The sequence below is a fragment of the Bos taurus genome, chromosome 1, assembly GCF_002263795.3.
Source record: "Bos taurus isolate L1 Dominette 01449 registration number 42190680 breed Hereford chromosome 1, ARS-UCD2.0, whole genome shotgun sequence".
Classification (NCBI taxonomy): Eukaryota; Metazoa; Chordata; class Mammalia; order Artiodactyla; family Bovidae; genus Bos; species Bos taurus.
In genome coordinates, this window is record NC_037328.1 from 27694066 (window position 1) to 27766154 (window position 72089).

Here is a 72089-nt window from a genome sequence, read left to right on the forward strand (position 1 = left end):
TTAAGTTGTATCTGAATCTGTAACCCTATTTACTGCAGCACACCAGGATTTCCTGTCCTTCACTACCTTCCTAAAAGTGAAGTCGCTCAGTCGTGTCTGACTCTTTGTGACCCCATGGACTGTAGCCTACCAGGCTCCTCTGTCCATGGGATTTTCCAGGCAATAGTCTTGGAGTGGATTGCCATTTCCTTCTCCAGGGGATCTTTCCAACCCAGGGATCAAACCCAGGTCTCCCGCATTGTAGACAGATGCTTTACCATCTGAGCCACCAGGGAAGTCCTAAGCATGCTCAAATACATGTCCATGGAGTCAGTGATGCCATCTAAACATCTCATCCTCTGCCACACCCTTATCCTTTTGCCTTTAATCTTTCCCAGAATCAGGGTCTTTTCCAATGAGTTGTCCCTTTGCATCAGGTGGCCAAAGTATTATAGCTTCACCTTTGGCATCAGTCCTTCCAATGAATATTTAGGGTTGATTTCCTTTAGGATTGACTGGTTTGATCTCCTTGAAGTCCAAAAGACTCTTCTCCAGCACAATTCGAAAGCATCAATTTTCAGCTCACAACTTTCTTTATGGTTAAACAATATATTGGACTATATGGACCTTTATACGCAAAGTGATGTCTCCACTTTTTAAAAATATCTAGGTTTGTCATAGTTTTTCTTTCAAGAGGCAAGCACCTTTGAATTTCACTGCAGTCGCCATATGCAGTGACTTTAAAGCCCAAGAAAATAAAGTCTGTCACTGTTCTCACTTTTCTTCCTATTTGCCATAAAGTGATGAGGCCAAAAGCCATGATCTTAGTTTCTTGAATGTTGAGTTATAAGCCAGCTTTTTCACTCTCCTCTTTCACCCTCATCAAGAGACTCCTTAGTTTCTCTTCACATTCTTCCATAAGAATGGTATCATCTGCATATTTGAGGTTATTGATATTTCTCCTGGAAATCTTGAATCCAACTTGTGATTCATCCAGTCCAGCATTTTGCATGATGTAAACTGCATACAAGTTAAATAAGGTGACCATATACAGGCTTATTGTACTCCTTTCCCAATTTTGAACCAGTCTATTGTTTCATGTAAAGTTCTAATTATGGCTTCTTGACCTGCACACAGTTTTTCAGGAGACAGGTAAGGTGGTTTGGTATTCCCATCTCTTTAAGAATTTTTTACAGTTTGTTGTCAGCCACACAAAGGCATTAGAGTAGTCAATGAGTCAGAAGATAATTCTTTTCTGAAATTCCCTTTCTTTCTCTATGATCCAACAAGTGTTGGCAATTTGATCTCTGATTCCTCTGCTGTTTCTAAACCAAGCTTGTATATATGGAAGTTCTCAGTTTACATACTGCTAAAGCCTAGCTTAAAGAATTTTGAGCATAACTTTCCTAGCAGATGAAATGAGTGCAATTGTAGAGTAGCTTGAATAGTCTTTGGCATTGCGCTTCTTTGGGATTAGAATGAAAACTGACTTTTCCAGTCCTGTGGTCACATCTGTTTTCTATATTTGTTGACATATTGAGTGCAGCAGTATAACAGCATCAAGTTTTAGGATTTTGAACGGCTCAGTGGAAATCCTACCACCTCCACTAGCTTTGTTCACAGTAACATTTTCTAAGGATCACTTGACTTCACACTCCAGGATATCCTGCTGTAGGTGTGTGACCACACCATCATGGTTATCCAGGTCATTAAGGTCTTTTTTCTATAGATCTTCTGTGTATGTGTGCCACTTCTTCTTAATTTCTTCTGCTTCTCTTAAATTCTTTCTGTTTCTGTCCTTTATTATGCCCATCATTTTATGAAATATTCCCTTGATATCTCCAGTTTTCTTGGGGAAATTTCTAGTCTTTCCCATTCTATTGTTCTCCTCTATTTCTTTGTATTGTTCATTTCAGAAGGCTTTCTTATCTCTCCTTGGTGTTTTCCAGAATACTGCATTGAGTTGGGTATATCTTTCCCTTTCTCCCTTGCTTTTCACTTCTCTTCTTTTCTCAGCTGTTTGTAAAGCCTCCTCAGAGAACCACTTTGCCATCTTGCATTTCTTTTTCCTTGGGATGTTTTTGATCATTGTCTCCTATACAGTGTTAGGAACCTCTGTCCATAGTTCTTCAGGAACTCTGCCTACCAGATCTAATCCCTTGAATCTATTCATTACTTCCACTATAATTATGAGGGATTTGATTTAGGTCATACCTGAATGGCCTAGTGATTTTCCCTACTTTCTTCAATTTAAGCCTTAATTTAGAAATAAGAAGTTCATAATCTGAGCCAAAGTCAGCTCCATGTCTTGTTGCTAACTGTTTAGAGCTTCTCCATCTCTGGCTGCAAAGAAGATGGTCAATCTGATTTCATTATTGGCAGCCTGGTGATGTCTATGTGTAGGGTCTCTTGGGCTCTTGGAAAAGGCTGGTTGCTAGAACCAGCCTGTTCTTTTGACAAAACTGTGAGGTTTGATTCTGTTTAAATTTGTACCCCAAGGCCAAACTGGCCTGTCCCTCCACCTATCACTTAACTTCCTATTTTTGCATTCCTATCCCCTATGATGAAAAGGGCATCTTTTTGGTGTTAGTTCTAGAAGGTCTTGTAGGTCTACATAGAACCAGTGAACTTCAGTTTCGTGGTTGGGGCAAAGACTTGGATTACTGTGATGTTGAATGGTTTGCCTTGGAAATGAACTGATATCATTCTGTTGTTTTTGAGATTACACCCAAACACTGCATTTTGGACTCTTGTTGACTATGAGAGCTACTCCATTTTTTCTAAGGGATTCTTACCCACAGTAGTAGATATAACGGTTATCTGTATCGAATTCTCCCATTCCTGTCCATTTTAGTTCACTGATTTCTAAGATGTCAGTGTTCACTCTTGCCATATCCTGCTTGACCATGTCCAATTTACCTTGAACATGGACCTAACATTCAGGTTCCTATGAAATGCTGTTCTTTACACCACTAGACTTTACTTTTACCACAAAACACATCCACTACTGAGCATTGTTTTTCAGTTGCTTCATTCTTACTGGTCTGTGTGTGTGTGTGTGTTAAGTCACTTTAGTCGTGTCAGACTCTTTGCAACCTTATGGACTGTAGCTGACCAGGTTCCTCTGTCAATGGGAATTTCCAGGCAAGAATACTAGAGTAGGTTGCCATGTTCTCCTCCAGGGGATCTTCCAGACCCAAGGACTGAACCTGAGTCTCTTATGTCTCCCACATTGGCAGGTGGGTTCTTTATCACTAATGTCACCAAGATTTTAGTAATTGCCCTCCACTCTTCCCCAATAGCACCTTCTGGATAGTTTTTGACTGAAGAGGTCGCATCTTCCACTGTCATATCATTTTGCCTTTTCATACTGTCTATGGGGTTCTTTGGGGCTACCATGATGGCTCAGCTGTAAAGCATCCGCCTTCAATCAGGAGCCACAGGAGACACAGATTCTATCCATGGGTTGGGAAAATCCCCTAGAGGAGGGCATGGCAACCCACTCCAGTATTCTTGCCTGGAGAACCCCATGAACAGTGGAGCCTGGTGGACTACAGTCCATGTGGTCACAAAGAGTCAGATTCAACTGAAGCAACTTGGCAGGCACACGTGGCATTCTCCAGGCAAGAATACTGGAGTGGGTTGCCATTTCCTCCTCCAGTGGGCCACTGTTTTTTCAGAATTATTCACTCTGACCCATCCATCTTGGGTGGCCCTGCATAGCATTGCCCATAGCTTGGTTGAGTTATGGAAGCCCTTTCACCATGACAAGGCTGTGATCCATGAAGGGGCTTCCCAGATATTGATGCTTTAATTGGTAGTCACATTAGGAAGGAGCTATAAATCGCTTAGTTTGTTTGACAATTTGGCCTTTAGTAATAACTCAATATTCAGGATAGATAGATACACATAAAGGAATTTGAGGACAGACTGCCTTTGTTTAAAAAAAAAAAAAAAAGTATCCATCTTCTCTTGTACCGATAGGAAGAGCACATTTCTTGTTGGATACACAAGATGTCAACAGTGAAGAAACAATCTAAAGACTATGTTTTTTGCACTAAACTATTTTTCACATGCAATATTAATTTTGACTTGCATTCAAATTAATGCAAGGAAATAAACATCGAATTTTTTGACTCAAGTAAATTAGAACTGTCATACTGCTATTATTTACATCAAGATATATGACAGCTCTGTCATTAAATTAAATATTACAAGGTTAGTGAGAAAATTCTAATTTGATTTCCATGTCCAAGCTGACTCAACATATGTAAACATAATTCTCTTAAGATTGAGAATCACAGTAGTATAAACTTATTAAAATAGAAATTCATCAAAAAGCTTCTTTAAAAATAATCAGAATTTAATCATGATTATCATGATAAGGGCAAAGTAAGATTAAGTCAGAATGATGCATCTGACAGACCTTTTGAACAAATCTAAATATTATTTATATTTTGGTATATAAATGTATATATATTTATATACAAATATACTATTTGGTATTTTAAGGTATCTAATGGGGCTTCCCTAGTGGCTCAGGAGTAAAGAATCCACCTGCAAGGCAAGAGTCGTAGGAGATGTAGGTTCAATCCCTGGGTCGGGAAGATCCCCAGGCATGGCAACCCGCTTCCGTATTCTTGCGTGGAGAATCCCATGGACAGAGGAGCCTTGTGGGCTATAGTCCACAGGGTCGCAAAAAGTTGGACACGACTGAAGCAACTTAGCAACAACCAAAAACATATGCATAAGTATTCTCTTGCCTTGTATTATTATTTTTCAAGAAGCTGTCCAATATTAGGAAGTTTAATTCTTTGTAATCTCAAAGGATCTTTTCCTCAAATCTCACATTTTGTTCAATTTCATGATACTGAAATTTATGTCCTCAGGTTTCAATTTATATTCATAAATGTCTGGAGCTAGACATATTTTAAATTTTCACTGTATGAACTTATAGGAAGTTATATTGTTTGGAAGGGGTTTAAAAATGAAATTTTCATATTACACACCTCTGTATTGTTTGCACTATTATTAAAATATATATATTTTTACTATTTTTATAAAAGAAGTTGGAAATGCACCTCATGTCACTAAATTACCATATAAATGAATTCATACAAAATCTTGTTCGATTAAACATCATATCTTCCTCTTTTTTTCTTTTTATTTCTCCCTTTCAAACACTATTACAGGGAAATGTTGTAAGGTAATAAATTTATGAAAATGATTTTGAGGTGAATGAGTTAGTTCACAGAATAAATAAATCTTATTCAGTGTATAGCTACTGAAAATAAGAATCAAAAGTAGAGTTCTATAATGCATCCAACCTGGAACAAAAACATATTAGACATCTTCACATCCTAATCCATGAAAACTTATTAGACCAAAAACATATCAGACATCTTTACATCCTAATCTATGCTCAGTCTGTACCTCTTCAGTGTGAGTAAAACATCCTAATATTTTAAACTTACATCTTTCAATTTAATGTAAGCAAAATACTGTAGACAAATGAAAAAAGAAACAAGAGCAATAGCAGATGACATTATAATTCTTTATACTATAAACTTTTATGAAACTGATCATGAGGATGAAGTAAATAGATTTTGGAATCAGAGGAGAATTAAAAGCTCCAGCTATTGTTATAATCATTTTAAAAATTATCTAATTTATAATAGACTCCTTTTCTGAAATTACAAATTAGTTTCATCATTAAATAAAAAAATACTTTGACACTTTTTCTGTTACATAAGCAATGATATTTCAACTAGAACTGAAAGGCAGAACTTCAGTTCTATTTTTGTTAAACCATCAAATATCAACACAAGTGGTTTAACAAAAACATATCCTGTATTTTCTTCTCAGGTTTGAACTGAGTTATAAACATCAGTTCAGTTCAGTCACTCAGTCGTGTCTGACTCTTTGCAACTCCATGAACTGCAGCATGCCAGGCCTCCCTGTCCATCACCAACTCCCGGAGTTCATCAAACTTACATCCATCGAGTCGGTGATGCCATCCAGCCATCTCATCCTCTGTAGTCCCCTTCTCCTCCTGCCCCCAATCACTCCGAGCAACAGAGTCTTTTCCAATGAGTCAACTCTTCACATGAGGTTGGCCAAAGTATTGGAGTTTCAGCTTTAGCCTCATTCCTTCCAAAGAACACCCAGGATTGATCTCCTTTAGGATGGACTGGTTGGATCTCTTTGCAGTCCAAGGGACTCTCAAGAGTCTTCTCCAACACCATAGTTCAAAAGCAGCAATTCTTCGGTGCTCAGCTTTCTTCACAGTCCAGGTCTCACATCCATACATGACCACTGGAAAAACCATAGCCTTGACTAGACAAACCTTTGTTGGCAAAGTAATGTCTCTGCTTTTCAATATGCTATCTAGGTTGGTCATAAGTTTCCTTGCAAGGAGTAAGCATCTTTTAATTTCATGGCTGCAATCACCATCTGCAGTGATTTTGGAGCCCCCCAAAATAAAGTCTGACACTGTTTCCACTGTTTCCCTATCTATTTCCCATGAAGTGATGGGACCAGATGCCATGATCTTCATTTTCTGAATGTTGAGCTTTAAGCCAACTTTTTCACTCTCCTCTTTCACTTTCATCAAGAGGCTTTTTAGTTCCTCTTCACTTTCTGCCATAAGGGTGGTGTCAGCTGCAATATCTGAGGTTATTGATATTTCTCCCAGCAATCTTGATTCCAGCTTGTGCTTCTTCCAGCCCAGCATTTCTCATGATGTACTCTGCATATCAGTTAAATAAGCAGGGTGAGAATATACAGCCTTGACGTACTCCTTTTCCTATTTGGAACCAGTCTGTTGTTCCATGTCCAGTTCTAACTGTTGCTTCCTGACCTGCATATAGGTTTCTCAAGAGGTAGGTCAGGTGGTCTGGCATTCCCATCTCTTTCAGAATTTTCCACAGTTTATTGTAATCCACACAGTCAAAAGCTTTGGCATAGTCAATAAAGCAGAAATAGATGCTTTTCTGGAACTCTCTTGCTTTTTCGATGATCCAGCGGATGTTGGCAATTTGATCTCTGATCAATATCCAAGGTAAGAGATACCCAAGTAAGATGGTAGGTGTTGAGAGAGGGCATCAGAGGGCAGACACACTGAAACCATAATCACAGAAAACTAGTCAATCTAATCTCATGGACCACAGCTTTGTCTAACTCAGTGAAACTAAGCCATGCCGTGTGGGGCCATCCAAGATGGGCGGGTCATGGAGGAGAGGTCTGACAGAATGTGGTCCACTGGAGAAGGGAATGGCAAACCACTTCAGTATTCTTGCCTTGAGAAACCCATGAACAATATGAAAAGGCCAAATGATAGGATACTGAAAGGAAATTCCCCCAGTCGGTAGGTGCTCAATATGTTACTGGAGATCAGTGGAGAAATAACACCAGAAAGAATGAAGGGATGGAGCCAAAGCAAAAACAATAGCCAGTTGTGGATGTGACTGGTGATAGCAGCAAAGTCCAATACTGTAAAGAGCAATATTGCATAGGAACCTGGAATGTTAGGTCCATGAATCAAGGCAAATTGGAAGTCATCAAACAGGAGATGGCAAGAGTGAACGTCGACATTCTAGGAATCAGTGAACTAAAATGGACTGGAATGGGTGAATTTAACTCAGATGACCATTATATCTACTACTGTGGGCAGGAATCCCTTAGAAGAAATGGAGTAGCCATCATGGTCAACAAAAGAGTCTGAAATGCAGTACTTGGATGGAACCTCAAAAACAACAGAATGATCTCTGTTTGTTTCAAAGGCAAACCATTCAATATCACAGTAATCCAAATCTATGGCCCAACCAGTAATGCTGAAGAAGCTGAAGTTGAACGGTTCTATGAAGACCTACAAGACCTTTTAGAACTAACACCCCAAAAAAGATGTCCTTTTCATTGTAGGGGACTGGAATGCAAAAGTAGGATGTCAAGAAACACCTGGAGTAACAGGCAAATTTGGCCTTGGAGTACAGAATGAAGCAGTTCAACGGCTAACAGAGTTTTGCCAAGAGAACGCACTGGTTGTAGCAAACACCCTCTTCCAACAACATGAGAGAAGACTCTACATATGGACATCACCAGATGGTCAACACTGAAATCAGATTGATTATATTCTTTGCAGCCAAAGATGGAGAAGCTCTATACAGTCATAAGCATAATATGGTTTAAAATAATCAGTGGTAAGAAGTATAACTTTCTATCCTAAATATATTCCATCTCAGGTTTCATACCAATCCCAAAGAAGGACAATGACAAAGAATAACCAATCTACCATAAAATTACACTCATTTCACGTGCTAGCAAGTTAATGATCAAAATCCTGCAAGCTAGGCTTCAGCAGTTTGTGAACTGAGAACTTTCAGATTTACAAACTGGATTTAGAAAAGGCAGAGAAACCAGAGATCAAAATGCCAACATCCATTGGACCATAGAAGAAACAAAGAAATTCCAGAAAACCATCTACTTCTGTTTCATTGGCTATGCTAAAAGCCTTTGACTGTGTGGAAAATTAAAAACAAAAAAAAAAAACACTGTGGAAAATTCTTAAAGAGATGGGAATACCAGATGACGTTACTTGTCTCCTGAGAACCCTGTATGAGTCAAAAGTCATAGGACTGGGCATAGAACAATGGACAGATTCAAAAATGACAAACCTGTATATTGTCACCCTGCTTATTTAACTTGTGTGCAGAGTACACCATGCAAAATGTTGGTCTGGATGAATCACAAGTGGGATTCAATACTGCCAGGGGAAATATAAAAAAATCTCAGATAAGCAAATGATACCTTTCTTATGGCAGAAATTGAAGAGGAACTAAGGAACCTCTTGATGAAGGTGAATGGGAAGAGGAAAAAGCTAGCTTATAACTCAAAATTCAAAAAACTAAGATCATGGCATCTCATCCAGTCACTTCATGGCAAATAGGAGAAAAAGTGGAAACAGCAACAGATTTTATTTTCTTGGGCTCCAAAATCACTGTGCATGGTGACTACAACAATGAAATTAAAAGACATTTTCTCCTTCGAAGAAAAGCTATGACCAACCTTGAACAGCAAGAAGGAAACCAGTCAATCCTAAAGGAAATCAACCCTGAATATTCATTGGAAGGAAGTTACATAGCATCACTGACTCATTGGACATGAATTTCAGCAAACTCTGTGGCATAGTGAAGGATGGGAAGCCTGGCATACTGCAGTTCATGGAGTTACAAACAGTCAGACGTGACTTAATGACTGAACAACAACAACAACTATATAATGAGCATAAATATGTTAAAGTTAATACTATTTATCTCATTAATATTTATTTTATTTATAAGGATTGTTTTAAATTTGATAATTAATTAATTTAGATTATTTTCACTTTAGTATTTTATGAGGTTGATTCTCAACTATAACAGTCTTCTTTTTTCCGGTTAATCTAGATAGTTTTGTTTACAATTATGGTTACATTATTTTTATATTATGACATCATAATACTGTCACACGTGTAAATAGGCCTTATAGGTGTCTCATTTCAATGCAAATTATTGTAATACATATGGACAGCTAAATTGTTAGTAAGTATATGTCAATGTATTTTGTGTTTTAACTCAATAGATGATATATGTTAATCACAAGTAAATTAAGATTTGATTAACAATCCTGAAGTTTTGAAATGCAAAATTGTACAACTAGTAGGTGTATATCCAATTTTTATGTATAAAATATGCTTTATTCATGATTTAGCTGTCTGGGATATAGCAATTTAAAACTCCAGAGATACTTTTTTTTTTTTTTGAGACAGAAATATAAATATAAATCTCAAGAGCAAAAAAAAAATCATAATTTTTAATTAGCTTTTATTGTGTTTAGTGTGCTAATAAAAGTCAAAAGGAACTTTAGTATAAGCTCTTTTTCATTCCTCCAGAAACTTGCTACAACCAACTACTCGATTTATTTGTAAAATTGACCTCTTATGCCATAGCATACACTTTGGCATTGTTTTATGTTAATTTCATACACTATAGCAAACTACTGTGGCATATAAATGTTTTCTGCTATTTTTCTGAGAGAACAGGAAACATTTCTTTGGAGTTAGGATTTTTCATCCATCATTTTTTTCTGAAGATTTCAAATCTCTAATTAAGCCAACTTGACAATTTTTTGTAATTATTGTTTTAGTTTGTTAATTTCAGATGTACAGCAAAATGATTTTGCTTTAGAAATAAATGTGTATATGTGTTGTGTGTGTGTGTATATATATATATATATATATATATATATATATATATATATATTCTTTTTCTGGATTCTTTTCCATTATAGTTTGTTACAAGATACTGAATATAGTTCCCTGTGCTATACAGGGCTTGTTTGCTTGTGCTTAGTCCCTCAGTCATGTCCAACTCTGTGACCCATGAGCCTTCCAGGATCCTCTCTCCAAGGGGATTCTCCAGGCAAGAATATTGGTGTGTGTTGCTATGCCCTCCTCCAGGAGATCTTCCCAACCCAGGGAGTGAACCCAGGTCTCCCACATTGCAGGTGGATTCTTCATCATCTGAGTCATTCAGTTCAGTTCAGTCACTCAGTCGTGTCCGACTCTTTGCGATCCCATGAATCACAACACGCCAGGCCTCCCTGTCCATCACCAACTCCCGGAGTTCACTCAAACTCACGTCCATCAAGTCGGTGATGCCTTCCAGCCGTCTCATCCTCTGGCGTCCCCTTCTCCTCCTGCCCCCAATCCCTCCCAGCATCAGAGTCTTTTCCAATGAGTCAACTCTTCTCATGAGGTGGCCAAAGTATTGAAGTTTCAGCCTCAGCATCAGTCCTTCCAATGAACACCCAGGACTGGTCTCCTTTAGGATGGACTGGCTGGATCTCCTTGCAGTCCAAGGGACTCTCAAGAGTCTTCTCCAACACAACAGTTCAAAAACATCAATTCTTCAGCACCCAGCCTTCTTCACAGTCCAACTCTCACATCCACACATGACCACTGGAAAAACCAGAGCCTTGACTAGACGGACCTTTGTTGGTAAAGTATTATCTCTTCTTTTCAATATACTATCTAGGTTGGTCATAACTTTCCTTCCAAGGAGTAAGCGTCTTTTAATTTCATGGCTGCAGTCACCATCTGCAGTGATTTTGGAGCCCCCCAAAATAAAGTCTGACACTGTTTCCACATCTATTTCCCATGAAATGACAGGACCAGATGCCATGATCTTAGTTTTCTGAATGTTGAGCTTTAAGATATTCAGTTCAGTTGAGTTCAGTTGCTCAGTCGTGTCCAACTCTTTGCGACCCCATGAATTGCAGCATGCCAGGCTTCCCTGTCCATCACCAACTCCTGGAGTTCACTCAGAATCATGTCCATCGAGTAAGTGATGCCATCCAGCCATCTCATCCTCTGTCCTCCCCTTTTCCTCCTGCCCCCAATCCCTCCCAGCATCAGAGTCTTTTTCAATGAGTCAACTCTTCACATGAGGTAGCCAAAGTACTGGAGTTTCAGCTTTAGCATCATTCCTTCCAAAGAAATCCCAGGGCTGATCTCTTTCAGAATGGACTGGTTGGATCTCCTTGCAGTCCAAGGGACTCTCAAGAGTCTTCTCCAACCCCACAGTTCAAAAGCATCAATTCTTCGGCACTCAGCCTTCTTCACAGTCCAACTCTCACATCCATACATGACCACAGGAAAAACCAAAGCCTTGACTAGACGGACCTTTGTTGGCAAAGTAATATCTCTGCTTTGGAAGCCCAATACAGTAAGATTGTTGTTTATCTCTGTTATGTATGGTAGTGTGTATCTGTTAATCCTATAATCTCAATTTATCCTTCTATTTCTTGTCCTTTGATAACTAAAAGTTTGTTTCCTATATCTGTGTGTCTATTTCTATTTTTTAAATAAATTCATATGTACTATTTTTTAGATTACATAACAGATTTCAATTTTATCTTTTGATTTTCTTCCTCTTGTGGTACTTCTATATTTTTCAATCATACTATCTCTTATATTGGCTTCATCTTTTTTTGTGTCTTTTCAGTTTCACATATTCTTACTTTGTCTTCATATGCTTTTGCTAAAATTTTTGCCAGTGTCTATTCCTCATCTGCATTCTTGAGTCTCTCAGTAATACCTATTTACTTGTGTTCTATTAAATAGTAATGGCCATGAACCTGACTCCTTAAAGTTAATTTCCCATGTATATTTATGTATGCATAATCAATACTTGTACGTGATTAAAGGAACTATTGTCAAAACTCCCTAATTTCTTGGCAAGGTTGACTTGATACCATTTTATACTAATGAAAGACAGTCTGTACTAAACTCAAGTGGAAGCAGTGACAGATTTTATTTTCTTGGGCTCCAAAATCACTGCAGACAGCGACTACAGCCATGAAATTGAAAGACAGTTTCTCCTTTTAGCAGAAAAGTCATGACAAACCTATACAGTTCAACTAGCCCACATTGTTTCTACCAAAGATTTCAGTTTTTCATGTGTATAAATGAAACGTCACAAGGTTATTATGCAGACTAAATGAAGTAATATGTGCAATAAATTAAAGAAATAATTTAATTCAGAAAGAAAACAGCCAGCCGCTCAGCCTTATTAAGTATTAATAGATATTTCCTTTACAGGAAACTGCCTCGGACAACTTCTTTCTTAAAGGATTATTTATTTTGAATGTCAAAGGAATGAATATATTTTTGTCCCTTTCTGTGTTTTCATTCTTTTTTCCAAAGAGCCAAATATTTCATGTGCCTTGAGTGTAATTCATACAGGAAAATTGTAGAGATGTAAAACACACAAATTGTGGCAGCCATAGAGATGTGCCCCTCAGATCTCCTGTCAAGACAATACATTGTGGGCGAGCATGAGTTAGCTGATGGCTTCCATTTTCTGCATCTTCTGGTTTCACTGAAAACAAGAAACTACGGTTTTTCCAGTAGTCATGTATGAATGTGAATTGGACCACAAAGATGGCGGTGGTGTTGGAGAAGACTCCTGAGAGTACCATGGACTGCAAAAAGATCAAGCCAGTCAATCCTAAAGGAAATCAACCCTGACTATTTATTGGAAGGACTGATACTGAAGCTGAAGCTCCAATACTTTGACCACCTGAAGAGCAGAGCTGACTCATTGGAAAAGACCCTGATGCTGGGAAAGATAGAGGGTAGGAGGAGAAGGGGACAACAGAAGATGAGACAATTGGATGGTATTGTTGACTCAATGGACATGAGTTTAAGTAAACTCTGAGAGATGGTGAAGGACAGGAAAGCCTGGCATGCTGCAGTCCATGGTGTTGCAGAGAGTCAGAAACATCTGAGTGACTGAACAACAACAACAACAACTGATTTCAATGAAGTATCTAGGCACATGTAGGCCACATTTTCTCCTTGCTGTCCTCAGTGGACTAGCGAGCAAACTGAAGGCAACGGACCTATTTCCTAGTTGATTTCTGCCGCATGTGGGCACCTTGAATGGGAAATCATTGCTGTGGCCTGGCTGACACTTTCTAAGAGCTGATCTGAAGTGTGTATTTCCTCCCACCTATCTTCCTCTTTGACCTTGCTCCTCTCTCAGGTGTCATCTAAACAAGTGTTTGAAGACTTTCCCTTCCTATCCCAACTCCTTCTCTTTATCATTCATTGACATTTCCCTCAATATATTTTGCTCTTCTAATTCTCTCCTGGAATCTGCTTACCAGAGGAAGTGAGTTGAAACACCACTGATTTGAGGGTTTACTTTGATCCCAATTAAAGAATGTACCCTGCCCTAATCATGTCTGCATCACCAGAAATAAAATTATGTGCATATAAAATATTGCATTTGGCATTATTTGAAATGTCAATATCATTAAGTGAGGATATAAGAAATCACCATATTTACCTTGGAATGGGACCTTCATTGTAGTGATTTTTTTCAAATGAGTATTATATATCCATGTATAATAATGTTCAATATGAAAAATAAATCAGTTATTGGAATCATCAGAGAGCTCTAATAATCTCAGAAATAAATTTAATAAATCATGGATTTTCAAATCTGTCTCTTCTTGTCTAGAAGTCTTTTTTTGATAATAGAGTATATGCTGCTGCTACTGCTAAGTTGCTTCAGTCGTGTCCGACTCTGTGCGACCCCATAGACGATTCTCCAGGCAAGAACACTGGAGTGGGTTGCCATTTCCTTCTCCAATGCATGAAAGTGAGAAGTGAAAGTGAAGTCGCTCAGTCATGTCCTACTCTTAGCGAACCCATGGACTGCAGCCCACCAGGCTCCTCTGTCCATGGGATTTTCCAGGCAAGAGTACTGGAGTGGGGTGCCATTGCCTTCTCCGATAGAGTGTATAGCACCATATAATTTTATATAACATTGATTTTTTAAAGAGCTCTAAGGGGCCTACAAAATTGTCCTGTATACTCCTCTCATTTTATGTAAGATCCAATTAAGATTTTGAGAAACTAAGGTCAGAATCACTATCAGAACCAGAATTAAAATCCCTATCTCTTGATAGCATCTTTTCATCAACATAGTATTTTTAATATTGCCTTTCTTTAAAAAAAAAAAAAACATTTATTTATTCATTTGTTTTTGGCTGTGCTGAGTCTGTGTTGCTTCTAGGGCTTTTCTCTAGTCGTGGTGCATGAGTTTCTCTTTGTGGTGGGTTCTCTTTTGCAGAGCACAGGCTCTAGGGTGTAGACTCAGTAGTCGTGGCACATGGGCTTTGTTGCTCTGCAGTATGTGGGATCTTCTCATACCAGGGATCGAACCCATGTCCCCTGCTTTGGCTGGTGGATTCTTTACCACTGAGCCACCAGGGAAGCCCACTTTAATGCTGCTTTTGATTAGAACACTAGTTTAAGGGGTTGCACATGAAGCTTTACTCCTCCTTTAATCATTTCTCAAACAGAACCCCAAATGGTAGGCTGTCTCAGGGCACAAAAGGCTGAAAAGTTACACAAAGTAAATCCACAGGTATTAAGATTTCAGATAAAGGGAACTGAGGATTAAGAAAGATTTGCTAGTTATTGGAAAATGTCCTGATTTAGCTCAAAAGGGAATCCTTCACAAGTTGTAAAACTATGCCAGTGTCAATTATTAGATTAGATGTAAGTGCTAAAATGTATATTTCCTTCCATTCTTATTTAAAATAAGTGTTAATACTCTAAGTTAGTTGCTTTATGTTTTAAAACATTACTTTCTTTAAGACATAATTCATTTATTTTACAAATTATTGATACAATCATGAGATTAACAGCTTTTTATTTGATTAATATCCACTCATACCGCAACACCTTGTTTTCTCATAGTTTATGCTAATACATACTAATCTTTTAATCCTATAGAGAGTTACAAGTGTGAATTGGGTAGGGGAACAAAATCCTGTGTGCTCAATATATGTTAATGCCAGAGGGATAGAAAATGAGCTGTTCTATATGTAAATTTTATAAAAGCATGCAGAAAAACTTGTTGCTAAAATCTGCTCCAGATGAGAAGGATTTTCATTAATGATGAGAAAACATGGGTCATGGTCTCTGGGGATGCACGAAAGAATTTACAATGGCAGTCTTGAAGAGCAAAGCCTATTAGGCAGATGGTATCATGGAAGAAAAAATGGGGATCATGCTGAGAGGAAGGAAAAGTTCAAAGTCTCTTAGAATGATAAATACAATGGAAAGTGCCCTCCTGGAAACAAGAATATAAGAAAACACATCTTCATAGCTAGAAAAAGGGCATTTGAATTACAGCAAAAAAGAATAAAAAAAGATAAAGGCTAAAAGCCATAAAACGTAAGTACATGAGACACATTTTACATATTTGAAAACTTAATTTACTGTTGTTCCATAAAAATATGAACGGAATTTGATCAGCATTTAAAATTTTATTAGAACTGATTTACCCAGATCACATTTTTAAAATCCTATAGTAACCTTGGATATACACTACATTTTGTCAGGCGAGTGTATAGTCCTCAGTTCTGTCTCATCACAACAAAGATTTGGAGTGACGGATATTAAAGCCCTGGGCTTGTCACAGCTCTTGGGTCTTGGACAGACCGTGTTATAACTCTCAGGTCTCGAACAGACCGTGTTATAGCTCTTAGACAAATCAGTGTTACAGTTCCATGTTACAGCTCTATTTTATTTAGATAATAACAGGAAAATCCATCCTCGAGGCCTGAGGGCATGTCGACCCAAAGACATGACTCTAACAGCACCCCAGCATGTGGGAGAGAGAGAGAAACCCCCAGCCCTTTGGCTCCTCTTTTCATATGTTTTTTCCTACCCCCGGGTCTGCCCTGTGTAAACTGAGCTAGCCAGGAGTGTTGGTTGTTATACCTGAGGTCCTCACTCCAGTCCTCGGATCTTCTTTTGTTCTATTTTCGTGGGGTTTTCTCCTCCTTGTCTTTCAGCCACCACCATTCTGGACTCCTGTTTCCTATTCTAACTACCTAACAATTTTATTTAAACTTTTATCTAATCATGTAATCCTTACATTTACTTTTCACCCATATTTTCCAAATAAATTGTGTGAATACAGCAATAAGATTTTTTCAACTCCTAGTTTCTTTACAAGTAAATTTTTTGATGCAATGCATTACATTTTCCAAAATTAAAATTACTTCATTATTTATTTTTCAGTTTTAAAGCAACTTGCTTATCTTAAAATTGTCAAATACTGAAACATAAAAGCCATAAAGTAAAAATAATTTCAAGATTTACTGACCAGTTGTAAATATTGCCAGCATTTTTGAGAAAATCTTTCAGATATCATTCTATGTTAAACATATATATATATATAAGCAGATAATTAACAAAAATGGAACAAAATGTGTGCAACTTTATGTATTTTTTTGTACCTAAAATGTTTCTCATGAAATCGTTTTTATCTATAAAAGTTTCTTTTGTGAAAAATGTTATCATTTAGTTAATACTTACTATGGTCTAGACATATAGCAATGTAAGCAGCATATAACAGGTGCTAAATGGTACTAAGTGAGCTTCCCTGGTGGCTGACTTGGTAAAGAATCTGCTTGTAATGCAGGAGACTGGGGTTCGATCCTTGGGTCAGGAAGATCCCCTGGAGGAGAAAATGGCAACCCACTTCAGTATTCTTGCTTGGGAAATCCGATGAACAGAGGAGCCTGGTGGACCACAGTCCATGGGGTCACAAAGAGTTGGACACAATTGAGCAATTAAGCCACCAAATATTGGTTGTTATTATTATTTCACTTAATCTTTACAAAGATTTTGTATCATTATATTACTTTATGAAATCATTTTAAGGTCACATATTTATAATTTCCTTTGATGTCATAAGCTGTTCTTAACATTTGATTAATGATTGCAAGGTATTTATCCCAAAGTTATCCAGTCAGTTCTCTTTTTATGAACTTCTAGTTTATGTAAAATGACTCATAAAAGTTTCATTGCTTGTTTTGCCTTTATATTTTTCTATCTCTTCATAATAAACTCCTAGAATGAACTGTTAGCTCAAAGGCAATGCAGTGTTATTCAACAGATTTTGAGATATTGCAAATCCTTATTCAAAAGATGTTCATCAAATCACAGTCATATTATTGTCTTCAGTGTCAGGTAGTCAATATTTTAAACCTCTTACAGTCAGATAAGTAAATGAAAGAGATCTTTCATTTCATTATATATATTTTATGTATTTTCATGAATGTGGTCATTGACTATTTTTATTATTCTACAGTGAACATTCTAGTCACTGTTTTCAGCATTTTTCTATCAGGACATTGGCCTTTTTATTGATTTTAAAGAACATATATTGGAGATATTCAACTGTAACATGTGAATAAATAGCTTTTCTTGATGTATCATCTTATTTGCAACATTTTAATAAAATCAATAGTATGCTGATATTTGTATTTTTATTTTGTTCAAAGTTATCAAATATATATAAAAATTATCAAATCCTTTAACAAAAAGCAAGAACCTTGGTTCTTTTTAAAAGAAAATTGTTTAATTTAGAAATGTGGATTTATCTACTAATCATTTTTGTGCTTAATTTTTAATTTCATTGCAAATAGAGAAATTCTCCATCTGATTTCAATATTTTGAAATTTGCTGTGACCAGTTTTAATAATCAATGAATTATTAATTTTGACAACTGTATGCATTTAAAAATAACATGTATTCTGATATCACTGAGTACCAGGACTGCATTGAATACCAGGACCTGGGCTCCATCCCTGTGTTGGGAAGATCCCCTGGAGAAGGGAAGGGCTACCCATGCCAGTATTCTGTATCGTCCATGGAGTTGGACTGTATCGTCCATGGGGTTGGACTGTATCGTCCATGGGGTTGGACTGTATCGTCCATGGGGTTGGACTGTATCGTCCATGGGGTTGCAAAGAGTCGGACACAACTAAGTGACTTCCACTTTCACCAGGACTGCAACATTAAGCTTTAGGGGACTGTTTGAAAAGAAAAAAGAACAGAAAGTTGAGAATAATCAGAGGAGAATCAAAGAAATATGGCCATAATCAAGAATGCTGGTGGGACGATCTGTGTCACATGCACAGGATGTCACTGGAGAATAGAGTGATTATATTTGGATTTGTCTTTATAAGGTCATCGGGAAATTTGACAGCAGAAGTTTTAAGAAGATGGTGATAAAATCATTATCTGAGTATTTCTAATGCAGAATAGAAAAGAAACATTAGAGAAGAGATGGCTATGAGAAGGAAGATTCAGATTTCTATGATTTTACTGGCTTACCCAAGTCTGAATTCTGAAGGAACTTAGAAAATTTTTCCTTTAGAAATATAGCTTATAGAAAGTCTTAGTTCTAGATCAAACTGAAGTAAGAATATCAAATGTGAAATTACCATGATTGTCCTTTAATTTCCTTGTGATTACTATCAACTACCACAGTAATCTAAAAGAAATGTACATAAAATAACTTCATCTATTTTTCCTTTATTACCTAATTAATTATTTTGATTCCACATCTTTGATTCTGAAGGATTATATTCTTAATTTACTTCCATAGAGCAAATGTAAGTCAGGAAATGACCCATAAAGGGAAAACAATGATAGCCAACAATAATAGAATAAGCAAATAAACAAAAAAAAAACAAAGAAATTGATCGTTTATGGAGCCCTTAACCATGACACATGTAAGAACATTCTATCAACATTGTAATTAAAGCACAATATTTCAGCCATGTAAGTTTTTATCTCTATATCTTTTATGTGGGATGTTTTAACTTTTAAAATATGAAACTGTAAATAAATATATTTTACAGTATATGATTCCTGAAAAAGAATAGGTGATTGTCCTTTAGGGTGCATAGAATGCCTGCAAGGAAAATCAAAATAATAACTCAGTAAAGATTTTCTCATTGAAGTGAGACAACAAGTGGGCATTTATACTAGGAAACTTCAAAGAATATATGCAAAGTACAATCATTTAAAAACACTATTCTTTCACAAATGTTTTGTATTTTTACCTTGTGCTTGTGTATTGTTTTTATTTAAAATTCAAAATGTTTTATTTTAAGTAGTTAGCATTTGCGGTCTGAAGTAGTTATTACAGCCAGCCTTATGTATAACAAAGGCCAGTTGTGTGGATCATACTGTATTTGAAGTATTGTAAAAAATTGTTCCATACACAAAAATCTTCCCAACTCTGTCATTATACACCATTAGCAAAATTCTTTTAAAAGACTGTTTCATTGCACTTTGGGGGAGGAGGTGTTTTGCTTTTCTGTTAACCTGTGTCATTTTAAATTTTCTTTGCATGGATACTGCAATATGCCATTAATCTCTTAGCATCAAAAAGTCATGCTCTTTTAGCTTTTGTTCTCTGTAAAACAGGGATAATAATTACATCCGTCCTTATAAGACTGTTTTTAAAATTACTTTACTTTCTAGAGAGAAGCCTGGCATAAAATGTGTTCAGTACATGTTAGTATTGACTTCTCAAATATACTGTTTATTAAAACCTTGATATTTCAGGAGTATTTAAGTAAACTCAGACAATAACCTTATTAGTAGGTAACATTACTGTCCATATTACATAATCATATATAATTTACATATAATTCACAGATCTAGAGAGATAAACTAAGATTTATAAGCTCAATCACCTACAGAGTTGTTAAATGGTGTAATCATTTTGCTAATTGTCTTTTAGTTAGTCTTCAATGTCCATGTATACTTCATCTCAAATTATCCATAACTTTCTCATGCAAGTACAAAGATTTTATAGAAGAACTCAGGAAGTTCAGAGAAAAAATACTTTGAAGTAACTGAAAGGACTTGTAATATGGGGATTGAGAACATTTCACTGAATTAGTTAAATGAAAAGTATTTATAATCACTAATGCAAATTTTTAGTAGAATACTTGAACAGAAGTCAAATGTTTAGGAGTATTCAAAAAAAGATTATGTGTTCAGTGAGCAGAAATAATGGGTATGCAATACACTTTGCTAATTCCCATTCTTCAGAGCATTTACTCTGGATTAGGAATAAGTTTGTCAAACACACACACACACACACACACACACACACAAATAGGCTGTATTTAGATTGATAGAGGATATAGGCATACAAGTGAAAAAATAAAGTAAAGTAAAGTGAAGTTGCTTAGTCATGTCCGACTCTTTGCAACCCCAGGCTCGTCCATCCATGGAATTTTCTAGGCAAGAGTACTGGAGTGGGTTGCCATTTCCTTCTCCAGAGGCATACAAACATGAGAAAATATATAACATCGACTATTTTATTTATAAAGTTTTCTAATAGCTCTTTATTCAAAAGAGCCTATTTTGTCTTTATTTTCACATGCAAAAAAAAAAAAACAGGTCTAGATATGAATATTGGCTTTGCTATATCTCAACTTAGCATATATACAAACACTTTTATTTTGAGATCAAGAATTTAAAACACTAAAACTACTGAGAAATCCTAAGGGAAATCAACCCTGAACACTCATTGGAAGGACTCATGGTGAACCTGAAGATCCAATATTTTGGCCACCTGATGCAAAGATCCAACTCGTTGGAAAAGACCCTGATGCTGGGATAGATTGAGGGCAGGTGGGGAAGGGGGAAACAGAGGGTGAGCTGGTTGAATGGTGACTCAATAAATAGGAGTTTGATCAAACTCCAGGAGATAGTAGGACAAGGAAGCCTGGTGTGCTGCAGTCCACAGGGTCACAAAGAGTCAGACAGGACTGAGTGACTGAATATCAACTAAGAAATAATTTTAAATTTCCAAGTTTTATATTTTGCTATTAAATATGTCTTTATAAATTGAAAAGTCCAGGTTAAATTTCAATTAATCCAATGTTCATCGCAGCACTGTTTATAATAGCCAGGACATGGAAGCAACCTGTCCATCAGCAGATGAATGGATAAGAAAGCTGTGGTACATATACACAATGGAGTATTACTCAGACATTAAAAAGAATACTTTTGAATCAGTTGTAATGAGGTGGATGAAACTGGAGCCTATTATACAGAGTGACATAAGGCAGAAAGAAAAACACCAATACAGTATGCTAACGCATATATATGGAATTTAGAAAGATGTTAACGACAACCCTGTATGCGAGACAGCAAAAGAGACACAAATGTATAGGACAGTCTTTTGGACTCTGTGGGAGAGGGAGGGGGGGATGACTTGGGAGAATGGCATTAAAACATGTATAATATCATATAAGTAACGAATCACCAGTCCAGGTTCGATGCAGGATACAGGAAGCTTGGAGCTGGTGCACTGGGATGACCCAGAGGGATGGTATGGGGAGGGAGGTGGGAGGGGGGTTCAGGATGGGGAACACGTGTATCCCCGTGGCAGATGCATGATGATGTATGGCAAAACCAATACAATGTTGTAAAGTAAAAATAATAATAATAATAATAAAAAATTTAAAAAAATAAATTTCAATTAGTATCCTTTATCCCTTTAAAAGATACTTTAGTTGTTTCTAAGTTTGCTTCTAAGTTGCTGCTGCTGCTGCTGCTCAGTCACTTCAGTCGTGTCCAACTCTGTGCGACCCCATAGGCGGCAGCCCACCAGGCTCCACCACCCCTGGGATTCTCCAGGCAAGAACACTGGAGTGGGTTGCCATCGCCTTCTCAAGCTTCTAAGTTAGGTTTAATAAAATTTGATTTTATTTTGACTTTTCTTTATTGATTTCAAGAGTCTGACTTGATAAGAGCTTAAGGAAAAATAGTTATTGTGCAGCATACATTACCCTGAGTGCAAAGTACATTTGCATACATTAATGTTCAACTGTGTAATTAAATATGCTAACATAGTAATTACCTGTTCCAATTATGACACATAATTAGTATAAGTGCATATAATTATGTAGTTACATGAAATATCCATGTGATAATAAAAAAAACAACTTACAGTATTATTGAAGATGAAAGTGGAAAATTAAATAATAAAGTGAATTAAATTTAGAGAAAATACCCATGGCTCTCACAATATGCTCTGTATTTCTCTTCCTTATTGATTATTGTTTGTATAGCTGAGTTAATTCTTACTAAGTTTTCAATAGTTACAAATGAAAGAAAGGAGAAAATAAGTTCAAAATATTGGATTAAGTAATTGAGGATTTAAGACTGAATTTTGCATTAAGGATCTCATGATCTGAGCAACAATCATGTTCAGGTCTTGTTTTTGCTGACTGTATAGAGCTTCTCCATCTTCAGCTGCAAAGAAGAGAATCAATACGATTTTGATATTGACCATCTGGTGATGTCCATGTATAGGGTCTCTTGTGTTGTTGGAAGAGGTTGCTTGCTCTGACCAACGTGTTCTCTTGTCAAAACTCTATTAGCCTTTGCCCTGCTTCATTTTGTATTCCAAGGCCAAACTTGCCTGTTACTCCAGGTATTTCTTGTCTTCCTACTTTTGCATTCCAATCTTCTATGATAAAAAGGACATTGTTTTGGGGGTTAGTTCTCTAATGTAAAGAGCTGACTCATTGGAAAAGACCTCAATGCTGGGAAAGATTGAGAGCAGGAGAAGGGAGCAACAGAGAGGAGATGGTTGGATGGCATCACTGACTCAATGGACAGGAGTTTGAGCAAATTCAGGGAGATAGTGAAGGAGAGGGAACCCTGGCAGGCAGCAGTCCATGGGGTCACAAGGAGTTGGACATGACTTAGCAACTGAACAGTAACTAGAAGGTCCTGTAAGTCTGCATAGAATTGGTCAACTTCAGCTTCTTTGGCATTAGAGGTTGGGATACAGACTTGGATTACTGTGATGTTGAATAGTTTACCTTGGAAATGAACTGAGATCATTAGGTCATTTTTGAGATTGCACCCAAGTACTGCATTTTGGACTCTTGTTGACTATGAGGGCTACTCCACTTCTTCTAAGGAATTCTTGCCCACAGTAGTAGATATAATGTTAATCTGAATTAAAGTCTCCCTTTCCCACCCAGTTTTGTTCACTGATACCTAAGATATCGATGTTCATTCTTGTCATCTCTTGCTTGACCACCTCCAAAATTTACCTTGACTCATGGACCTAATATTCCATGTTCCTATGCAATATTGTTTTATACAAGATCAAACTTTACTTTCACCACCAGACACACCCACTTTTGAGCATTGTTTCCCACCTTGGCTCAGTCTCTTCATTCTTTCTGACACTATTAGTAATTGACCTCCACTCTTCACCAGTAGCATATTGCACACCCTTCAACCTGCGGGGCTCATCTTCCAGTGTCATCTTTTGCCTTTTCACACTGTTCATGGGATTTTCATGGTAAGAATACTGTAGTGATTTGCTATTCATTCCTCTGTTGGACCACGTTTTGTCAGAACTCTTCACTATGACCTGTCTGTCTTGGGTGGCCCTACACTGCATGGCTCATGCACTCATTGAGTTACACAGTCCCCTTCACCATGATAAGGCTGTGATCCACGCAAGTAGGGAAAACCACTAGGCCATTCAGCTATGACCTAAATCCATTATAATCATACAGAGGATGTGATGAATAGAGGATTTCCCAGGTGGTGTTAGTGGTAAAGAACTTGTCTGCCAGTGTAGGAGACATAAGTGACATGGGTTCCTGACAAATAGATTCAAGGGATTAGATATTTTACACATATTGCCTGAAGGACTATGGATGGAGGCTAGTAACACTGTACAGGAAGCAGTGGCCAAAATAATCCCAAGGAAAAAGAAATGCAAGAAGGCAAAGTGGTTGCCTGAGGAGGCTTTACAAATAGCTGAGGAAAGAAGAGAAGCTAGAAGCTAGGGAGAAAGGGAAAGATATACCCAACTAAATGCAGAGTTACAGAGAATAGCAAGGAAAGATAAGAAGGCTTTCTTAAATAAACAATGCAAAGAAATAGAGGAAAACAATAGAATGGGAAACACTAGAGGCTGCTTCAAAAAAATTGGAAATATCAAAGGAACATTTCATTCAAGGATGAGCACAATAAAGAACAGAAATGGTAAGGATCTAACAGAATCAGAAGAGTTTAAGAATAAACGGAAGGAATACATGGAAAAACTGTGCAAAAAGGTCTTAATGACTTGAATAATTTCAATGGGGTTGTCACTCACCTAGAGCTAGATATCCAGGAGTGTGAAGTCAAGTGGGCCTTAGGAAGTGTTACTATGAACAAAGCAAGTGGGGGTTATTGAACACTTAAAGCTATTTAAAATACTAAAAGCTATTTAAAATACTAAAATCATCTTCTGTATAATTGTAATGGATTTAGGTCATAGCTGAATGGCCTAGTGGTTTTCCCTACTTGCGTGGATCACAGCCTTATCATGGTGAAGGGGACTGTGTAACTCAATGAGTGCATGAGCCATGCAGTGTAGGGCCACCCAAGACAAACAGGTCATAGTGAAGAGTTCTGACAAAACGTGGTCCAACAGAGGAATGAATAGCAAATCACTACAGTATTCTTACCATGAAAACCTGATGTTAAAGAGCTACACTCAAATGTCAGCAAATTTGGGAAACTCAGTAGTGGCCACAGGACTGGAAAACGTTAGTTTTTATTATAATCCCAAAGAAGGGTAATACCAAAGAATGTTCAAAATACTATAAAATTGCACTCATTTCACATGCTAGCAAGGTAATGCTCAAAATCCTTTAAGCTAGGCTTCAGTAGTATGTGAACCATGAAATTCGAGATGTACAAGCTGGGTTTCAAAGAGCAGAGGAACCAGAGAGCAAATTTCCATCATCTACTGGATCATAGAGAAAGCAAGGGAATTCCAGAAAAGCATATACTTCTGCTTCATTGACTACACTCTGTGAATCACAACAAACTGAAAAATTCTTAAAGAAGTAGGAATGTCAGACTACCTTACTTGTCTCCTGAGAAACCTATATGTTCGTCAAGAAGCAACAGTTAGAACTAGGCATGGAACAACTGACAAGTTCAAAATTGGGAAAGGAGTATGACAAAGTTGCATACTGTCACAATGCTTATTTAACTTATATGCAGATTGCATCATGCCAGATGCTGGGCTGGATGAGTCACAAGCTAAATAAAGATTGTTGGGAGAAATATCAACAGTTTCAGATATGCAGATTTTACCACTCTAATGGTTGTAAAATAAAGGGAAACTGAAGAGCCTATTGATGAGGGTGAAAGAGGAGAGTGAAAAAACTGGCTTAAAACTCAACATTCAAAAAACTAAGATCCCATCCCTTCCTGACAGATAGAAGGAGGAAAAAAATGGAAGCAGTGACAGATTTTCTTTTCTTGTACTTCAGAATCACTGCAGACAGTGACCCCAACCACAAAATTAAAAGATGTTTGCTCCTTGAAAGAATAGTTATGACAAACCTACAAAGCATATTAAAAAGTAGAAACATCACTTTGCCAACACCGGTCCATGCAACCAAAGCTGTGTTTTATTCCAGTAGTCACGTATGGATGTGAGAGTTAGACCATAAAGAAGGCTAAGCACCAAGGTTTTGATGGTTTCAAATTGTGGTGCTGCAGAAAACACTTGAGAGTCCCTTGTACTGCAAGGAGATAAAACAGTAAACCCTAAAGGAAATCAACCCTGAATATTCATTGGAAGGACTGGTGCTGAAGCTCCAATACTTTGGCCATCTAATTTGAAGAGCTAACTCTTTGGAAAAGAATGAAATGATGAGACAAATTGAAGACAGAAAAGGGGGCAGTAGAGGATGAGATGGTTATACAGCATCACCAACTCAACGGACATGCATTTAAACAAACTCTGGGAGATAGTGAAGGACAGGGAAGCCTCAGGAGATGCAGTCTATGGAATCTCAGAGAGCCAGATCCAATTTAAGGACTAAAAAACAATAACAATTTAGAATTTATGTGATTATCCAAAACACTCAGAATAGTTTCCCAATAGAAAGATATAAAGTTTCCTAGTGTCAACAGTTACCAACAAGAGTCATGATGTAACTGATTTCAGAAACATTAAGATGGATCATTCTAAGATTAAAAGAATTATCTTTAATAAAATGTAGATATCAGTGAAAGACTTTATTGTCTTGGGCTCCAAAATCACTGCAAACAATGACTGCAGCCATGAAATTATGAGACACTTGTTCCTTACAAAAAAAAAAAAAAACTATGACTAATCTGCTGCTGCTGCTGCTGCTAAGTCGCTTCAGTCGTGTCCGACTCTGTGCGACCCCATAGACGGCAGCCCACCAGGCTCCGTCATCCCTGGGATTCTCCAGGCAAGAACACTAGAGTCAGTTGCCACTTCCTTCTCCAATACACAAAAGTGAAAAGTGAAAGTGAAGTCACTCAGTCATGTCTGACTCCTAGCAACCCCATGGACTGCAGCCTACCAGGCTCCTCCATCCATGGGATTTGCCAGGCAAGAGTACTGGAGTGGGGTGCCATTGCCTTCTCCTATGACTAATCTAGACAGTCTATTAAAAGGCAGAGACGACACTTTGCCTACAAAGGTTCATATAGTCAAAGTTATGGGTTTTCCAGTAGGCATGTATGAATATGCAATTGGATCATAAAGAACACTGAGTCCCAAAGAATTGATGCTTTTGAACTGTGTGTCAGAGAATCTTGAAAGTCCTTTGGACAGCAAGGAGATCAAACCAGTCAATCCTAAAGTAAATTAGTCCTCATTATTCATTGGAAGGACTGATGCTGAAGCTGAAGCTCCAATACTTTGGCCACCTAATTCAAAGAGACGACTCATTAGAAAAGACCCTGATGCTGGGAAAGAGAAGACAGGAGGAGAGGGGGATGACAAAGGACAAGATGGTTGGATGGCATCACCAACTCAATGGACATGAGTTTGAGCAAGCTTTGGGATATGGTGAAGGACAGGGAAGCCTGGCGTACTACAGTCCATGGGGTCGCAAAAAGTTGGATATGACTGACCAAATGAACAACAAAAGATATCTAGAGTAAATCAATTCATTTATTTATCTAGAAGTTTCTTTAGTAGAGTATTACCCTTCTTACTGTGAGATTTTTATGGGCAATGCCTTGTGTGTGTGTGTTTTTGCTTTTTTTTTTTTTTTTTCTTTAATAACCATAGTGAGAAACTTGTAAAAAGTGCTTGCAACTTTCTTTGGGGTAAAATCATGGAAGCTATTGCTTAAAGCACATGCATGCATGCTAGACCACTTCAGTCGTGTCTGCCTCTTTGCGATCCCATGGACCATAGCCTGACAAGTTCCTCTGTCCATGGGGTGCTCCAGGTAAAAATACTGGAATGCCTCCTCTAGGGTATCTTCCTGACTCAAGGGTCAAAATCATATCTCTTGTCTCCTGCATTGACTGGTAGGTTTTTTACCACTAGCTCCACCTGGAAATCCCACTTATAGTGCCAATCAAACAATAATAATAATGAATATATGTATATAATAATCAGTTAATATAAACATACAACCTGAACTATCACAATGTTGTAAATGACTATCTTTCAAAAAAAAATTACATTTCAATAATTAGAAATATATAAACATACACATTTATATAAATTCATGTTGTATAATTAGGTAATTTATTTAATTAACTCATAAATATGTGAAACCATGTAGAAATAACTCTTGGCCATATTGATGTGCTCATTCCTCTGTTAGACTTAGAATTGTCTCTCAGGGAAAAAGTACAGACTGATGTATGATGCCCTCATATTAAGTTATCCTAAATGGCCTATTCCATATTTTTACAAGCATATCAACCATAGCTCCTGGAAGTTATACAGTGTGACTCTGTCCTTAATTGACACACAAGATGTTGCTATATCAAGTGCTTGTCAGAAAAGTATAACCCTTTGATAAATCACCCTCAAGTTTATCTGAATATTTATTGAGAATTGCCCAAAGGAGACCCATCCATTCTGTTCTCTAGGTAGCATGCATTCCACATTTAATCAAATCTTGAGGAGGAAGCATATTTAAACCACATTGAGTTAACCTGTCATAGAATTGCTTTTATGGAACTGTACTTTTTTTATGCCTGTGACATTGACCTTCATTTTGAGCTGTAAAGACTCAACCTGGAAATGTCAGAGAAAAATAAAAGGAGAAATTTCCTATGTCAGCTTGCCCAGGATGTCAATGCACAAACAGTTCTGGAGTGTATTGGGTTCAAGGGTCTGAAGAGAATGTAAGCAACAATTATCAGCATTAAAGTATCTTCTAGGTTTGACAAAAGCCCACTGTGAATATAATGTCCTCTGAACATTGCATAAAGGGTCTGAGCAGAATGTAAAAATAAAAAAAAATAGGATCATTGCTTCATAAGAACTTGTTACATAGGCAAGGGGCCATAACACATAATAAATACACACATGTTAAGTCTCAATCCACAGTCAATTGTAGGACCTTCAATCTTTCTACTGCCTTTCTTCATAGTTAGCAGGTTTCTTGTTGAGTTCCTTAGAAATGTGGAACTTTTCACATTTTCAGCTTAACACCATACTGAATTGCTCCTGTGTTTCTTGTTCCATCTCATATTGGTGATTTTTTATTTAATATGAGATTTATAAGTGATCTGCAAAAAGTTGCCAAGAATATGAGTGTAGTCTTAACTAACAATTCAGTGTTACATGCAAACATAAAGTTAGTTACTCATTTTTTAAAATATTCAGTGTGCTCTAAAATGTGCTATTTTGCTCTACATTTTGTCTTCCAGTATTTCAAAGTGTAGATCTCACTCTTGAAATACATTAACTATGTCCTCCTCAAACAAAATATGTTGCATAGGGTTTAGGATTCAGACAGAGCCTTTGGATGTTCAAAAGCAGCAATAATATCCTGTGGCTATTAGAACTTGGCAAATTTGTGGAGTTAATGTTATCAGCATTCTTCTAACATACTGTTGGTTCACAGCACTTGGTTTACCCAAAGCAGTTCATCATACGTCAGTTTTGTGAAATAGTAATCATGCTAGAGTTTATGATCATGGAAAGTACTTTTGCTAATTTTGTAGCTATTAAAATAAGAACAGGTAATCAGCTAGTGTAATTCATATTATATCACAAATCTTTTAACTACTTATTCCATCTTCAAACATGACCCACAGTGAAAAACATTGAACTTAGAACAGTGAATACTACCAATGCATCTGTTTGTTCTAATCAAAGAATCTTGACTTTATCTTATTCAAAATTCCTAATCATGTTATTCAGAAATCATAAGTATCTAATAGTCTTTAAAAAATAATCAACAAATAATGTATATATACAGTAATCCAAGCAGCTATAAGCACTTTGTATATTAACTAATCTGAAAATGACAAGAGCATTCTAGATTCTATTCTTATCATCAGCATTGTACAGAAGAAACAGAAGAAATGAGAGATGGATTGATTCAAAGCCACACATTAACAAGTGGAAGCGGTAGAATTATAACCTGGTATAAGATATGAAATCTACACTATCGGAAGGTAGGTTTCCTGTGCTTAATCATCATTCCACTTGGTCATTGAACACTATTTCCAGAACTATACTTTATACATAAAAGTTTTTTCAAGTAAGGCAAACTTCTTTTATTTCTGGATTATACTAATTTCTATTTTACATATTATAGTTCAAGCCCACCTGCAGAAGTACTGTGACTTTCTTTTCTGTGCATAGGGAGTTAGTTTTTGCCTTTTGTAATTGATTAGTAGAAACAGACGAGGAGAAGGGGATGACAGAGGATGAGATGGTTGGATGGCATCACCAACTCAATGGACATGAGTTTGAGTGAGTTCTGGGAGTTGGTGACAGGGAACCTGGTGTGCCTACAGCCCATGGGGTCGCAAAGAGTCAGACATGACTGAGCGACTGAACTGAACTGACTGAATTAATCACTCAGTAATAAGATATAAACACACATGTTCAGTGTTCTCTGTCAACTAGTTTATCTTTAACCCATAAATCATAATCTGTCTAGGCTTCTGTGATAAGGATTCAATGAAATCATGGCAATTTTGCATTTATTTTATAAAATAGCCACAGCCACCCACTACTTTTCGAGAAACTGAATTTCAGTTTTGCACAGAAGAGAAATTCTATTACTTGTTAATAAACACTCATTACTTATTTTGAATAGTGTTTTGGTGTCTGGTGCTTTTTAAATTTTTCCTTAGAAAGCAAGTTTATGTAAAACAAATCTTACCTGTAAATAGATGTAGGGCTTCCCCTGTGGCTCAGCAGTAAAGAATGTGCCTTCAATGCAGGAGCCATGGGAGATGCAGGCTTGATCCCTGGGCCAGGGAGATCCCCTGGAAGAGAGCATGGCAACCCCCTCTCAAGTATTCTTGCCTGGAGAATCCCATGGACTGAGGAGTCTGGTGGGCTACAGTTCATGGAGTCGCAAAGAGTCAGACATCACTGAAGTGACTTAGCACACAAACAAATAGATGTTACGAATTAGAAAAGATTCTTGGCACTCAAAATACATACATTCTGAAATAGAACACTGAACATAATGCAGAAGGAGATTCATATTCCTTTTGACATTTTCATTCCATCACTAACTTTTCAGTTCTATCACTAACTTTTCTTTAAGGGTTATGATGAAAGGTAGAGTTAATATAGAAATGTTTTATTACAGAAAATGGAAAGTATGCAAAAGTTACAAAGCAAAGAATACTAATACCAGACAAGAGCACAGGCTACATGTATTGTTGTAGCCACACATTCCAGGAAACAAATTCACTCAGAAGGACAATGCAGAGAGTGGAGTGCAGTTTATTACATTGGCAGGCCCAAGGCAGAGTCTCCTCTTAGCCAAGGACCCCGACCACGTTTTGTGAAAACCTTATATACCCTAAGTGTACGTGCTCAAACTCACCTCCCCAAATTCTCTGAAACTAGTCTGAACAAAGGAAAAGAAAGATACAATCAAAATTAACCTGTGATTCATATGCCTTAAACCCATGATTCGTATGCCTTAAGCCTAGGTAGTTAATAGTGGACAATTATCAATAGGCCTGTGGTCATACCCCAATAAGCCTAATAGAATTTATGATTCTATTCGATTACACAGATAAGTAGGGTATTCTTTTAGGCGATGGAGTGTCTAGGTACAAGTCCTGGAGCTCTTCCATCCAGGGGACGGGGGTCTGGTTTTCTAGTTGGTATATCATTTCCATAGATACTGGGCATATAGCTCAAAGTCCACAGTCCGGCCCAAGGTGGAGTCCTGCTTTCAAGATGGAGCATGTTTTGTCTGTTTCTTCCTTCAGTTATATGCCAACAGTGATTGAGAACAAAAGTTGTTCAAAAATTTTGTCTCAATTTCTCATGTTTGTGAGATTCTTTACCAGCTGTACTATTAGGGAAGCCCCTGTGAGAGAATAAAGACTGACAATCTTACACTATAATAGTTCCCACAAATCTTTGCCAGGCTTTTGATGGCATTTATAGTTATGTTGCTGAGGGGGTATGGAATTGTCCAGTGGACTTTCTCCAGTAACTTAGGAGGAAATAATCATTTTCCGCTGTCCCTGTAAATCCTTGTTTCCCTAAATTCATAAAATCCTTACTAGACGCCTCTGCATTTACAATGTAGTCGTCACTTGTTGCTGCTGTGTAGTTGCTAAGTTGTATCTGACTTTATGACCCCCCTGGACTGTAGCCCATCAGGCTCCTCTGTCGATCGGATTTTCCAAGAAGAATACTGGAGTGAGTTGCCATTTCCTCCTCCAGGGAATCTTCCCAACCCGGGGATCAAACCCACATCCCCTGGACTGCAGGTAGATTATTTACCACTAAGCCACCTGGGACATCCTCTAACCATCATAGCAGGACATAACTGTTTTTAGTATTTCAATGCCTAACACAGATGACAGTGTACTCAGAAATATTTTTGCTATATTATAAAGAGTTTGGTTGATATTTTTTAAATCAGTGAAAAGGTAATATACATATATATTACTTATTTCGATCCCTAATTGGTATATCATTCCTATCATTTTTATTTGATTTGGATAATTTAAAATTTAACTTTCTTAAATTTCTCTTATACATGTTTAAAACTTTACTTGGAGTAAAAGATTTATCACATATTAGCTAAGACAAAAATATGCCCTACTACTTTCTACTGATGCTCTCATAAAATCATGATGAGCAAGCAAGCTAGGTTGCTTCAGTCCTGTCCAACTCTGTGTGACCCCATTGACTGTAGCCCTCCAAGCTTCTCTGTCCATAGGATTCTCCAGGTGAGATCCTGCACTGGGCTGCCATGCCCTCCTGCAGGAGATCTTCCTGACCCAAGGATCGAATCCCTGTCTCTTATATCTCCTGCACTGGCAGTCAAGTTTTTTACTACTAGCACCACCTTGTTACAAATATACCAGCAAACTATTTGAAGTGAATTCGCATGCTCATTGTAACAAGCAGAATAGCTGTGGGATTGATGCCAAGTGGAACAGAAACCTATAGGAGGCATCATGGTTTTATTCATGACCCAACATTTTAACAAGACTGGTATATTTTTTCCTATTATTCCCTTCCGCCATCCACAGCACGTGTGTCTTTTCCTCAGGCTGGTTCTCCTGATGATTGCAAGAAAACTATAGTAGCTCCAGAGCACAAATTCAAGTGAGAGGGTTTAGAACAAAAATTTTCTACCTTTTTTTAAATTGAAGAATCTATTTCCCAGAAAACTTCTATCGAAAATTCCCTAATATCTCATTGGCCTAACTGCCAAGCATACTCATGCCTACACCAGTAACTAGAGAGGTAAACTGGTGATTTCAGCCTATCTTGTTGCTGTGGACTGCTTGTGTCCTCAACCATACTCATATGTTGAAACCCTAATCCTTAATATATGATGTTATTTGCAGAGAGGGCTTTCAGGATGTTATTATGATGCAGCCTTTATGATGAGATTAGTGCCCTTAGACACAGGAGATGCAGGTTTGATACCTGAGTTAGGAAGATCCCTTGGAGGATGAAATGGCAACCCACTCCAGTATTCTTGTCTGGAGAATCCCATGACAGAGGAACCTGGTGGTCTACAGTCCTTACAGGGGTCTCAAAGAGTCAGACACTACTGAGCCAGCAGGCATGTGAGAAGAGATACAGGTACTCCCTTAGTGGCTCAGTGGTTAAGACTCTGTCGTCCCAATGCAGGGGGCTTGGGTTTGATCCTGGTCAGGAAACTAGATTCCACATGTCTCAGTTGAGTTTGTGTTTAACAACTAAGAGTTCACATGCTGCAACTAAAGATCCTGCATGTTGCAAAGGAGACCAATGATCCTGTGTGCTATAATTAAAACCAAGGGCAGCCAAATAAATAAATTTATTTATATATATATACACACACACACACAGATATTTGTGTATACATATATAAATAATATAGATATTTCAATTATTTTATTAAATATATGTTATATATTTATATATTGTTTATTTATTTATATATAATATATATAAAAAGATATAAGAAAACTGGTTTCTCACTCTGTTTCCTGCCATGTGAGGAAATATCAAAAAGGTGACTGACTGTAAGTCAGCAAGAGAACTCTCACCAGATCGAATCTGCCAGCACTTTGATCCTGGACTTCTTGGCTTTAAGAACTGTAAGAAATAAATGTTTTCTATTTAAGTAACCTGGTCATCATATTTTTGTTATAGAAATTTGAATTAAGACAGTCATGTACCCTTTGATACTTGGGATTATAACTGCAAGCAATGGCTCTGGACAAAAGTGCAGATTGATAAAACCATGGATCTCTCAAGAAGGGAATCATCTCAAGAATGGAGCTTACGCACAGCTGAGCAGAAAAGGAGACTAAGCCTGAGTTTTTAAATTCTATAAACCTCCAAACCAATCCTGGACTGTTCACCAAAGAATTATATTGTATGCCAGAGTAAGTTACTGACTGTTTAAATATCATAATTATTCATAGCCCTAATTAATGCATAACTGATATGATAACATGAGAAATTTACAAGCATATCTTGTTTTATTGAACTTTGCAGATAATGTAGTTTTTACAAATTGCATCAAGCAAGTTTATCAACACTATTTTCCCAACAGGTTTTTCTCACTTTGTGTCTCTGTGTCATATTTTGATAATTCTTGCCATATTTCAAATGTTTTCATTACTATTGTATTTGTTATGGTGATCTTCATTCAGTGATATTTGATGTTACTATTGCAAATATATTATAATTCACTGAAGTTTCAGATAATACCTAGCATTTTAAACAATAAAGAAATTTTTAATTAAGATGTATTCATTTTTTAGACAAAATGCTGTTGTATGCTTAATAGATTACAGTATAGTGTAAATGTAACTTTTATATGCACTTGGAAACCAAAAAGTTCATTTGACTTAATTTATTACAGTTTTGCTTTATTGTGGTGGTCTGGAACCAAATCTATAATATCTCAAAGATGTGCCTGTATAAATGCCTATGTAAGTATTGTGTTACTTAACCTAAAAGGTCATATAGATTTCATAATAAAGTTTTATTAAAAAAATATAGTATTTAACAATCTTAATTCACTACCAGAATGGAAATGTTTGAAACTGTAGAATTCTTTGTATTCTTGATTAATAACATTTTTTCACTGTTATAGAGTTGGGAATTTTTAATAACTACTGAAATGGATATTAATTAATATTTCCTCAGGAGAAATATAGTTCAAAAATACACTGAACCATTTCATCATACATATTTATGACTTATTTAAATACAATTAAATTTTCTGTTTCTCCTGCAGCCAATGATTAATATTTCAGATAAGTTTATCAAGTCATTTTTCAATATGTAAAACTCCCTATATAAAACCTCAAACCAAATAATTGAATAAACCAAAATTATTCCCTGTACTTCTCTTCAATACAACATACTCCACTCTGAGTACCAAAAAATAAATCCTTATCATAGTTAATGCCTTAAAGAGCCATTTTTTGTCATTTCAACTTAATTATCATTGCTTTCTCTTATTTTGGTGAAAGAGAAATTGGTGAATGGAATGTGATGAAACTTAAATTTTGTTATTTTCATTCTTTCCAAATGAATTCATATTTAAAACTTCCCAAATATATTCAGATTGTATTAATAATATTGACTTCAATCTTTTAAAAATCATGACTAATATTTTTGTACTAAACATATAGTAACATTTTTAGTGAGGGTACCATCACTGTCAATGTCCTCTTTGCTTAAAACATCATTTTCTATGAAAATGTCCTGAGTATGTGAAGAATAGTGTGTCACTGGAAATCCACTATCCTGATGTGTAGCAGTGAATGAATGTATGCTATTAACATTAGAAGGGACTTTGAAAAAAATGAGATATAATTAATAATTCATATTGGCCTATTACCTGTAGTCATTTAATGTGAAGTAGGAGGTTTATAAACCTCTCAAGTCTTGTAAGGGCTAAGTCATCTTGGTTCATATTCCCTAAGGTCTAAAATTTATGGCTCTTGCAATTAACTGCTTAATAGGTAAAGAGTAACACATCAGATTCAAAATAAAAATTCATTACAAAATATTCAGTGAAAACCTGTTAATCAGATGCAAAGATGTAAAAATACCAGTAAGAAAGTGCTTTGCCTAGCACTTTTGTAAAATTCTTAAACAGTGGAATAATGTAGTATTGTGGACTAAATTCCATGAATTATGCTTCTGATAAATGCGTCTTTAAAGAATGGGTAATGTTTTGGTGCTAAAAGTACATCCTTGAGTTTCAAGAAATCCAAGACTCCTGAGAACAATCTTATTTAGTAAGGTGGTCCTAAGTTCTCACCTTGAAGATATATTTCAAAACTTAATGAATTTGACCTTAATTTTAATGATTGCACAGGATTACAGATGAAGGAAATAAAGTCGAGTGCTCACTCAGTATAGAAAGTATAGTACCATAACACCCATAAAGGTAAGATCATCAAATACTATACCTCAGTGCAAGACTGAATCAGCCTACAAAGCAGAAATACGCAGTAATTAAACTTTCCTGTTTTGAGTCAGACATTGGGTAAATGAAGAAAAGTAAAAAGGAAATCTTGATTGAAAATGAAGATCTATAAGTCTGCTGTGGATTCATGACAGTATTTAAATTTAAAGTATTTACATTGAAAACACATGGATAATTTAATTTAGTCTCCAATTTACACTGATGTTATACAATTAGTAAAAAGACTGTGGAATATATTTCAGGAGGAAAACAACTTCCTTAAACAATTATTTCAATAAAGTTCCAAGGGACTTTATAAGCCAAAATTCATACAGCACTCAATTAAAATCAAGCAACAAGGAAAAAACAAGGAAAGTGAGTTTGAAGAGAGAACAGGCATTAGAGATGAAAATGTGAAGAATTTAGATATTGACAATATGAGACATATTTTGTTTCCTGGTAGCTCAGTTGGTTAAAAATTGGTCTGTAATGAGAGGCCCCAATTTGAACCCTGGGTCAGAAAGATCTGCTGGAGAAGGGATAAGTTACCCACTCCAGTTTTCTTCAGCTTCCCCGGTGGCTCAGCTGCTAAAGAATCTGCCCTGTAATGTGAGAGACCTGGGTTTGGTCCTTGGGTTGAGAAGATCCCCTGGAGAAGGGAAAGGCTACCCACTCCAGTATTCTGGCCTGGGGAATTCCATGGACTGTATAGTCCACGGGGTTGTAAAGGGTCGGATGTTACTTTCATTTTTGTTATAGTTAAAGGATTTTAAAGAAAAGAGAATTTTGAAAATGTAATGAATCACTTGGAAAATCTATGAGAACAATTGTTAAAATTTGTAACTTGGAAAAGAGGTCAATAGACCATATGTGTGTGTGTGTGAAAAATATATAGCAACAAAGTTAAAGATTTAGAGAATTGGATAAAGAGCATACTAGATGCTACTGAAGAGGACGATCAGTTATTAAAATTTAAATTGAATTATTCAAATTGTCATTAAGGTAATAAAATCACTTAAAATATGAAAGAGGTAAAACAATGTACATGATAATTACAACATATATCTGATCAGAGTTCCTGAAGGACCTTGACAATGACAAATTAAACAATGTTCACAGAAAGATGTTAAAAACCTTTTCAGAATTGCTAAGTAAAACCCCTATGAATTTCAGATTCAGAAAATCCAATGAATCTCAAGATGGATAATAAAATAAACACACACCACAATAAAGGGTAAAACTTGACCAAATTCAAAGAAAAGATCTGGGGTAAGTGGACACTGGGGGAGATTGAGCACTGTGAAATCTGTTAAATTAGATGAATGCCATACAATGAGCTGAGCAAAATGTGTCTTTGGATCCTGCAGTTGGACATGTCTATTATTTGCTGTTTAGTTGCTCAGTCATATACGACTCTTTTGTGACCCCATAGACTGTAGCCTGCCAGGCGCCTCTGTCACTGGACTTCTCCAGGCAGGTATACTGGAGTGGGTTGGCATTTCCTTCTCCAGAGGATCTTCCCCACTCAGGGACCAAACCCATGTCTCCTGCATTGGCAGGCAGATTCTTTACCACTGAGCCACCAGGGATATCATTCTGCATAATATTCGTGCATCCGGAGGATTTCTCATATTTCTTAAATATCATCTCAGTGTTAAAAAGAGAAATTTCATTGCCATTAACTACAAATAAACAAATACAATATAGGTTCTGCCAATCAGGTAAACTGATGACTTATCATTTAGAAGAGAGAAATATGTGGAGAAAACATCCTGAAGATTGCATTTGATTGTATTTTTTGTTGAGGGGACAGTGGAAGCTTTTTCTGTGGTGGCAGAAATCAATGTCTTTCTAGGACCTGATGCACAGAACTGTTCAAGCTGCTATGTCAGTTTCCCCACTGAAGTTTGGGCTTTGTTCTGAGATCCTACTTCTCCAAGCCAGATTCTAGTTCACTTGGTGAATCTGTAAACCAGAAAATACTATTTAGTAAATAAAATTTATGGTTAAATGTGCAAGAGTAGGTTTCAGTGTTTACTTATAAAAATACCAGTTATTATAGAAATTGACATTCACTGTGATTTCAGCTTTCAGACTCTAACGAAATGAGAATCCGGGATATGTGAGCTGGCTTCTGTTAATTTAAAGAGCATCAGCTATCCCTCTAATACTGGTGTATGGGACTCTAGCAACCTATAGCATAGACTGACAGCATGACTGAAGACAACTCCATTTGAGCATCTATCATGAGTTGTAAATTGAGAGCATGTCCTTGGGAGATCCCATTGGCTTTTTTTTATTTTATTTTATTTTAGTTTTAAACTTTACATAATTGTATTAGTTTTGCCAAATATCAAAATGAATCCACCACAGGTATACATGTGTTCCCCATCCTGAACCCTCCTCCCTCCTCCCTCCCCATACCATCCCTCTGGGTCGCCCCAGTGCACCAGCCTCAAGCATCCAGTATCGTGCATCGAACCTGGACTGGCATCTTGTTTCATACATGATATTTTACATGTTTCAATGCCATTCTCCCAAATCTTCCCACCCTCTCCCTCTCCCACAGAGTCCATAAGACTGTTCTATACATCAGTGTCTCTTTTGCTGTCTCGTACACAGGGTTATTGTTACCCTCTTTCTAAATTCCATATATATGCGTTAGTATACTGTATTGGTGTTTTTCCTTCTGGCTTACTTCACTCTGTTTGACAAAAAAAATCATAAAGTTGAAGACAAAAAAGAACTGGCTAACTGGCTCTTCTAAGTATACTGAGAGCTTACAGTATGAAACTAAAGAATACTGTAATTTCAACTCAAAGAATATTATGAGAAATAGGTACTTTCTATGATTATGCAAAAACAAAACAAGCAAACAAAAAAACCTAAACATTTCTTCTAGTTTTAGGGCTAAAATAGCTACAAGTCACAAATAAATTAAACTGAAAATAAGTTTAATCCCTAATCCCACTGTATCTCTGATGTAACAGGACACTGTTATGGAGAGAAGGAGACTTTTAGAATTAAGAAAGAAACCCATGTTAGAATATAAAAGATGGAATTTATGAGTATCTTAAACATCTAAATCCCCACATTGAGCTTTATTTCTATCATAAGTAGCCTTTACTCCCCAGTCCCACAGGTTTTCTTCCTGCTGTACTAGAAAACCTTAAGACAGTCTTGCAAAGGAGAAACCAGTTCTCCTTATGCTCCACATGTAATGCCAGTCACTGTTCCTAAAATAGAGTAAGATTCCAGAATTTCCTCCTTGTGAAATACAAGGTTTCGATTCTGAGAGGAGGAGGCCCAAGTGCCAAATAACTGCTACTTTTATATGAATCAAAATTCTGAAAATAGGTACAGATATGGATGGCATTGAAACAGAGAGGAATATATTTTATGTAAGATTGAATTTATGATTCCAGATGAAAAGATCAAAAGTTCTGAATGTGATAGGCAAGATTTCAGAATTGTGAGTCGTTTCTAATTATTTCCTGATAGGTTGACTAGAACCTGAATTGTATAGCAGATTACAATAAATGAAATTGAGATACCAAAGTTTCCTTGGTCTAATATGGAGACAGTAACCTAAGGATTTAGAGTGATAGGAACATTGAAGTAGAATCACCATAAATCATCTACTCATTTCCCTCTCAATGATGCTCTAGTAGGAGGCCCAGAAATCACTCCCTTCATCATGACTTAGATCACACGCTGATGAAGAGGAATGCCATGTTGTAGGAAGGGGCTGGGGGGTGGGGGGCCTTCAGGGCCACAAGAGTGGACTCCTGTGTAACACTAGGAAAAGAATTGTCCGAGGAGACATGTGCTGACAAAACAAGACCCATTATTGGAAGAGGGCACTGGGGCAGAGAGCAGCAGGGTAAGGGAACCCATGGGAACTGCTCTGCCACATGGCTCCCAGTCTCAGGTTTTATGTTGATACGATTAGTTTCCAGATTGTCTTTAGACAATCATTCTGAATCAGAGTCCTTTCTGGTGGTGCATGCATTACTCAACCAAAATGGATGCTAGCAAGAGATACTCTGGGAAGTGGAAGGACACGTGGTGTCTCCTTTTGACCTTTCCCGAACTCTTCTGGTTGGTAGTGGCTTATTAGTTCCATGTTCCTTACCAGGACCTCCTGTCATAAAACAACTCATGCAAATGGTTACTAGAAAGCCTGGCCAGAGTGGGCGGTTTTAGTCAGTGTGCTTCCCCTAACACCCACCCCCCACCCCCCAGAGAGACTTCATACTCAAAATACTCCTTGGGAATCGGGATGATGGTCCTTTTCTTCTATAACTTCTTCCTAATGTGCATGGACATAGTCCTGTCTAGCAGAGCAGAAGTCTCTCTATCTGATCTAAGTTGAAGTGTTCCATATATGAAACTAGCTTCTACCCTTGTAGTAACATCAATTTGGCTTGAAACTGCTGGAGTCTGCTGGAGATAAATTTTGTAAGGATTTGGAATATGCAGGGGCCAAATAGGAGACCTGATAAGATAATTATCACTGGACCCAGAAACGGCAGGCCCCAAAAAGGGAAAGAAGGAGAACTCCATACACCTCTGTTCAGTTTACTTCAGTCACTCAGTCGTGTCTGACTCTTTGTGACCCCATGGACTGCAGTACACCAGGCTTCCTTGTCCATCACCAACTACCGGAGCTGACTCAAACTCATGTCCATTAAGTCGGTGATACCATCCAACCATCTTATCCTCTGTTGTTCACTTCTCCTCCAGCCTTCAATCTCTCTCAGCATCAGTGTCTTTTCCAATGAGTTAGTTATTCTCATCAAGTAACCAAAATTTTGGACCTTTAGCTTCAATATTAATCAGTCCTTCCAATGAATATTCAGGACTGATTTCCTTTAGGATTGACTGGTTGGATCTCCTTGCAGTCCAAGGGACTCTCAAGAGTCTTCTCCAACACCAAAGTTCAAAAGCGTTAATTCTTTGGCATTCAGGTTTCAGATTCTCACATCTGTACATGACTACTGGAAAAACTAAAGGTTTGACTGCTGCTGCTGCTGCTGCTAAGTCACTTCGGTCGTGTCCGACTCTGTGTTGACCCCATAGACGGCAGCCACCAGGCTCCCCCATCCCTGGGATTCTCCAGGCAAGAACACTGGAGTGGGTTGCCATTTCCTTCTCCAATGCATGAAAGTGAAAAGTGAAAGTGAAGTCACTCAGTCGTGTCCGACTCTTCGCGACCCCATGGACTGCAGCCTACCAGGCTCCTCCGTCCATGGGATTTTCCAGGCAAAGTACTAGAGTGGGGTTCCATTGCCTTCTCCAAAAGGTTTGACTACATGGACTTTTGTTGGCAAAGTAATGTCTCTGCTTTTTAATATGCTGTCTAGACCAGTCATAACTTTTCTTCAAGGAGCAAGTGTCCTTTAATTTCATGGCTGCAGTCACCATCTACAGGGATTTTGGAGCCCAAGAAAATAAAGTCTCTCACTTTTTCTATTGTTTCCCTATTTATTTGCCATGAAGTGATGGGACTGGATGCCATGATCTTAGTTTTTGAATGTTGAGTTTTAAGCCAACTTTTTTCACTTTCCTCTTTTACTTTCATCAAGAGGTTCTTTAGTTCTTTGGTTTATGCCCTATGGGTGCTGTCATCCTCATATCTGAGGCTATTGATATTTCTCCCAGCTATCTTGATTCTAGGTTGTGTTTCATCCAGCCTGGCATTTCACATGATGTACACTGCATATAAGTTAAATAAGCAGGGTGACAATATACACCAATTTGGAACCAGTCTGTTTGATCCACGTCAAGTTCTAACTGTTGCTTCTTGACCTGCATACAGATTTCTCAGGAGGCAGGTCAAGTGGTCTGGTATTCCCATCAATTGAGAGCAGCTCCTGTCAAACAGCAGTCAGTTCTAATGCCAGGAAAAGAGGGGTAAGTACTACCGCATGATGTATCTTCTGGTGGGTATATACTGGTAAAGGCAAGGAGGTATTACTCCAGACCAGATCTATGTGGGATGTGACAATACCCTAGGGAGCAAGTTCGTGACGAGAAGGTGGCAGGGATAAATAAGCTTTTTCCCCACATATGAAGTAGGCACCTGGGTTCCAGCTAGGCAGCAAAATGAGTTTGCCAAAGGGGAACAGCATTTCCATATGCCTTACAACTGGGACATGGCATAATGGAACAAGGGCAGTCCTTTAGTAGCTGGTTGGCTCTCTCCACCTTTCCTGAGGCTTGAGGCCGCCAGGATAAGTGGAGGCGGTATTTGATTCCTAAGCATGTGGCCAGGTTATTGTGGCTGTAAATGAGGGTCCATTGTCGCTCTGAAGTGGTCGAGGCAGCACAAACCTAGGCACTATCTCCTTCAGCGGAGCTTTACAGACTTCTGTAGCTTTCTTTATCCTAGTAGGGAATGCTTCAATCCATTCTGTGAACGTGTTAATAAAGACTAGCAAATAAAAGAACGCTTGGGTCTTTGGCATGGCTGTAAAATTCACCTACCAGTCCTCTCCTGAGTATGATCCCCAGTGTTGGACAGGTTTAGTTAGAGGAGGTGGCAAGGGTCTGGTTTTGGTTTATTTCTTCGACAGGTATCACACTTTTGTGTGACCTGTTGAAAAACCTTAGCCAACTGGGGATGGTAGAGAATAGGCTTGAGCAAGGTTTCCAGATTATCTCTTCCAAAATGGGTACTTTTATGTGAGGAGTTAATAATTTTCCATACCTGAGAGTCAGGGAGTATTATTTGGGCCTGATCAGTCTGAAACCACCCATGTGACCCAATCTCCCAGCCCCACTCAGTGTATTGGGAATGTTCCTCTGGGGTATAATTTGGAGTCAGGTTTTCCTTGGGGAAAAGGGGGCTGATAGCAGTGATGGGGTAACTTCCCTAGTGGCTCATTTTGCCTCTTGATCAGCTTTCCTATTTTCCTGGGCCTCCTTTTCTTGCCCCTTTTAGTGACCCTTGCAGTGGATGACAGCTAATTTAGCAGGAAGTTTGACAGCCTCCAGGAGCCTGAGAATGAGTTTTTGTGTTTAATATGAGAGCTTTGATCACTCACCATCCCTCTTTCCTTCCAAATTGCTGCATGGGCATGCAGGATGAAGAAATCATACTTAAGAGTCCAAATACACATTAATCCTCTTTCCTTCTCCTAATTCCAAAGCTCTTGTCAGGGCAAAAAGTTCAGCTTTCTGGGCTTAGATGTCCGGGGTAAGAGAACCACTTTCCCTAGTTTCTTCTAGGCTCACTCCAGCATATCCTGCTTTCCTCTCTCCTTTTTCTACAAAACGACTGCCATCTGTGCACCATGCTTCCTCTTGTTCAGATAAAGGTGTCTCTGGTGAGAAGAGTATAATTCGTCCATGATTTCCATGCATTGGTGATCCAAAGAGGAAGTAAGGGGATCTGGCATTAATGTGGCTGGATTTAAAGTCTGACAGACTCTCAACTTTATTTCTGGAGTGTCAAGGAGGAAGGCTTGGTACTGGAAGGTCCTTCCCCCTGTCATTTATCTATCCCCTTTAATTTCCAAGACTGCTTCTACCTGGTGAGGTGTATACAGTGTGGTCAGCTTAGGTGCCTCTTTAACCATAAGAGTGGAGGCTGCTACTGCCCAGGAGCAAGAGGGCCACCCTCTGGCCTCCTCGTCTAGTTTTTCTGAGAGGTAAGACATGGGTTGTAATACAGGCCACATCATTTGCCCTAACATCCCAAGAGGAGTTTCTATCCTTTCAGAAACATACAGCCTGAAAGGCTTTTCCAGGTTCAGGAGGCCTAAAGCTGGGGTTGTAGTGATAGACTCTTTTAGGGCGTTAAAGGCAACCTTGCAGTTCTCATCCCAGTCAAGTGGCTCTTCCTCTTTCCCTCTTAACTTCTCTTATAGGGGTCAGGCCAGATTTCCATAACCAGGAATCCAGGTCCTGCAAAACCCAGTCATTCCTAAAACTCCCTTAAGCTGTTTTTTCATTTGGGGGTACAGGGCATCTAAGATGAGAGATTTCCTCTGGGGGTTGAGCATTCTTTTTCCTCCATAATTATAAATCCAAGGTATTTTACTTGGGTTAAGCTAATCTGAGATTTTGGGGGATATTCAATAACACTTTTCATACAGGAAATGTAAAGTTTTAATAGTATCCATTTGAGAGGTGGTAAAATATGGGCTAGCTATGAGCAAGTCATCCATACACTGTGTTAGATTACTGTTTGTTAAAGTTAATTCCCTTAGTTCTTTCCCCAGGGAAGTCCCCAAAATATGAGGGCTGTCCCTAAACCCTTGTGGTAGTTGAGTCTAGCAAAGTTATATGGCCTCCCTTGTTCCCAGGTCCCACCACTCAAAGGCAAAGAGTTTTTGGGAATCAGGATGGAGAGGAATGCAAAAGAAAGCATCCTTAAGGTCCAAGACTGAGAAGTACTTAGCATTTCTTGGGAGTTGGGATAGGAGGGTTTATGGGTTTGGGACTATTGGGTGGATGTGAACCATAGCTTCATTAACAGCTCTTAGACCCTGGACTAATCAATAAGATCCATCTGGTTTTTTAACAGGCAAGACTGAAGTAGTACAGGGAGACTCACAGGTGATTAGAATTCCAATATTTCAGTACTTGTTAACTAATGGTCTAAAACCATCAAGAGCTTCTGGTTTAAAGGGATATTGTCTTTTCCTGGGGTAGGGAGCATTTGGCCTAAGAACAATCTTCACTGCTGAAAAATTTATGATTAGGCCAGAGCTGGAGACCTCCTACACCTAGGGCTTGACCTCATCTAAGAAAGGGACAGACTCCTGCTTTTCTACGTCTGGCTGCAAATATTCGGACACTAAGCAAAGCAAATTATCGGCTTCTAGCTTTCCCCAAGTCACTCTGGTCTGAAGGCGGCAAAGAAGGTCTCTTTCTAGTAAGGGAGCAGGGAAACAAGGGATGTATAAGAAGGGGTACATTCCTTGCCAACTGCCTACCTTACAATGGAGGGGCTTAGTAAAATTTCAGCTTTAGAGGTTTTCCATCTATCCCAATCACCATTTTAGTCAGGGAGTCTAAAGGTCCTAATCAGAGAAGAGGAACAGAGAAGGCAGCCACTGTGTCCAAAAGAAAGTTCGCATCCTTACCTTCTGTTTGTAGAGTCACCCAAGGGTTGAAAGGTGTGATCTCGATCTCACCATTTGCGGTGATTTCTTGAGCTTCTGGGTATCATTAGCCCTGGTTGCCCAGGACTAATACAGAGGGATCTGGTGTAGGGGTCTCCATATGCCTTCCCTTAGGGCGATATGGGCACTCCCCTTTCCAATGCCCACCCTCTCTGCAGTAGGCACACTGGGCACATCTCAGCTGTGGTGGATTTCTAAGAACCTTCTTTTCTTCCTTGCTCTCCCTGTGACTCTCACATAGTGGCAGGATGAATCAAGGCCAGGATTTTAGCTTGTTGTTGGGCCAAGGCTTGGGTCTGAGACGGAAAGGTCTCCTATCCTTTCAGGCTTCCTTTTGCTCCCTTTTGGCTTCCTCTTCCTTGTCCCTATTCAAAAACGCCCTATTTGCCTCCTCCCCCAAATTGGAGATTGGAGTCTCTGGTCCTTTTCCTAGTTTTTGCAATTTTCTCCTTATGTCTGGGGCTTCCTGGGTTATGAAGGAATGGGCTAACAGGACTCTTCCTTCCATACATTTTAGATCTTTCTGGGTAAAGTTTTTAAAGGCCTCTGTGAGTCTCCCCCCCAAAGAGCTGGATTTTCATTCTCTTCCTGTGTAACCTCTTTTATTATAATTAACGACCTTTTGGACACCCTAGATCATTCCCTGTAGTAGGCAAGTAGTGAGGTGTCTTAAGGATGCCTTTCCTGCCCTTGTATTGGGATCCCAATCTGGCTCTGTAGAGGGAATTGCCTCTTCCACAGGGGACAGATTGACATCCACCTGCTGTCTTTCATCAGCCACTTATCTAGCCTGATCCAGGATTCTAGCTTTTTCCTCATCATTACAACACTGGGTGAGGATGACCATTATATCCCTCCAGGTGAGGGAGATGTTAAAGCTAAGACTCTCAAATTCATCCCTAAATTTCTTGGGGTTCTCAGAATACAATTGCTCCCTACATTGGGTAATGTTTTGCATAGAAATAGGAACATGAATGTGCATAGTTCCCCCTCCCCATCTGCTACCTCTCTTAGGGGGCAGATTTTGTCTGAGGATGACCTTTCCTTCTATAGAGAGCAAAGTTTACTTCCTAATTGTAATCCCATAGGGGAAGGGACATATGGAGGCAGAGCCCAGGCGACTGTAAGCGACTTCCCTTCAGGTTCCTGTGACTTCCGGGCCTAGCCTTCTGACCTCCGGGCTTGTCTGAACTTCCTTTCCCTTTGACCTTCTGCCTGAGCTAAGGAGGTCAAGAGAAGGTCAAGGGGATCTTCTGCTTCAGACCTTGCCAAAAGGACTTTGAAAGGGCATTTATCAAATTCTTCAAGCTTATATTTTCTCTTTTTTTGGGAATACTGGTAAAGTGCTATAAAGGCCTGGACATAGGGAACCTCCTTGTATTTACCCTTGTGTTTTCAGCATTGACTGAGCTATAAAACGGTGTTGAGTCCAGTTGACCCCAACTGGGGCCATTTTTCCCCTCCTTCCAGAAAGTAAGTGGGCCAGTATTGAATACAGTATTTGATAAGTTTTTTTTTTTTTTTTCTTTTTTAGCCCTTCCAGTTGGTATCCCTCCCAGTGGGCCAAAAGACAACCCAGCAGGGTGTCTAAAGGGAAACTAGGCTTATTTCCCATTTTAACAGTGGTATAGTTTATATCTCATTCCCAGGGGACCAGTACTAAAGTGGATGCTCCTATATCTGACTCTAGAGAGATTGTAAACTCTCTCTTGGTCCCAAATTGCCTGATTGTATAAGTGCCACAGGAAATGTTCAGTAGTAAGCACAATCAATGGGGCTATAGGACTGGTCCCAAAAGGGTGTTTAATTTTCACCAAAGACCAGGTGTGATTATACTGAACCCCATCGATCACTTCCATTTGGAAGCATTCAGACATGCTGGATTAAATGGCTGAATTTATAGAAACAGGGCAACCAATGGAGGGCTTCTAATGCACGATTATCTCCCCAAGAACAGAAAGCAAAAATGATGAGGAGAGAGCATAGCCTCTCAGAAAATCTCTTACAAAGACCCAGAACTTCAGGCCTAAGTATTGACAGACAGAGTAAACAAATACCTTGGGTCTTCAAAGAGAGGAAAAGAGGCCAGGTTGAAAGAGAAGGAATGGGGAGAGAAAAGAGGTCTAAGAGTGGGGGAGAGAAAAGAAAAAAGAATGGCCTTACACATGTCTCCTGCCACCTGCAGATACCCAGATGTTATAGGACTTTTCCCTGGCTTCCAGAGGAGGACTGGAACTTGGCCCAACCAGAACCAAAATTCAAGTTCTCTGCCAAGAGGAGGTGATCAGTCTCCAATCCTCAGCTCAGGCTGAGAACCTTTTACCAGATTCCTGTGTCCAGGACTGGGGGACAGGAAAAAGTAGGATAGGATAGGAGGGGTTGAAAAGAGGGGTGAGATAAAAGTAGTCAACAAAATCTCTTGTTCCTTACCTGATCAGTGCACTCAGGACAATTGTCTGCATCAGGAGGAGACCAGGGACAAACAGGCCCCAGTTGCAGCTGCTTGGTCAGGTCCATTGGCAGGTGAGCTGGTTCTGGAGTACCCCGAGTGGTTGTCAGCACTCGTGAGAGCTGCAGATGTCAGCTGCAGTAAAAACGGGGTCCCTTCATGGTTACCAGTTGTTGTAGGAAGTGGGCCCCCTTCCAGGGCCACAAGAGTGGGCTCTTGTCTAACACTTGGAAAAAGAATTTTCTGAGGAGACATGTGCTGACAAAGCAAGAGACTTTATTGGAAGAGGGCACCCAGGTGGAAAGCAGCAGGATAAGGGAACCCAGGAAAACTGCTCTGTTACATGGCTCACGGTCGCGGGTTTTATGTCGATGGGGTTAGTTTCCAGGTTGTTTTGGCCAATCATTCCGGCCAAGAGTCCTTCCTGGTGGTGCACACATCAGTCAGCCAAGATGGATGCTAGCGAGAGGGATTCTGGGAGGTGGACGGACACGTGATGTCTCCTTTTGACCTTTCCTGAGCTCTTCCGGTTGGTGGTGTCTTATTAGTTCCATGTTCCTTACCAGGACCTCCTATCATAAAACAACTCATTCAAATGGTTACTAGAGAGCCTGGCCGGGGTGGGTGATTTCAGTCAGTGTGCTTCCCCTAACATCAGCAACATCAAAAAGATGTTAGTGTTGTTTATGATCTAAGATGCTGGCAAAGATGCCCTTGGAAGAGATTACCAAATTTGAACTGGGATGGTTTTATGGACTATATTTTGTTCTCCTGAATCCAGATACTGAAGTCCTAACTCTCCAGTACCTCAAAATGTGGCACTTGGAAATGGGGACATCAAAATGATAACTAAGGTAAAATGAGCCTTATATGAATGGTCTCTATTCAGTGTGACTAGTGTACTTATAAGAAGAGGAGAGGTGAATACAGGCACTTACAGACCAAGGAATGACCCTTTAAGAACACAGTGAGATTTCTACCTGCGAGAAAAGGAATGATGCCTCAGAAGAAATCAAACCTGCTTATACTTGATCTTGGACTTCTAGCCTCCACAATTACAAGAAAATCAATTTCAGTTACTTCAGCCATTCAGTCTGTGGTGATTTTGTTTTGCCAGGCATAGAAAACTCATACAACTGGGTGGATGGATATTGGGCTGACAGAAACCAAGCAACTTCACTTACCTGCCAGAGACAAGGGCAATATTTATTATGACATTCACCAGGAACAGAGTGCAATCTGACTGGCCTGAATTTTTATAGTAGCAAAAATGTATACCAGAATCAGTCCTGAAGTTTAAAATATATCAGAACCCATTAAAGTCTTACTGGATGTGTATAATTAACAACAACAACAAAAGTTATATCTGCAGAAAAAAAGACTGAGTTTCAACATATACATGAAGAATCCTCATGTGATTTAAAACCTATGCCATCACATCGCAGAGTCAAGGCCCCTTAATTAAAGACTAGAATGGGAGATATGGATAGGAGCATCCATTTATTCATTTTTTGAACTTTTTATTTTATACTGAAGTATATTTGATTAACAATAGTTTTAGGTGTACAGCAAAGTGACTCAGTTATACATATACCTGTATCTATTCTTTTTCAAATTATTTTCACAGTTTGTTACACAATATTGAGCAGAGTTCCTGTGCTATACAATAGGTCCTTATTGGTTATCCATTTTAAATATAGCAGTATGTACATGTTGATCCCAAATGCTTAAACTATCCCTCCCCACTTTACCCCAGTAACCATAAGCCCAGTCTCTAATAATAAACTTTGTACCTGTTTTTACAAATAAATAAATAAATAAAATACTTTAAAAAAAGATTGGGATGGGAAACTAAAAAAAATGTTTTTGTGACAAAAACCTAACATTATGTGGTAATGTTTTCTTCATATTTTTTCCAAAGGTATATGTAACTATTTTATTACAGAGTCTGTATTGTGGAAAGAGTAATAACTATATACTTCAATAATCATATTGATCAGTTTAGCTCCTTACCCCCCAGTCATCCCAAAACACACTCAGATGTGTGAAAAAATAAAAGTGTCATCATGTGTCATATTCTCAGATTTGGGGATTACATCTCAGAACAATAATACCCACTTCTCTTCACGAAGCATGAAGGTGCTACCAGCCACAGAAAACCAGGAGTTGACTTCGCTCGTGCCAGTCTAACCTTCCAGAACGTGGCACATTCAGTCCCAAGGCTTTACCGTATTCATGGGAGACAAGTCAGCCACCCGGTGACAGGCTGAAAATGTAACAGCCTTAAACCATTGAGGGGCAGAAATTTTATGTCATTTAAATTATATTCTAGGTTTTATTTGACTTTCTTGAGTAGCTGTCTCTGGCAGTAAAACAAACTGTGGAATTACCGAATACTTTACCCACTGTTACACTAATAAAACATTGCTTCTGACCGTGTGCAGCAAAAGGATTAAGGCAATTAACTACAGCTACCAAACCTAATGAAATCTTTGGTATTACTGTCGAACTTATCCATGAGAATAATTAAAATCTTTGCTTAGTTACAGTCCCAGACACTATCTTGCCAAATTGGATTCCTATCTTACTGCATGTGTTATAGTCTTTGAACCAGAAAATGATGTATTGTCATGTCTCACTTATAGTCCAGATACACAGACTTAGGAACTGAGAACATGGAATTGGAAGTCGCACTTTTCACTAAAAAGTTTAATATCTCATTTCACATTTATTTGTTTATGTTTCTGTGAATTCAGGTTTGGGTGGTTTAAAGAAGGGAATCTGCAGTCTATAACCTGTGAGCCAAACCTGGTCCACCGACCTATTTTTGTAAATTTTACAGGCATATAACCAAACCTTCCTTGGGGCAGTAACAGTAGAAACGCTAGTTGTAAAAGATACCATATGGTTTACAAATCATACAATATTTGCTTTCTTGCCTGTTAAAGAAATAGTTTGCTTATTCATAGATTTCATGGTATCTAAGGTGGAAATGTATTGAAAGCATTTGCCAGGGAACTCAGTGACTTCATTCAAATAAGAGTTTAAATATCATCTTCCACTTTGGGATGCATGATGCCACTGTTTGAAGTGGTAAAAAGTGAATTTCTAGTGTTGAATAAGGTAGTTATAAAGGCAAATATGTTTGCTGCTACATAATGAAGGAATAGAGTGCACTTGAAAGTGTCTGGAAGACTAAGTGAACACCAATGGGAAGGGATAGCATGGATTTACACTCCTTACTTCATGAGCATAAATCTAGCATTCTGATTTTTTACAGTTTGTCCTAGTGAATTGTTTTTTAAAATATGGCTTGTAAATAACATTTCAAAAGTTGCAAACATGGATACATAATATTTGTGGCAGTTCTCCAAGGTAATTAACTAATCAGCACACCAAATGTGGCAGTCTGGGCTTTCCAGGTGACTCAGTGGTAAAGAATCCTCCTGCCAATGCAGGAGATGAGGGTTTGATCCCTGGGCTGGAAAGTTCCCCTAGAGGAGGAATTGGCAACCCCATCTGGTATTCTTGCTGAAATAATCCCATGCACAAGGAGCCTGGTGGGCTACAGTCCATGGGGTCACAGAGTAGAACTCAACTGAGTGACTAAGCACACACACATGCATATGTGTGTGTGTGTGTGTGTGTGTGTATTGGGGAGAGAGAATGATTGGGAAAATACAATATAAATACTAATCCTTTTCTTTAAAATTTCATAATATTTATGACCATGTAATGAATAGATAACATATTACAAGCTATGTTTTGCCTTTGAAATCTTTAATGCTTCTCTTGATCTTCGTTACTGAAAGCTAACGTAGTGAATTTAAATTAGCGTGTTCTTTGTATTTTATATAACTGTAAAGCTATCAATGATCTTTTATAATTAAATATGTTATAGTATAAAATATTCAGCCAAAGACATAATCCAATTAGCCTTTAGTAGAAAAAAACTATTTCAGATTTGTAAAGTACCATTTCAATATCTTCTTATTCAGAATTATGGAAATACAATTTTATTTGTTAATGTTTTAAAATATATCAGCTTAATTACTTATAAATTTTAATGAAGTCATCCTTTTTTTAAGGACATTAGGAGTTGCTGATGTCAGCCTCAAACAGTTTTGTATAAAGTGGTTTACAATATACAAATTAAAGTAAGAAATTGCAACGATAGTTTCATTCCATGAAAGGTAGGCATTTTTATTGGTAAAACATTTATTCTACTATTTACAGTACATTTATGTAGGCATCAAATAGACAGTATATGATATAAAATAGAAATTTATTATAAGAATAAAGCAGAGAAGGCAACGGCAACCCACTGCTGTGTTCTTGCTTGGAGAATCCCAGGGACAGGGGAGGCTTGTGTGATGTCGTCTATGGGGTCGCACAGAGTCACACAAGACTCAAGCGACTTAGCGGCAGCAGCAGCAGCATAGGAATAGAGAGCATAAAACTGCAATGAAAAATAACTCCCCCCTCCTTTGCTAATGGAAACAGAAAGGAAACAAACTTGAAATGCTGAAAGATGGTAGAAACGTCCTTCAGTTCTACTACCCAGCCTGTCAATTAAACAGGGTTTAATAAATTAGGACTGCAAGGAGATCCAACCAGTCCATTTTAAAGGATATCACCCCTGGGTGTTCTTTGGAAGGAATGATGCTAAAGCTGAAACTCCAGTACTTTGGCCACCTCATGCAAAGAGTTGACTCATTGGAAAAGACTCTGATGCTGGGAGGGATTGGGGGCAGGAGGAGAAGGGGACGACAGAGGATGAGATGGCTGGATGGCATCACTGACTCGATGGACGTGAGTTTGGGTGAACTCCAGGAGATGGTGATGGACAGGGAGGCCTGGCGTGCTGCGATTCATGGGGTCGCAAAGAGTCTGACACGAATGAGTGACTGAACTGAACTGAACTCAACTGAATAAATTTGGATAGGCAATGTGCTGTTTCCCAAACATATACCTCTGCCATCAATATATCACAGTGTACGTCTGCAGTTTCAACACAAACAAACCAAAAAGCAGAAGGGCAATCAGAAGTGATAGAATGTATTTTCGAAAGTGTGGTGTGAACTCAATCTTTTAGAAATGTAATTTTCAAGATAATAAATTTACTAGAGTCATTGATATATTGCTTTATCTTTTGTTCAAGAAGATAAAAACGAGATTATTTTTAGTTTTCTCTTAACACAGATAAATAAAGTACATATATGCATTTTATTTTCAGAGTTTATTATATAATTTGTGTAAAACTGCCCATGATAATAAGAATATAAGTCTTTCAGAGTTTAAAAATGACATTCCAGAATAAAATATTAATTTTCTGAACTTCAAAAAGTTTCAATATAGACTACATTTACATGTAGTTATATAAAAACAATGATTGTAAGATATAGAATAAGATACTTTGATATTCTGAACTTTATCAAGGATCCAATAGAATTCTTATGTATAATTTTACTGTTTTATTCTTGTACCTATATAAAAAAATTATTTCTGTCTTTCTAGAATTCCTACTGCTCTAAATCTGCTGTTTAAAAATGTCTGTAAATTCTCAATTATTTGCTTTTCCCCAGATTTATACACGGAGAAGGCAATGGCAAGCCACTCCAGTACTCTTGCCTAGAAAATCCCATGGATGGAGGAGCCTGGTAGGCTGCAGTCCATGGGGTCGCTACAAGTCGGATGAGACTGAGCGACTTCACTTTCACTTTTCACTTTCACACAATGGAGAAGGCAATGGCAACCCACTCCAGTGATCTTGCCTGGAGAATCCCAGGGACGGCAGAGCCTGATGGGCTGCCGTCTATGGGGTCGCACAGAGTCGGACACGACTGAAGCAACTTAGCAGTAGCAGCAGTTAGCAGATTTATACAGAAGGATTCAGTCTTTTACTAAGTGTAATATTATTGGAGGATTTTTGTAGTCACCCTTTACCAATTTAGGAACATTCTCTTTTATTCCTAATATGATAATGTTTATAATGAATGTACACTGAATTTTGCTAAAGGCATTTACTTCTGTATTAATATGTTTTCTTTCTTTACCATGTCAATACAGAGATTACATTTGAAATATTGAATCATTCTTGCATTTTCAGAATAATTCTACTTGGTTGTCAGGCATTATTATTTTTGCTTCTTTATATATCATAAAATATATAATTAGTATATTATATATATTGATATTATATTTTATTTGATAATATCTTATAGAGAAGTTTACACTTATGATAAATATTGGTTTCTTTTCTACTAATGTCATCTGACTATTCAGTTCATTTCAGTATCTCAGTTGTGTCCCACTCCTTATGACCCAATGGACTGCAGCATGCCTGGCTTCCCTGTCCATCACCAACTCCGGGAGTTCACTCAGCCTCACGTCCATCGAGTCAGTGATGCCATCCAGCCATCTCATCCTCTGTCGTCCCCTTCTCCTCCTGCCTTCAATCATTCCAAGCATCATGGTCTTTTCCAATGAGTAAGTTTTTTCCCTCAGGTGGCCAAAGTGTTGGAGCTTCAGCTTCAGCATCAGTATTTCCAATAAATATTCAGGACTGATTTCCTTTAGGATTGACTGGTTTGATCTCCTTGCAGTCCAAAGGACTCTCAAGAGTCTTCTCAAAATACCACAATTCAAAATCATCAGTTCTTTAGCACTCAGCTTTCTTTATGGTCCAACTCTCACATCCATACATGACTACTAGGAAAACCATAGCTTTAACTAGACAGACCTTAATAGGCAAAGTAATGTCCCTACTTTTTAATATGTTTTCTAAGTTGGTCACAAACTTTTCTTCCAAGGAGCAAGATTATGGTATCAGATTAATGCTGATCTGCTAGTATGGGTTTTAAGTATTCCTTCCTCTTTAAATTTCAGGGTTTATAGCATATTTGTACATTTTTTCTTTAACAGTGAATATCTTGAAGGCTATCCAATAATTTTGGATAAAATACAAGAAACTGTAGAGACGAAAGTTGCAAAAAATATCAAAAGCATTTTAGACACAATTTGAATTACATTACTTTTTTAACTCCCAAACATTCTTAGAATCTGATTCACGGAGGGCATCCAAGAAAGTGTTTATTGAAATATTTCTTTTTTAACTCAAAATAAGCATTTCTATAAATAATTTGTAGTTTCTTTTTAATGTATATATTTGTACATATATACATTATGTACATTTGTACATATATACAGACACATGCATACATATGAACATATATGTCTTGCTTTAACAAATTCTGTCAGTTGATCATTTTGAGTTAGCAGAACATCCCAGGCTGTTCAGATGCAATTATTAGTTATGTATGTACTATAATCAAGTATAAATATGTTTCTGCTCCATAGTTTTCCAAAATTAGTAAGGACATTGTGCTTTTGCAGGAACAACAATGCTGTGCTCCATCAAAATTTTAGTTACATTATCACCATAGAAATAATTTTTCTTCAATATTGAACTTTCAACATAGTTTGTAAAAACATTCATATCTGATATTTCACCTTCAAAAAATAAACTTCAAAACTTTAAACATTGATTTCATAAATTGAACCAAAGTAAAGGTCTCTTAATGGAATTCATCTAGAAGATTTTCTATTTGATGGGCATAATATAAAATTGGCAGAATATAATCATCACTAAATTCTCATGGAGCTGAAATATTCAGACTTCATTTGACTGTTTTTATGTGCCAAATTAACTTAAAAAAAAAAAACCTGAAAATGAGCCATATTAATTTAGGAAAATATTTGTTCAGAATTAAAAGTCCCCTTTCATAGAGTAATACGTAAATGCTATTCTACAGATATATAAGTCAAACAGGTCTACAGGTATTTTTTTTTCCTAAATAGTCACTTGAATTTGAATAAATGCTGAAGTTTCTTTGGCATATGTGTTTCATATTTTTGCACATAACTTTAGATACCAACAGAGACTTGTTAGTAGATGGTCAATGTCAGTAAATATTTTGTGCACATTTATTCATTTATTTTTAATATGTGGGGGGGAAAGGGACATAGTTCTTGATTTTTTGTTAAGTATAAAATTTATTGGGCTTCCCTGGTGTCTCAGTGGTAAAGAATCTGATGCCAATGCAAGTGATGTGGATTTGATACTTGGGATGGGAAGATCAACTGGGGGAGGGCATGGCAAACCTTTTCAGTATTCTTGCCTGGGAAATCCTAGGGACAGTGAAGCCTAGTAGGCTACAGTCCATGGGTTTGCAAAATAGTCAGATGTGACTTAGTGACTAAACAACGCCAACATCAGGGTAAACTATATTGGTATGTTGTGCTCGTTGCTTCTAAAGGCTATACCAAAAAATTTAAAAAATGATTCCAGAGAATAAAATTAATAAATAGTTTAGAATTAACCCATGAAACAAATGACAAAACTATTATAATTAAAGAGATCATACTATTGTTATTTCCTATATACTCTAAGCCAGGACTACTTGGCCTCTTTTTTCCACACATATTTCACAAAGGTTTATTTTATAATGTAATTTGTCATCTCTCTTGGATTATATGCCAGATGGGGCCACAGGACACCTGGCTAGCATATCGAATGCCCGGCTTGGGTAATAGTATTGAATATTCCTGTCACTAATAGATACCCAAGATACACAGATTCTAGTTATCCCAAGCACTGGTGTCAGAGTACACTTTATTTCATCAGTTAAATTCAGCGCATGGGTTAAGTCTCCTAATCCATGGTGGCTCAGCAGTAAAGAAACTGCCTGCAATGTGGGAGACTTGGATTTGATTCCTAGGCCAGGAAGATCCTCTGAAGAAGGAAATGGCAACCAACTCTAGTATTTTTGCCTGGGAAATCCTATGGGTGGAAGATCCTTGCAGACTACAAACCACAACAGTGTCTCAAAAGAGTCAGACACTTGGTGACTAAACGAACAACAAACAGTGGTTGATACCTCCAAATAACTAAGATAAGTCAGCCTGACTAAGGATTTTTGCTTTAAGCTCCATTTTATACAAATTTATTTTATATAGTTATATTTAAGTCATGTAAAAGCTAGAGGTACTGTATATGGAATGACAGATAGTCAATTCATCCTCTGACGCTAAGACAGAGATGGCATTATTGGTAATCATAGCTATTGCATGAAAAAAATTGTAGAAAATTTTAAGCTTAATTATCACAGTAAATTTTTTAAGCATTTTCAAATGTTCCTAACTGTTGGGGGCCAGAGTGAGGTACTCCGCCCATGACAAAGGTCATGAGGAAGGAGGCTCGACATACGCAAAGGCGGGATCGAGCCTCAGGAGTCCCCCTGGAACTCCTCGAGCATCTACCCCCATAACCAGAGCCTGCCTACTTTACTACTTTGTGCTCTTACCTACACCTCTGACTTTACGGGGGGCTGTCCCCTACCACCTCTTTTGGAGAAGGAGTTAACCTAGAGCTCCAGTCAATAAAAACTCTTGGGTGTGACAAGAGTGTTTTAACCTACAAACTCCTCTGAAGGTTCTCTAGCCTGCCTGACAGGCTTGTCCGGCCACATGTGATTGCTCACAGCCTCCCAACCGTGAGAGGCACGAGATGCTTTAAACCTTCTAAAAACAGGTGCCTTAGAAAAGTTAGAAAACTATTGGTATAAGTATAATGGGCTGATTAGAAATTGTATTGATGAAGGGTTTTTCATTTGTTGAGCCAATGTTTGTTGCTAAGTCTCCACATCCCCTGCCCTTACACACATTAATGAATATATAGAAGAAATAAGTATTAACCTTTGATATTAATCACGTTAGACCTTAGGCTAAGTAAATTCTTTCCTTAACTAAAACCCACTACACCCTCACCCTGTAGGAATGTAACTTTACTTGGGTGGCGTCTGTTTTGAGAATAATCAGCCCTGGAGAAATAAGTGTCCTGATTGACTGACCGCTGTCACAAGGAGAGGGTCGTAAATTGTCAGCAGGCCCCCCTGGCCAGAAGATGATGTAACACCCCTAAGACCTCTGTATACATTTGTGTGAAGCACCTGACTTTAATAAAAGTCAGGACTGCTGTCCCCACGTGACTTTTGTATAACATCTTAGTGTATAAAAACAGACTCTGGAAAATAAAGAATTGGGATCAGTTTCTCGAAATACTGGTCTCCCCATGTCGCTCTCTCTCTCACTCTGGCTGAGTCTCCATCTGGAGCACGGAACCCACCATGCTTACTAATTATGCCTGGGCTTCTAAGATCCAGCCGGGGAGGCCTCAGTGTCTCCTCTCCTTCGGGAGAACGGAAGGACGCCTGCGGCCTACGTAAGTGGTGCAAACTTCTTGTCTTGAAGTTTTATTGGTCTCCCGCGTAAACCAAGCTACTCAGCCTCTTTTCTCCACTGAATTTTCCTACTGAGCTATCCTTATTCTATTACTCTTTATATCTTTAATTAATATCTAATTGAAGCTATTGTATCCTGATCCTCGCCTATGCCGTCTCTCCTTCGAATACCCTGGATCAGCCAGGGCTGGTCCCCGGCACCTAACAGTGTCTCAAGCATAGCAGTGAAAAGTGTAGACTCTAAAATTAGACCGAATTAAATCGAGCTATATTTTTTATTAACTATATGACATGGACAGTTATTTAAACATTCTGCCTCATATTTCTTTTGCAAATTTGAACTAATAGTAGTTTGTATTAAGTAGATTTATAGTGATGATTGAATGATATGATACAAGCAAAACACTTAAGGTAAGGATTAAATAAACTGTTATTTATTTTAGTAGTACTATATTTATGTGGTAATACAAATTTCCATAAACCAGGCATAGCTTCTATCTATTTATGACAAATTCAATCCAGTAAATAGAATTGCAACACTCAGAACCAGTGAACATTCATATTTGCTTTGTTAATATAAGTGACATCATTCCTTAGGTGGTGTTTATTTTTCTGAATTAGTTATTTGCATGGAATTGGGAGATATATGTAACTTTTAACTTTGCAGCAAATAGGCAGTTAAGGTCCATACTTACAAAATTAATCCCTAGGATTTCAGTGAATACTACCTTGATTTTTTTTAATTATTTAAATGAAAAGTGTACTTCATTTTTTTACATATATGTGTATATATTATCTCTATGTGTGTGTGTATATATATCTTTAATAATAGTAAAATGCAAAACTCTCATTTATCAATATAACATATTACTCTGAGGGTTTTAAAGTTATTCCTCCAAATAATCTTTTAAAAAATAATATACATGGCCCTTTTTATTCTTATAAATAATTTGCAAAAAATTAGCATAAGAATGTGACAAAATACAGTATGTCGGGGGCAATAGTATGAAGACAATTTAATGTCCACCCATTAGTTTTAGCATAGCAAAATTTTAACTGAAGCAAATTAGAGGACAACAATTATGGTGAATTTTTTGAATCTTGTGAAATCTCTATTATACTTCTCAATACAAATGAGTACAGAAAAAATTGATGGATGATATAAATTTACTTTGATCATATTTATATGATATGATGGCTTATTACATCACACAGAACTGTATACTAAAAAAGGAAAACATTGCATGCAAAATATCACAATTTTTAAATGCTCTGGAATATTAAAGGACAAAGACGAGATGACCTCTTACGGTTGGATTTCACCATAAGCAATACCTCCAAATAACTAAAATAATGATGAAATCAGTGGCTGACAAATGCTAAAGCAATGATTCTAGTCAAGACCATCTCTGAATCCTCTGCTTTGGCTAAATTTTATTTTTATTTTCCCTGCCCCATGCTGGCATCCATTATTTTGATTAGTATTTTCTATCAAAATATTACTTCTCAATGTGTTCAACTGCTTCAATGTATATTTTGCTTTTACTTTTAATTACTCAGTATTTATCAATGCATGTTGTTCTATTTTTACTCCTATTTTCCCTTATATATTGGTAACCTATAGAAAATAGTTCCTTGGAAATGAGCTCTGCTAAGGCCTTCTGTAACATACCCCTTGTGAAACTACAACTTGCTAATAATACCAATAATCCAAGCAGTGGATTGGATACCTTTCAGTGCTTCAGGATAAGACACAATGTGAGCTTAATGTTTTGGTCATTTCTACTTTAATCTCTATTTTTTGGGTGTCCTCGCTTAATTGGTTATTTCTTTCTCTTCCTTAAAAATTGCACACAAAACTGTAAACTCACTAATCAACCAAGTTAATAAGGCTTTTTACTACTTTCTGGAGTGTTTCTATGCAAGGGGTTTACCCAAATAATTGTGCACTGATTAAGAACCTATAAGTAGGGTGGTAGTGAATAAAAGAATGGATAAGATGGAGCCATTGGCATTCACAACATCTGTCTACCAAAGAGGGATTTATATGCACAGCTATGGCACAAAAATAACCTATAGAAAATGGCACATGTCACTGGATAGATATGATAAGTATGGACATTATATCATCTTTGGATTAAAATCCAGCCTTAATTTCTGTCTCTTTTTATGGTAATTGATTTTCTAAAAACTTTATTCAGTTTAATTTCCCATCTGGTTGTTTCCCTAATTGTTGAATTTTGATTAATTTTAATTAACTTTTTTGAAATTAATTTTGCCACTCTTTTCTCTGTTTATGCTTGTGTCTGGTGAGGCTGCTGATATAAAATATCTCCTAATACATACAGAACTTGGAGACAAGTAGTTTCATTTAAATAATGTATTCTCCCTTTGTAGACCAAGCATCCTTGAGTGCTATAGACCAGCAGTTCCCAAACTTTTTGGCACCAGAGGTGGATTTCATGATGTTTCCTAACTGTGGTGTTGGAGAAGACTCTTGAGAGTCCCTTGGATTGCAAGGCAATACAACCACTCAATCTTAAAGGAAATCAGTCCTGAATATTCACTGGAAGAACTGATGGTGAAGCTGAAGCTGCAATACTTTGACCACCCGATGCCAAGAGTAACTCACTGGAAAAGCACCTGATGTGGGGAACTACTGAAGGCAGAAGGAGAAGGGGACAACAGAGGATGAGATGTTTAGATGGTATCACAGACTAAATGGACGTGAGTTTGAGCAGTCTCTGGGAGATGGTGAAGGACAGGGAAGCCTGGCATGCTGCAGTCCATGGGGTCACAAAGAGTCGGACATTACTGAGTAATTGATCAACAACAATATATTTCATGGAAGAAAATTTTTCCATGAACTGAGAGGCAAGGGTGGGGATGATTTTGGGGTGACTGAAATGCAATAAGATTCATTTTCCTATGAGAATCTAATGCCACCACTGATGGGACAGGAGGCAGAGCTCAAATGGTAATGCAAGCAATGGAGAGTAGCTGTAATACACATGAAGCTTCACTCTCTTGCCAGACACTCATCTCCTGCTGTCAGTCCTGGGGAGGTTGGGGACCCCTGCTATACACCATTCAGGTTCTCAATACCGTGTGCATGCTAAGTCACTTCAATTGTGTCCAACTCTTTGCAATGCTATGGACTATAGCCCATGAGGTTCCTCTGTCCATGGAATAATCCAAGCTAAAGTACTGGAGTGGGTTGCCATGCCCTCCCTCAGGGATCTTCCCAACCAGGTATCTAACCTGTGTCTCCTATGGCTCCTGACTTGTAGGAGGATTTTTCACTCCAGAGCCACTAGGGAGCCCCTGGAGCAAGGTTAGTTTATCTTAGCACACTGGAAAGAAGTAAATGTTATTATAGCTAGTTGTGCTTACTATAATATATTAAGGAAATCTGTTCTGGCAGCAGCCTGGAAAGAAAGAAAAAGAATGCTTTTAATGCTTCTCCAAATGAATATATTTAAGCATTCTTTTAAGTTTTATAGACTTCATGCCATTGGATAAACAAAATCACAGTATCAAGACTAATGGTTGCTGACTTTGTTCTAATTTTTGTTTATGTCTGTTTCTACAAATTTTTTGACACAGTTATGCTTAGTAGTCATGATTTACTTTGACTGTAGGGCAAGATGAATTTATATTATGTTTACTGTTTGAAATATCAGAAAGTGAGCTCCTACACATAGATCTATATCACTTAATATAAATTGAGATAATCTTGATTAGAATTGTTGATATAAATTATTCTTAGGGGTTTCCAACTTTATAATAAATACAAGACTTAGGAAAAGGAAAGACATATTCATTGCTAAAGTTTGCAATAAATTTAGAAGCTGCTATCTGAGTGATTATTCCTAGAAATTACTTTTTTAAAATTTAGGCAAATTATTTTTTTAAAATTCTACATTTTATCAAAGTGACACTGCTAACAGTTAATCTAGCTAAAAATTAACTAATTAACAAATTCTTTTACTGACATATGTAACTTTATCATTCTGATTTTTGTAAATGTTTTAATTTTGGAGTTTTATCTTGGAGTTCTTCCAATTCTTTAAGCATGATTTAGTGCTAATTGATTTTACTCAGACAGCTAGGAAGATGTGAGATATGCACTACAAATATTTGCATATTGTGTGTGTTTGTGTGTTTTCTAGTATTTTAAATGGAAAGAAAAAATAAAGAAAAATCTTCCAGTTGCTTCAAGATCTCTGAAGTCACTTCTACAGACAACCACTCTAAAGAAACTAAGACCTGTAACAGGGAAGAACAAATCTGACACCATGTTGGATTTGTCTCTTTTACTATAAGGTTACTTTGTATTCAAATGTTTTTCTATCAATTTATCACTAAAGATACATTGCCTATAACTTAAGACATAATGGCCTGTCTATGGGAAACCTGCTTCCTATGCCTGAGTGCTAAACTAAAATACCTTTGTTATGCTTACAGAAATATCTGACCAGGCTCACATGTGAGTGACTGCGGAAAAGAAAAAATTAGCACATCCCCTCCAGAGTCTAATGGGATGTTTGGAACAATTTAATGCCTTTTTTAATTTGCCTCCTCACCTCTCTCTCTACCCTACAAATTAAAGCAGCATACAAACCCCGGAAAGACAGTTCTTTGTAACACTAATCCACCATCATCTCAGGCTTCTGGATTTCTGAATTTTGGCCTGACATGTAGTTAACAGTAAAATCTTGGAATAGGTAGTAATTCTATATGGTCCTGAAATCCAAATCAGGCAATGCATTCTGTTATTCTTGAGAGAATATGAAGATATTTCACTCTTTCTGGATTTGTATTGTTGATCAATGCAAAGCAATAGAGGAAAACAACAGAATGGGAAAGACTAGGGATCTCTTCAAGAAAATTAGAGATACCAAGGGAACATTTCATGCAAAAATGGGCTTGATAAAGGACAGAAATGGTATGGACCTAACAGAAGCAGAAGATACTAAGAAGAGATGGCAAGAATACACAGAAGAACTGTACAAAAAAGATCTTCACAACCCAGATAATGACGATGGTGTGATCACCCACCTAGAGTCAGATATCCTGGAATGTGAAGTCAAGTGGGCCTTAGAAAGCATCACTATGAACAAGGCTAGTGGAGGTAATGGAATTCCAGTTGAGTTATTTCAAATCCTGAAAGATGATGCTATGAAAGTGCTGCACTCAATATGCCAGCAAATTTGGAAAACTCAGCAGTGGCCACAGGACTAGAAAAGGTCAGTGTTCATTCCAATCCCAAAGAAAGGCAATGCCAAAGAATGCTCAAACTACCACACAATTGCATTCATCTCACATGCTAGTAAAGTAATGCTCAAAATTCTCCAAGCCAGGCTTCAGCAATATGTGATCCGTGAACTTCCAAATGTTCAAGCCGGTTTTAGAAAAGGCAGAGGAACCAGAGACCAAATTGCCAACATCCGCTGGATCATGGAAAAAGCAAGAGAGTTCTAGAAAAGCATTTATTTCTGCTTTATTGACTATGCCAAAGCCTTTGACTGTGTGGATCACAATAAACTGTGAAAAATTCTGAAAGAGATGGGAATACCAGACCACCTGACCTGCCTCTTGAGAAATTTGTATGCAAGTCAGGAAGCAACAGTTAGAACTGGACATGGAACAACAGACTGGTTCCAAATAGGAAAAGGAGTATGTCAAGGCTGTATATTGTCACCTGCTTATTTAGCTTCTATGCAGAGTACATCATGAGAAATGCTGGGCTGGAAGAAGCACAAGCTGGGATCAAGATTGCCGGAAGAAATATCAATCACCTCAGATATGCAGATGACAGCACTCTTATGGCAGAAAGTGAAGAGGAGCTAAAAAGCCTCTTGATGAAAGTGAAAGAGGAGAGTGAAAAAGTTGGCTTAAAGCTCAACATTCAGAAAATGAAAATCATGGCATCTGGTCCCATCACTTCGTGGCAAATAGATGGGGAAACAGTGGAAAACAGTGCCAGACTTTATTTTTGGGGGCTCCAAAATCACTGCAGATGGTGATTGCAGCCATGAAATTAAAAGATGCTTACTCTTTGGAAGGAAAGTTATGACCAACCTAGATAGCATATTGAAAAGCAGAGATTACTTTGCCAACAAAGGTCTGTCTAATCAAGGCTATGGTTTTTCCTGTGGTCATGTATGGATGTGAGAGTTGGACTGTGAAGAAGGCTGAGCGCTGAAGAATTGATGCTTTTGAACTTTGGTGTTGGAGAAGACTCTTGAGAGTCCCTTGGACTTCAAGGAGATCCAACCAGTTCATTTTCAAGGAGATCAGCCCTGGGCTTTCTTTGGAAGGAATGATGCTGAAGCTGAAACTGCAGTACTTTGGCCACCTCATGCAAAGAGTTGAGTCACTGGAAAAGACTCTGATGCTGGGAGGGATTGGGGGCAGGAGGAGAAGGGGATGACAGAGGATGAGATGGCTGGATGACATCCCTGACTCGATGGACGTGAGTCTGAGTGAACTCCGGGAGTTGGTGATGGACAGAGAGGCCTGGCGTGCTGCGATTCATGGGGTCGCAAAGAGTCTGACATGACTGAGCGACTGAACTGAACTGAACTAGCATAGTTTAGGTGATATTCATAACATTGCCACTTAAATTCAGCACTGGTAACAAATTATTTAAATGTTTCCTAAGCAGGTGGTCTGGAAAAAATCTGTTAAAGTACATACTCTGCATAGGATGAACAGACCAACTAACCAAGGGTAAACTTTCTAGAGAAAAAGCAGGAAAGAACCTGAGAATCAGGCATATGTGGTTTTGCTCAGTCACAAATATTTGTGTTCAAGTGGCAAGTAACTGAACTTCCATGTGAGGGTCAAGTTTTTCAAGAAGTATTACTTTCATAATCCCAGGGTTTTTAGGAATTTATAAGATGTGTGGATATAAGATAATCACACTGTAAATATTAGTTTTCATCATACACTAAGTTCCAAAGTAGTATTGATTTTCTAGTTCTACAGCTGTCATGCAACATGATGACCTAATAGTGACATTATTTTATAATGATAAACTAATATTTTTATAATAATATAATAATAACCAACTTAAACACATGTTAAAAGATGTTTAATGTTTTTCCTTGAGTATCTATAATTGTAGTGGTAAGCTAACACTTTGTATTTTTCTAATTAGCATAATCATGACTTATAAAACTGAAAATATTCTTACATACCTTAGCAACTAATTCATGCATTAATTGGGAATTAGTGTGTATCTATTCTCTGACAGCTGGAGTTACATTAAAACTTTAAATGAAATTTTCTTTACACATTTTTTTCATAGAAAAAATTTTTTATTTAAAGCAACAGAAGAAATGGCTAGTCAGTGTCACATTTCTTTATTTCAGTGTCATGACTCTTTGCAGTATTTACTTATCCATAATATCAAAGCAAGTAGAATAGGTATTCTACCTTTGACAGAATCATACTTTCCTCAAAAATTAGAGGAAGAAAATAGCCATTTATGGAGCAGCAGCTATAGCAATAGCAATATTCCTTTTATCTCTCATATACAAGGTCCCCATAAGGTAACATATGTCCAACTTCTCAATGCTTATGAAGTCTCTTGATTCTTACTATAATTCAGGATGTCACTAAGTAGTAATACTAATTGGAAGGGTTTTGAGTCATTCCATAAGTTATTTTACAATTGATCCAGATTCTAATCTTGCTTCTCTGAATGATTATTCCATTGAGACTGGTTGCTAAATTAAAATCGTTCATTGGAAGGGCTGACGTTGAAGCTGAAACTCCAATACTTTGGCCACCTGATGCGAAGAGCTGACTCATTTGAAAAGACCCTGATGCTGGGAAAGATTGAGGGCAAGAGAAGAGGACGACAGAGGATGAGATGGTTGGATGGCATCACCAACTCAATGGACCTGGGTTTGGGTGGACTCCGGGAGTTGGTGATGGACAGGGAGGCCTGGCATGCTGTGGCTCATGGGGTCGCAAAGAGTTGTACATGACTGAGCGACTGAACTGAACTGAACTACTTTTTAATCATTTTGTTCTTCAGAATCATTATCAAGACTCTCAAATCTAAGGCTAATAATCATATAAATCTTTGCTGTCATCGTTATTGCTGCTTACAGATATAGTCTCATAAGCACTATGCACCTTTTTAAACTTGATGCTCAAATTAAGTTTTTTAAAAATAGATTTCCTAAGTCCCAACAATATTTCTTACTACTTATGTAAGAAGAAGTTATAACCAGAATTTGTATTTATGGGTTTCATTTTTTATTACTTTAATATAATACATCTTCTATGCTTTCTGATGTTACCCAAATTACTGGTTGATGTATATTAAGACAAATTTCATATTGAGCTTAATCTGGTTGTAGAATGAAATAAAGTCTTACTAAGAACATTTGTGATTAATGGGGAAAAGATAAATTTTTAATATTAACATGAGTTAGTTGATTCCAACCCTTGTGCATGATTTTGAGGGGTTGAAAACTTCCAGAAGCAACTTCAGATATGCTGAAAATAGCAAGAGAACTAGATTTAGAAGTGGAGGCTGAAGATGTGACTGAATAGCTGCAATCCAATGATAAAACTTGAATGGATGAGGATTTGCTTCTTATGAATGAGCAAAGAAAGAGGATTCTTGAAATGGAATCTACTCCTGGTGAAGATGCTGTGAAGATGTTGAAATGACAACAAAAGACTTAGAAGATGACATCAAGTTTGTGAAGCTGAGGCAGAGTTTGAGAGGACTGATTCCAATTTTGAAAGAGGTTTATATGGTGGATAAAACGCTCTTACTACAGAGAAATTTTTTCGTGAGTGATAGAGTCAATCAATATAGCAAATTTCATAGTTGCCTTATTTTAAGAAATTACCATCGCCACCTCAACTTTTAGGAATCACCATCCTAATCAGTCAACAGCCATCATCCTGGAGCCAAGATCTTCCTCCAACAAAAAGATTATGACTCATTGAAAGGTCAGATGATTGTTAGCATTTTTTAGCAATAAAGTATTTTAAAATTAGAGTGTGTACATTGTTAATTTTTTTTAGACATAATGATATTGTGTACTTAATAGACTATGCTGCTACTGCTGCTGCTAAGTAGCTTCAGTCATGTCCAACTCTGTGAGACCCCACAGATGGAAGCCCACCAGGCTCCCCCGTCCCTGGGATTCTCTAGGCAAGAACACTGGAGTGGGTTGCCATTTCCTTCTCCAATGCATGAAAGTGAAAAGTGAAAGTGAAGTCGCTCAGTCGTGTCTGACCCTCAGCGACCCCATGGACTGCAGCCTACCAGGCTCCTCCGTCCGTGGGATTTTCCACGCAAGAGTACTGGAGTGGTGTGCCATCACCTTATCCATTATTAGACTATAGTGTATTATAAAGATAACTCTTATACACACTGAAAAACTGAAAAAAAATTTGTGACTTGCTCTATTATGATATTCGCTTTGTTGAGGTGGTCTGGAACCAGACCTTTGATATCTCCAAGGTGTGCCTGCACTTAACTCTGCTATTTCAGTGCAAAAGTTGCCGTAGACAATAACCTAAACACAGGAGTGTGTAGTTTGGCTATGTTCAACTGAACTTCATTACAAATAAGGGTCCATGTTGGATTGCCTGTCCCAATACAGTGTAGCAATCTCAAGCTCACAAATTTGGATTGAAACAATTTTCTAGTTGAAACTTTTGTGAACTGGACCCTTGATCCACATTTATTCATATTCATCCCAATTATATGATGAAATGAATCATCCTTCACAGTTACAGTATTAAGGAGCACAATTCTGAGCTCCTTTTACAATAGAGTTTTTTCAAATGTGGGGAATTTTTTTTTAAAGGAATGCTACTTGAAAGGGGAAAAGATACAAATATGTCACATCAGAAAATAAATAAACATTTTCAAACAATCATTTTCTTAGATATTGATATTTCATTATAGTATACAACTTTATAGCCATGAAACATCACTCAATAAAAATTTAATATGCATGTGTCCATATGAATACATATTCATTCATATGGACACATGCATATTATACACATATGTGTATATATATGTCCGGGCTTGTGTATTCATGCTCAGTCATGTCTGACTCTTTGTGACCTCATGGACTATATAGCCTGCCAGATTCCTTTGTCCAGGATTTCCAGACAAGAGCATTGGAGAGGGTTGCCATTTCATACTCTAGGGGATCTTCCTCACCCTGGGATTGAACACACATCTCCTTCCTGAATTGGCAGGTGGATTCTTTACCACTGAGCCACCTGGAAAGCCCATGCATATGGAAACATGCATATTACACATATATGTATATGCATATTGTACATATACAATTTTATACATATATAAGAACATATGTACTGATAATTTTCTAGGTACATATAGTGATTTGCTGGTTAATTTGGTGCCAGAGATATATTTATACTTCTATATTCTTATATGTTATTCTGAGTTTAATTCTGTTTCTGCTGAATATCTGGGGATATTATTCACATATGATATTTAAGTTTCTATGATGGTTTTCTATTTGCCCGGTACTGAAAGTATAAGCAAGAAATATGAACTCACTAAAGCTGTATTTTTCAGGGGTATCCCAAAGTAGATATAGCACACTGGCTCCAACTCTATGCAGCTCATATTGGATTTCAGTATGTGGATTTGAAATCCCCAGCACAGTGCAATTTTCTGAATTATTCACGCATAATCACTCCAAGGGATTACATCTAAGCATGATGGGAAAGTGTCTTAAAGCAGGCAGCCATTAAGAGTTTTGTCCGGTAGTCGATATTCAGAATACATTAAGGATGATGATAACATAATGTTCATGACCTGAATGTGTTACCTGTTCGGAGATGATGGCAGAAATAATGATGATTTCAGATGTCTCAGATAAGCATTTAATCATCATTTTCTCCTCTTACTTGTTATTAGACAAATATACATTCAAAAAGAAGACTAATTCACTAAGTGGTATTGATTCTACATAATGCATGGTGAGAAATGCCAATCAAAAGCATAGCTATCAGTATGGAAATACTATAATAAGTAAATTATACCTCTTAAACTAATAACAGAAGAATATTATTGCTACTACTGCTAATAATCATGCTTTTCAAATGAAGGTGCATAGTATTTTCAGAAGCTAAAAAGGTTCACAGAATTTTCAGAATATAAAAGAGTTAAAAACAGATAAGTGAAATTGTATTTCAAATAACCTAAAATTTATAATTAAAATAGGCAAATATTACAAATGTTTGGCAAAATGTAGAGTTTCATATGTTTAAGAAACATAAAGCAACTTTTTGGATTTCTAAGAATATTAAATAAAGGAACAAAAATAGTCCAATGATAAAACTAGGTGAATATTATAATATTTGCATAATTTTAAAACACTAGCTTTTACAGTTTGTTCTCATTCACAAATCCTGTCTTCTCAAATCCACAGATCAGATCATATCAGATCAGTCACTCAATCGTGTCCGACTCTTTGCGACCCCATGAATTGCAGCACGCCAGGCCTCCCTGTCCATCACCAACTCCTGGAGTTCACTCATACTCACGTCCATCAAGTCAGTGATGCCATCCAGCCATCTCATCCTCTGTTGCCCGCTTCTCCTCCTGCCCCTAATCCCTCCCAGCATCAGAATCTTTTCCAATTACTCAACCCTTCGCATAAGGTGGCCAAAGTACTGGAGTTTCAGCTTTAGCATCATTTCCTCCAAAGAAATCCCAGGGCTGATCTCCTTCAGAATGGACTGGTTGGATCTCCTTGCAGTCCAAGGGACTCTCAAGAGTCTTCTCTAACACCACAGTTCAAAAGCATCAATTCTTCGGCGCTCAGCCTTCTTCACAGTCCAACTCTCACATCCATACATGACCACAGGAAAAACTATAGCCTTGACTAGACGACCCTTGGTTGGCAAAGTAATGTGTCCGCTTTTGAATATGCTATCTAGGTTGGTCATAACTTTCCTTCCAAGGACTAAGCGTCTTTTAATTTCATGGCTGCAGTCACCATCTGTAGTGATTTTGGAGCCCCCAAAAATAAATTCAGCCAGTTTCCACTGTTTCCCCATCTATTTCCCATGACGTGATGGGACCGGATGCCATGATCTTTGTTTTCTGAATGTTGAGCTTTAAGCCAACTTTTTCACTGTCCACTTTCACTTTCATCAAGAGGCTTTTGAGTTCTTCTTCACTTTCTGCCATAAGGGTGGTGTCATCTGCATATCTGAGGTTATTGATATTTCTCCCTGCAATCTTGATTCCAGCTTGTGTTTCTTCCAGTCCAGCATTTCTCATGATGTACTCTGCATATAAGTTAAATAAACAGGGTGACAATATACAGCCTTGACATACTCCTTGTCTTATTTGGAACCAGTCTGTTGTTCCATGTCCAGTTCTAACTGTTGCTTCCTGAACTGCATACAAATTTCTCAAGAGGCAGATCAGGTGGTCTGGTATTCCCATCTCTTTCAGAATTTTTCACAGTTTATTGTGATCCACACAGTCAAAGGCTTTGGCATAGTCAATAAAGCAGAAATAGATGCTTTTCTGGAACTCTCTTGCTTTTTCCATGATCCAGAGGATGTTGGCAATTTGGTCTCTGGTTGCTCTGCCTTTTCTAAAACCAGCTTGAACATCTGGAAGTTCACGGTTCACATATTACTGAAGCCTGGCTTGGAGAATTTTGAATATTACTTTACTAGCGTGTGAGATGAGTGCAACTGTGCGGTAGTTAGAGCATTCTTTGGCATTGCCTTTCTTTGGGATTGGAATGAAAACTGACCTTTTCCAGTCCTGTGGCCACTGCTGAGTTTTCCAAATTTGCTGGCATATTGAGTGCAGCACTTTCACAGCATCATCTTTCAGGAATTTGGAATAACTCAACTGGAATTCCATCACCTCCACTACCTTTGTTCGTAGTGATGCTTTCTAAGGCCCACTTGACTTCACATTCCAGGATGTCTAGCTCTAGGTGAGTGATCACACCATCGTGATTATCTGGATTGTGAAGTTCTTTTTTGCACAGTTCTTCTGTGTATTCTTGCCAGAATTTATTATCCAAGCATGTGGCTGGATACAACTACTTTTCAAGATCGAGAAATGTAAAAAAAGAAATTGACGATAGAGTGAGCTTTTAAATGAATGGCACTTTTAAAAGTACTAGGACTCAGGATGGGGAGCACATGTATACCTGTGATGGATTCATTTTGATATTTGGCAAAACTAATACAATTATGTAAAGTTTAAAAATAAAATAAATTAAAATTAAAAAAAAATAAAAAAATAAAAAAAATAAAACAAACAAACGAACAAAAAAAAGTACTAGGACGTAATTCATTGATTAAGACTAGTGGTAGAGGCTCTTGAGAGTCCCTTGGACTGAAAGGAGATTCAACCAGTCCATCCTAAAGGAGATGAGTCCTGGGTGTTCATTGGAAGGACTGATGTTGAAACTGAAACTCCAATACTTTGGCCACTTGCGGCAAAGAGCTGACTCATTTGAAAAGACCCTGATGCTGGGGAATATTGAGGGCAGGAAGAGAAGGGGACAACAGAGGATGAGATGGTTGGGTGGCGTCACCGACTCAGTGGATATGGGTTTGGGTAAACTCCGAGAGTGGGTGATGGACAGGGAGGCCTGGAGTGCTGCAGTTCATGGTGTTGCGAAGAGTCGGACACAACTGAGCGACTGAACTGAACTGAGTGGTAGAGAATTAACCTTACACTGCCAGATTCTGTAAGAATTGATAAACTATCATAAATTCCAGTTGTTGTGTGTGCCTATTAGAAGGTTTTAAGTGGCATGATGGCATAATGTTCAATATTTTAAAAATCATGGGGAACTCACTGGTGATGAATTCTTA